The sequence below is a fragment of the Pristiophorus japonicus genome, chromosome 4, assembly GCF_044704955.1.
Source record: "Pristiophorus japonicus isolate sPriJap1 chromosome 4, sPriJap1.hap1, whole genome shotgun sequence".
NCBI classification, from domain to species: Eukaryota; Metazoa; Chordata; class Chondrichthyes; family Pristiophoridae; genus Pristiophorus; species Pristiophorus japonicus.
The window spans coordinates 117,258,557-117,330,645 of record NC_091980.1 but is presented as its reverse complement, the minus strand read 5'-3'; the positions used below and the strand labels follow the sequence as shown (position 1 = coordinate 117,330,645).

At 45.1% G+C, this 72,089-nt stretch overlaps 1 long non-coding RNA gene and 2 gene segments (V, D, J or C); 1 reads left to right on the top strand and 2 right to left on the bottom strand.

Annotated features, from left to right (window-relative positions):
* Positions 1–19,131: 19,131 nt before the first annotated feature.
* On the bottom strand, positions 19,132–24,579 carry LOC139262150 (uncharacterized). The gene is made up of 3 exons (XR_011592915.1): positions 24,405–24,579; positions 23,923–24,007; positions 19,132–19,470 (listed from the first exon to the last, which is right to left on the bottom strand). It is a non-coding gene; the product is annotated as an uncharacterized lncRNA (long non-coding RNA).
* A 493-nt stretch (positions 24,580–25,072) lies between these two features.
* On the bottom strand, positions 25,073–37,841 carry LOC139262483 (immunoglobulin kappa constant-like). The segment is given in 3 exon segments: positions 25,073–25,086; positions 26,803–27,123; positions 37,682–37,841. Coding segments are annotated over 3 exon segments (495 nt in total).
* A 3,941-nt stretch (positions 37,842–41,782) lies between these two features.
* Positions 41,783–51,317, top strand: LOC139262482 (Ig mu chain C region-like). The segment is given in 5 exon segments: positions 41,783–41,861; positions 42,748–43,065; positions 46,846–47,160; positions 50,733–51,053; positions 51,289–51,317. Coding segments are annotated over 5 exon segments (1,062 nt in total).
* The last annotated feature ends 20,772 nt before the right edge of the window (positions 51,318–72,089 follow it).

The following is a 72,089-nucleotide window of genomic DNA, read 5'->3' as shown; positions in this document are numbered from 1 at the left end:
TCGGTGCAGCTATACTGATGGAAGGTTGCTAGAGTCTGATTCACTGGCTGTTAAAGTGATAACCCATGATAGTTACTGGTCACGTGTGATTGACAGAAAAGCATTTGCTAAAAATGAAAAAGATAGAGCTGCTGATAGGAAGCTTCAGAGTTCCCTTGTGCTCATAATTTCTTGAAATCAAACAACAGATTCCTGATCACCTGAAACTTGCCTCCTAAATCTCTATGAGATTTGAGCCCCATAATACAGACTGAGGGATTGCTACACTGCCGTCTTTCAGATGAGAAGTTAAATCGAGGCCCCATCTGCTCTCTCAGATGGATGTAAAAGATCCCACAGCACTATTCAAAGAAGAGCAGGGGAGATCGCCTTGGTGCCCTGGCCAATAATTATCCCTCAACCAGCATCATTAAAGCAGATTATTGGGTCATTATCACAGTGCTGCTTGTGGGATCTTACTGTACGCAAATCGGCTGCAGCGTTTCCTACATTGCAAAGTGACAACAACTCAAAAAGTACTTCATTGGCTGTAAAGAGCTTTGTGATGTCCTGAGGTTGTGAGAGGTGCTTTACAAAGGCAAGGCTTTCTTTCTAAGACTTTGCACAAAGTTGGTATTGGGTGTGAATGTAACTGTTTTGTATCACTTTCACATAAAGGGAGAAATTCTTGAAGTATTTTGGGAGAGGAACAAGCTTTTTGTAATTGACATCGGCTCAGAAAATCACTACTTCTAAATGTGCTGCGGTTTCTTTACGGATATATATTTATTTCTGTCCAATTTCTGAGAAATAGCCACTCTGCAAGAATTACTTAACTTTTTTAATGGAAACTGTTTCCATGAGTACTTGCTGGTGTCAGCCAAGCTGTCCCTTGGGAAAGTGGTGAGGTGCACCTCCAAGATTGCATGAGAGGGTCCTTTCTCTTGGACCTAATATGATTCGCTATTAGGAGTATAACTCAGATCTGCCAGTTGCATCTCGCAATCCAGAAATACAGGAATTAGACTAGTAATTTTAACAGAACTACAGCCTTAGATTACCTAAACATATTTTCACAAGATAATTACTGATGAGGACAGCCATTGGGCTCATCTTAATTAATCCACCCAAGAAGATCCTAACATTCCCCACATTGTAGCATCCAACTGTTTCTTTAATAATTCCAGCATTTTTGTTTCCACTATTCTCACTGGAATTTTATCCTGCATGTTGATCACTCTGTGTGTGAAGAAAAATTTCCTGATATCTGTCCCAAAATGATCTTTAACCAGTGTCTCTTCGCTCTGCTCCCAAAGTTAAATTTAAAGTGTTATTCCGACTTAACTTTTTCTAGACCCTTAACAATTTTATATAAATCCAAAAGATCATCTCCCAGGCACTTCCTTTCTAGGCTGGAAAGCCCAAGTTTCTCATATTTTTCCTCATAACTAAAATCCTTGACTCTGGGGATCATTCTCATAGCTCTTCTTGGCATTGCCTTGAGTGCATGAATGAGTCTCTTGGTGACTGCAGCTAATTGCACTGCTCAATGTGCAGTCTGACCAGAGCAATATATAGTTTGATAATCCTTGACTATCTGACCACATCTACAGTGATCAGCATAGATTTGACTAATTTAAGGTAATCACTGCACGTATGTGAAAAACACATCACTGTTTTTTTACAAAAGTATGACATAATAGTGCAGTTCATTCAGTTCCTACCAATCCAGGCAGTAACTGCAGACCCAAAGCAGTTTACGAGAGGGAGTCCTAAGCCCTAACCATGTGTGTTCATCTATTCGGGTATGAATTTAAATAATTGACAGAAGAACTTACATTTATGCACAGCCTTTATGATAGTGAAATGTCCCAATGGACCCAATAGTAAAAAGGCAGGGAGGGAGTGAGGGGCAAGTTTTGCGGTCACGTGAGGTCCTGCCGAATTTTTGGACTAATTTTGGACTGCATTTCCCGGCCACAGCCAGCCAGATTGAGAGGCCCAGGAAACCCAGCCGGCCTGTGTTAAAGCTGAAGCAGAGGAAAATCTGAGGTGCACAGACTCATTAAAAGCCTGGGAGCGAGTTGGTCGCCTGCCCCCACGTCCAACGCTGCTAAAACCGGAAGTGGGCGGAGTCAAAGCAGGTTGAGTTCAGGTTTGACATTTTTTACATTTTTTTCTTCACACCCAAGCCAAACCCACCCAAAGTATTTTGCAAAGGGAAGAGGTAACAGACATCCAATAGGAATTGGAAGAAGGTGGCTGGGGGAGGTAACACAAAGATTGGTCAAACACATAGGTTTTAAGGAGAAGTTTCAAGAGTCCCATGGCACTTGACAGCTAATGAAGTACTTTTAAAGTGTAGCCACTGTTGTAATGGAAATGCGGCAGAAAATTTGCGCACAGCAAGATCCCACAAAAACAATGAGATCATGACCAGATAATCTGATGTTGCTTGTGGGATAAATATTGGTCAGGAAAATGGGTAGACCTCCCTTGCTCTTCTACAAATAATGTCATGGGATCGTTTAAGTCCTGAAGAGATCGCAAAGTCTCTGTTTAAAGAATGGACTCAGTCGAGAATGTTTTGTGGACTTTATGGGGTTTTTTTCTCTGAGGGTACTTTCCCTGTGATGGGATCACCCTGTGCAGATATGTGAAAAGGCTGGTTTGTTAAAACTCCAGAGACCGCATGGCAGATGGCCATGACAAAGAACTGTCAGTCATTCAGAATGTACGAGTTCGCCCTAGCAAAAGAAAAGGGGTTCAGATATCTGAGGCATGCATAAACTATTGGAAAACCAATCTAATATGCGAAGGCACTTCTCACCTCCATCTCAGAAGAGAAGCAGAACAATGGACCTACTAGCCTGGCCAGACCAAGAGGGGCCAGTTCTTCCTACACAAAAGCCGAGAGATGTCCCAGACCCAGGGCCATCGGTCCAATACACATTGGTTTGATGGCTCATCACCGACTAAGCACTGGATACTTAGAAGCAAAAGGATTTCAAAGATTGGCGGGAGAGATAAGGGCAGCAGGACTCCTTTACAGATAGACTCTTTTCCACCATTCTCTAGTGCTCTGGAGCATTCTGGAGTGTTCGAGCGTTCCCCCTCTCTCTCCCTCCACCGAGACCGACGTGACAAGACGAAGGACCAGCTGAGCGATCGAGACCAACTGGTGAGCACGTCGCGAGTGTTCCAAGCCGGTAATCAGAGCGCCAGGCGAGCTGTTTGGGGTGTAAAGGGCTCAGAGTTTTCTTGGAAGTGAAGCTTTTTTGGGCTATTCTGGTGAGGGAGCTTCATGCGACTGGGTAATTTGCTGGTAGGGGGGAGTTAGACTCCACCATAGCAACAAGGAAATGACTGCATGTCACCGGACCCCAGTGTTGTACTGTATGTTGTTTTAATCTGGATCTTATTCTCCACAGAGACAGTGATTTTCTTTAGTAGTGCATGTTTTAGCCAGTGTATGTTAGACCAAATAAATAAGTGCGATTTTTCACCGAAGCATTCCTGTCCGTGACTTATTCCATTTACACTCTGAATAATAATCCCCGGGTATAGAATTCTCATAAGGCGGGGGCGATTCGAAATGTCCATCTAGCCATTGAGCTAGGATCAAAACCGCTTACAGTCCACCTGTGAGAGCAGACGTCTTGGTTTACCGTCTCATCCGAAAGGTGGCACCACTGACAGTGCAACACTCCTTCAGTACTGCACTAAAGTGTCAACCTAGATTACATGCTCAAGTCTCTGGAGAGACAGACAAAAGCTGAAGGATTATGATATGGTAAATCGTGATAGATTGTTTGCGCTGGTCAGTAAGATGGGAATGAGGGGACACAAATTTAAGACAATCACAAAATGAATTAAAGAGGTTAGAAAAAGTTCTTTAGAAGGGGTGGTTAGAATATGGAACTCTCAGCGACAAACCTTTATTGAAACTAAGTCCATAAATTCTTTTTAACAGGGAGTTAGATAGCTACTTGAAAAAGAGGAATATTAAAGGAGAGTGAGCAGGAAAGTGGGATTAGACTAGGTATTCATGTAGAGAAAAACACCAGTGCAAACTTAATGGGCCCGATGGCCTCTTTCTAAGCTGTAGCATTCTGCGATTCTAACTCAGTTTCGTCTTTATAGTTCAGACCAGGTCTTCTGAGGACTGCTGTGCTCTCATTTTATGATATGATTCCAATCTGAGTTGCACACAATCAGGTGCAGTACTTCATGGATTTTTGTTCGTTCATAATGTATTGAAAGGTCACCTTTGAACCATTCCATTTTATTTAAACAAATGCAATGTACAAACACAATGGGCTAGAACCTCCACTATTTTTGCAAGCCCAACGTCCACTTAACGCCCATTTTACCGCTGAAATGACGTATAACGCCCATTTATCGCCCACTTTTGGCACAAAATAGAAACTGACGGGCATTTTTAGGAAACTTATTGCCGAGCGTTACTTTCCACATGTGCTTAACGGCGGGAAAAAATATTATCGCCCGCCCACTTTTTTTGGGCGGAATCATCAGAATGGGCGAAATCAACACCCATAATATTGCCCAGTGTTACTATCCGCACAGAATTAACGCTGAGATTCAATCATACCGACCGCCCACTTTTTTTTGTCATAAAGAGAACATTTGGCGACACTAACGCCCAGGAGATCGCCCACGGTCACTTTCACCACCTTGTACACATATCGCCCAAAAAACCACCCAGAAAAAAATGGAACTGTTCTGAACGAACGGCAGTGGTGTGGCTGGCATTTTTAAAATCGCAGGTCGCTTCATTCAAAAGGCTGCTTCAACTTCGGGGGCATTTGCATTGACTCTGGAGTTTTTCTCAGGTGAGTGAACATCTCAACAGACATATTTTCAGACTCTGGACTATTGGGGCTTTACTCCAGGTGTATTTTAGTGAGGAAACCATTATTTCTGATCAATCGCTATTATACTTTCAATGCAATGGGGCCACCAAACAATAATTGTGCTTAATCAGCGCTTCAGATGTCTTGAGAGAGAAAATAAAGAAATAGAGTGCATCCTCGTTCAAGGGACCGCCTATGATGTTGAGATGTCTTGACCACTCAGGAGGGGAGCTACAATACAACCCTGAGCAAGTAGGTAAATTCGTGGTCATGTGCTCCATGCTGCACAACCTGGCTATCATGAGGGGCCAAGAATTGCCAGAAGGCACTGATGCTCCACCTCAGGAGAGAGAAGAAGAGGACGACAAGGGGCTGGACGCTGACCTAACGGCAGACAATCAGGCTGGCTATGCAACCATGCCCACGACCCCCTCCAGACAGCAGGAAAGGGCCCGTGGTGGCTATATAGCTGCAAGACTCTTACGTGAGGAGCTGATATCTGAATGATTTGCCTGAAAGAGCGTTGATGTGAGTGACAACGCTGACACACTGCTATGTGAGTGCAGCTCAGACATCAATGGTGGCCATTACCTTGGTGCCAGTTAAAGTTTACGTTGATTGATGTTAAGTTGTATTTAACCCTTTCATGTTAAGGAATCCCCAATGTGTAACGGTCCAGCTATCTGAGAAAATGTTCCCAACATTGATCTGAAATCATAAGTATCACAGGCAATAACATCCAATCCCCACCCACACCCCACTTTTTCCACCATTGACATCAATCAAATGTTCAACATGTCCAGCAACACAGAATACAAAGGCAAAGCAGGAGGGTGGTCCCCAGCCTCATACATTACAACAAATTGCATACACCCAGATGGAGATATAATACAGCCATCACCTGTAGACATGCACCTCACTTTCCTTCCCCCCTCCCCTTCTTCTCCCCACCTCTACCCCTTCCCTCATTGGGGGGGATGAAGGCAGATGCGGTCGTTGCACGGGTCTGGGAGCGGGGGGTGCCGAGGGGGCAACATTCTCTGATGCAGAAGCAGGATCTTGATCCTTATGCTCATCTGTCGTTCGCAGTGGTGGTGCAAAACCTAGGGGTGGAGATGCGCTCGCGGACTACTGGGAGGCCTGTGCCAGCAATGTTCCTGACTATTGCATCTAGGGCCTCCGCCATCCGCGGAATGTACTCGGTCATGGTGGCCAGCTGTCGGGATATGCCCCCCAATGCTTCGATGAGCTGGTCACCAATGTCTAAAGTCCTCCTGGACAACTGTACCATCTCTCCGCTCTCATGTGGCGCTCATGGAACAGACCTGCCACGTCCACGAGACCTCCACGGTGTCGGCGCCGTCCAAGGGACAAATGGGGTGCCCTGTGGCGAGGTGCTTGCGGCCGGTACCTCCAGAGTGGAGGCGGGAATGACCGGAGGAGCACGAGATGGCCTTGGGGTGGAATGGCTTCTGGAGCATGGCGATGCAGGTTCCTCGGAGTCCACGCTCTAATCCATGGAGAACAGACCCAGCACATTGACGGGCAAGAATCAGAGCTCCTAAGCAGCAGATGTAGGACCGTCCGGAGAGTCGGGCCCCGCACACCCACCTTCTGGCCTTTGTGGTCTTGCCTTGGGAAGTGCTGCTGGCTGAGCTGCAAAACACAAATGAGGTTATTAGAGGAGAAGGGGGTGCACGGGTCACAAGGTGAGTCCAGCGCTACATACAGCATATGCACGACAAAAGCACCACCACTATCAAAATCATCGCAGACATCACATTTCATAACGATCAACACATTTGCATTGCAATGATTTTCATTAGACCATCATTATTTCTATGACAATTTTAGAAATCATCTATCATATATGATTGTTCGGATATGAGTGGGTGTGGCATCTATTGACTTTATATCATACAATGGTGTAAACTTTACTCACGTGGCGTCACTTCAGGGTCTGCAGATGTCCGTGACTGTCCCGGGGTGCTTCCCCATGAGTGCGAGCACCTGCTCCTCCATCTCAGTGATGCCGCTGGTGACTGGTGGCCCCCCACCCATTCACCTCTGCATGGACCTCATCGTCAATAGCTTCTTCTGTAAAAGGTGACAGAACGACATGGCATGAGATCATTGCGTGATATCATTTCTAGATACTGTCACAGAGACTGATACAACACATAACCTACAGATGTAATCATGATTATTATGAAAATTATCATTCTTTACCTAAAGACGTACACCGTGACGCAGGCTTTGAGTAAAACTTTCCCGGTAAAAGTGAAAGACCTCACATCTGTTGATAGTCACTCATGACTGTTACAAATCAAATTATATAAATACATAATCACATGTAAATCAAAGTAATACTTACTCTTGCGGATCCCACAAGGTCGTTGCATCGTTTGCGGCATTAGTTGGTCGCTGACGAGACCACCTCTGCTATCTCGGTCCATATCCTCTGGTATGCCTTTGGGGTGGGCTTCCCACGCCCACCCTGTGTCAAATCACTCCAGCATAACTCAACCTCCTGCAGGAGGGAGGCAGTTGCCTCGTCCGAGAACCTCCTGGCTCTTTTGCGTCCTCCAATGTGCTCTTCTCCCACCTCATTGCTCTCTCCAGCATCAGTCTCCACAGCGTACTGTGATGCCTCCTCCTCTCTCTCCATTATAGGCCAAATTTGGGCAAATATGTGGCTGGTAGCAGCTAATTTTTATTTGCCTACTTGCTGTGAAACCCTAACGTCTCCTTCCTTCTTCCCAAAGCAGCCACACCACACCCAACCACGCCTTCAGTCCCTCTGAGCTCCCTCACTCTCTTTCTCCTCTTCTGCACATGTCATGATGACCCTTGACCTCCTGAATCGCGGGAATCGAGCACTGCCATGCCGTTGCTAAGGATGGCCACACTTTACGGCAGAAGGTCAAAAAAATTTAACGCTACCGCCCATTTCATATCATTCGCGGTAACGCCCATTTTCAAAAATGGAGACTAGATGCTTTGAGAATGGGCGAGAAGCCGGCGATCTGAAAACCCTTTTTACCGCCCACACCGGAAATAACGCCCATTTTTGGGCGATAAGCACAAAAGTGGAGGTTCTAGCCCAGAGTGTTATAGGACAGCTGATATAATTAGTAGCAATGGGAAAAATCCTGTCCCCAAAAATCAATGCTACTGCAACATGATAACAGAAAATGCTGGAAATGCTTCTTTAGCACATTTATGATGCCCTTGGCCTTCTGTACCGAGGGATTGCTGTTTAAGCACACAGAAAAATTATATTTAAAAGCTTCTACGATATTTTTTACTCCCTACAGACACAGACAGTGCATTGTGAATGGACGCTAGTGGATTATGGGACAATATTAATTACACCGCATCAGAAAACACTGGGGTCTGATGGATTATTTCCAGCACTGAGGCTGTTCCTCCCACATTTCACTGATTACTTCTCAGGCCTGGCTCTTGCAGTCTACAGATTGCTCTAGATTTTTAAACTGCTTTATTTACATAATAAAACACATAACTCGAGCTTTGTAGCAGTTCACCAAGCATCTCTTTATTGTAAAATTATTATGAAAAAGCAGACAATGAAACACTGAAACAAACTGGCACTTCAGAACCAAGGGTTTCAGAAAAAATGAAGCAAGCAGTCTTTTTTTTACTTGTTCCTGGGATGTGGACATCGCTGGCAAGGCCGGCATTTATTGCCCATTTCTAATTGCCCTTGAGAAGGTGATGGTGAGCCGCCTTCTTGAACCACTGCAGTCCTTGTGGTGAAGGTACTCCCACAGTGCTGTTAGGGAGGGAGTTCCAGGATTTTGGCCCAGCGACGATGAAGGAACAGCAATATATTTCTGAAGGGGCAATTAAAGAGTTAAATGTGCTTTAAGCTAGCCATGCAAAAAAAAAAAATAAGATGATGTAGCAAAATTATCAGGTGCAACCCAGAACAATGGTGTAAGTTCCTGCCAGAACTAGGGTCTTGGGTCTGGGGAGTGGGTACCTGTTGTTGGCAGGATGCAGGATACATCTGTTCATTCTGGAACAATCAGCAAAGTTAAAATTAAACAATCTGTAACAAAGCGAAGATTGTCATGCAGTAGAAAGACTGACCAATGATAAGGTAAATGATGACTTTGCAAAGAATTCTGTATAAAGGAGCAACTCCTAAAGTGTTCGATGAGAACGGTTGGGAACGCACCCAGTTGAAGAATTGGAGTAGCCGTATCTTCCTTGATTAAGCAATTAAACAATTATTTTCTCCACAACAGACCTGTGTTGAGTGTCTTTGTCATAATCCACATCATTTCCAAGTCAGGATTGAATGTAACTTGGAGGGGAACTTGGAGGAGATGGTGTTCCCATGTGCCTGCTGCCTTTGTCCTTCTAGGTAGTACAGGCCGCAGGTTTGGGAGTTGAAGCCGAAGAAGCCTTTTAGAGTTGTTGCAGTGCATCTTGTAGATGGTACACACTGCAGCCACGGTATGCCGATGGTAGAGGGAGTGATTGTTTAAGGTGGTGGATGGAGTGCCAATCGAGCGGGCTGCTTTGTCCTGCATGGTGTCGAGCTCCTTGAGTGTTCTTGGAGCTGCACTCATCCAGGCAAGTTGAGAGTATTCGAAACTAATGCCTGACTTGTGCCTTGTAGATGGTGGAAAGGCTTTGGGGAGTCAGGAGGTGAGACACTCACTGCAGAATACCCAGCCTCTGACCCACTCATTGCTACAATATTTAAGTGGCTGATCCAGTTAAGTTTCTGGTCAATGGTGATGCCCAGGTTGTTGATGGCTGGGGATTCAGTGGTGGTAATGTCAATGGCAGCGGTTAGACTCTCGCTTGTTGAAGATAGTCGTTGCCTGGCACTTGTCTGGTGGGGATGTTACTTGCCACTTATCAGCCCAAACCTGAATGTCGTCCAGATCATGTTGCATGTGGACTGCTTCATTATCTGAGGAGTTGTGAATGGAACTGAACACTATGCAATCATCAACAAACATCCCTGTTATGTCTCAAATAAAGCAATCTGACTGAGTACTGTAGACTTGAGTAAGTGTGACCTTGGTCTCTTTATTCTGACTCCAGGGTGCTGGCACAGCATGGGAGGCCTGTTTATATGCAGTGCTCCCAACAGATGCGCCCTCTGGTGGTGCTAGAATGCTGGTTACAAGGTGTTGCATACATAACAATCCCCACTTCTGAATACCCACATGGTACTCCCACAGTGCAGTTAAGGAGAGAAGTCCAGCATTTTGACCCAGCGACGATGAACAAACAGTAGTATATTTTCAAGTCAGGATCTAACTTGGCGAGGAACTTGCAGGGGATGGTGTTCCATGCACCTGCTGCCTTTGTCCTTCTAGGTGGTACAGGCTGCGGGTTTGGAAGGTGCTGCCGAAAAAGCCTTGGTGAGTTGCTGCAGTGCATCTTGTAGATGGCACACACTACTGCCATCGTGCGCCAATGGTGGAGGGAGTGATTGTTTAAGATGGTGGATGGGAAGGTCATTGGTGAAACAGCTGAAGATGACGGGCCTAGGGTATTGCCCTTAGTAATTCCTGCAGCGATGTCCTGGGGCAGAAATGTTTGACCGCCAATAACCACAACCATCTTCCTTTGTGCTAGGAATGACTTGAGCCAGTGGAGAGTTTTCCCCCTGATTCCCATTGACTTCAATTTTACTAGGGCTCCTTGATGTCACAATCGTTCAAATGCTGCCTTGATATCAAGGGCAATCACTCTCACCTCACCTTTGGAATTCAGCACTTTTGTCCATGTTTGGATCAAGGCTATAATGAAGTCTGGAGCCGAGTGGTACTGGTGGAATCCAAACTGAGCATTGGTGATCAGATTATTGGTAAGAGCCACTTAATAGCACTGTCACCTACACCTTTCATCACTTTGCTGATGATTGAGAGTAATTGGCGGTAATTGGCCGGATTGGATTTGTCCTGCTTTCTGTGGACAGGATATATCTGGGCAGTTTTCCACATTGTCGAGTAGATGCCAGTAGCTGTACTGGAACAGCTTGGTTAGAGGCAGGCTAGTTCTAGAGCACAAATCTTCAGCACTGCAGCTCGGATGTCTTTGTGACCCAGAGCCTTTGGTGTATCCAGTGCACTCAGTCATTTCTCGATATCACGTGGAGTGAATCGAATTGGCTGAAAACTGATTTCTGTGGTGGTGGGCCCCTCAGGAGGTGGATATGGATCATCCACTTGGCATTTCTGGCTGGAGATGGTTGCAAACGCTTCAGCCTTGTCTTCTGCACTCACGTGCTGGGCTCCACCATCATTGAGGATGGGGATATTCATGGAGCCTCCTCTTCCCACTAGTTGTTTAATTGCACACCACCATTCACAACTGGATGTGGCAGGACTGCAGAGCATTGGTCTGATCCGTTGATTGAGGGATCGCTTAGCTCTGTCTATAACATGCTGCTTCCACTGTTTAGCCTGCATGTAGTCCTGTGTTGCAGCCTCCCCAGGTTGGCACCTCATTTTTAGGTATACTTGGTGTTGCTCCTGGCATGCTCTTCTGTACTCCTCATTGAGCTATGGTTGGTCCCCTGGCTTGATATATTTACAATGAGCTAATTAGAGCTGTTACACTCATAATAAATGGTGAGACTGAGTACTGTGTGTAACGAACAAGTGTGACCTTAGCTCCTTTATTAAGATTCCAGAGTGCAGGTACCTCGTGGGTGGCCTGCTTATATACTGTGCTCCCAAGGGATGCTGGGATCCCTTGGGACACCAACAGGTGGGCCGTCTGGTGGCCTGGTGTAATGCATGTTACAAAGGGTCAAATATATAACATCACTCCCCATGAAGTCAACAGTACACTTATTTACAAGGTGAGACGATCTGGGGCTTCGCGCTTCCTTGTCAATCATCTCGATACAAATGCTGGTGTGCGTAGGTTGGTCAGTTCTTCACTGGGTTGTTGGGCAGCCGGCCTTGCTGGTCTGCTGGGGATGATGAGTTCAGTTTCGTGGTCAACTATGATGTCAGTTGCCACTTGTGTGTGTGTTGCAAGGTCAAATTTGGTGGTGTCCTCTTCGGGTATTTCGTAGCTGTTGGTGAACTGCAATTTGATTTGGTCCAAATGTTTTGTGTGCATTTGTCCATTGGTCAGTTTGACCTGAAACACCCTACTCCCCTCTTTGGCTGTGATCATGCCAGGGAGCCATTTGGGACCTTGTCCATAATTCAGCACAAACACAGGATCGTTGATCTCAATATCGTGTGACAAATTTGCGCGGTCATGGTACACACTTTGTTGAAGCTGCTTGCCCTCCACGTGATCATGGAGATCAGGGTGGACAAGAGAGAGCCTTGTTTTAAGCACCCTTTTCATGAGCGGCTCAGCTGGGGGAATCCCGGTGAGTGAGTGGGGTCTGGTGCGGTAGCTGAGCAGCACTTGGGACAATCGGGTCTGCAGGGAGCCTTCCGACACGTGTTTCAAGCTTTGCTTGATAGTCTGAACTGCCCGTTCTGCCTGGCCGTTGGATGCGAGGTTGAACGGGGCAGATGTGACATGTTTGATCCCGTTGCGGGTCATGAATTCCTTGAATTCAGCACTGGTGAAACACGGCCCATTGTCACTGTCGAGGACATCAGGCAAGCCGTGTGTTGCAAACATGGCTCATAAGCTTTCAATGGTGGTCGTGGATGTGCTTACAGACATTATTGCACATTCAATCCATTTTGGGTAAGCGTCCACGACAACCAAAAACATTTTGCCTAGGAATGGGCCCGGATAGTCTACATGGATCCTCGACAATGGTTTGGATGGCCATGAGCACAAACTTAGCGGTGCCTCTCTGAGAGCAAGTGTTGCACTGGCGCACGTGAGACCTGGCTATGGCTTTCATCATTACTATGCCTGGGTGGGTGTTGTGCAGTTCGCAAATAAATGTGTCTCTGCCTTTCTTGGGCAAGGCCACACGATTGCCCCACAAAAGACAGTCCGCCTGCAGGGGCAACTTGTCTTTGTGTCTGTGGAACGGCTTAATCGCTTCCTGCATCTCCACTGGGACACTGGACCAGCTCCCCTGGAGGACACAGTTTTTTGCCAAGGATCCTGGCTGGTCCAGGTCCTGATCTGGCGGGCCATAACGGGGGACTTCTCGTCCTCAAGTGCCTCCATGACCATGAGCAAGTCCGCTGGCTGTGCCATTTCAACCCCGGTGGTGGGTGATGGTAGCCGACTGAGAGTATCTGCGCAGTTATCTGTGTCTGGTCTGTGGCGGATTACATAGTTGTATGTCAACAGTGTGAGCGCCCATCTTTGGATGCGGGCAGAGGCATTGGTATTAATTAATCCTTTTGCTCTCCGAGAATAGCGATATGAGCGGCTTGTGGTCAGTTTCAAGCTTGAACTTGAGGCCAAATAAGTACTGGTGCATTTTTTTTAACCCGTAAACGCACACCAGAGCCTCTTTTTCAACCATGCTGTAAGCCCTTTCGGCCTTGGACAAACTCCTGGATGCATACACAACCGGTTGCAAAATCCCCGATTCATTAGCCTGTTGTAACACACACCCGACCCCATATGACAATGCATCGCAAGCTCACACTAATCGTTTACATGGGTTATACAGGACAAGCAGTTTGTTAGAGCACAATAAATTTGTGGCTTTCTTAAAGGCAGCCTCTTGTATGGGAATTCCCCCATACTCAGTCATCTCCCTTGCGCAGTAAGGGTTCTAGCAGGGTGCTAGGAAATTACCAAAGTAGTTAAGGAGTCCCAGGAATGACCACAACTCCGTCACGTTCTGTGGTCATGCACGTTCTTAATGGCCTCCATCTTGGCGTCGGTGGGTCTGATGCTGTCTGCTGCGATTCTCCTTCCCGTGCCAGGAAAACACACTTCGAGTGTTTCAACCTGAGCCCCACACAATCCAACCGACTAAGAACCTCCTCCAGATTCTTCAAGTGCTCCATGGTGTCCCGACCTGTAACCAATATGTCATCCTGGAAGACCACTGTGCAAGAAACCAACTTTAGCAGGCTCTCCATGTTCTGCTGGAAGATCGCCGCAGCCGACCAAATCCCGAATGGGCACTGGTTGTAGATAAACAGACCTTTGTGCATGTTAATGCAGGTGAGGGCATTCGAAGACTCCTTCAGCTCCGGCGTCATGTAGGCCGAGGTCAGGTCCAGCTTGGTGAACGTCTTCCCTCCAGCCAGGGTCACAAATAGGTCGTCTGCCTTGGGTAGTGGGTACTAGTCCTGCAGCGAAAAATGATTAATCGTTACTTTATAGTCCCCGCAAATTGTAACCGTACTGTCCTCCTTGAGTACCGGGACAATCGGACTAGCCCAGTCGTTGAATTCCACCGGCGCAATGATGCCTTCACGTTGCAGCCTGTCTAGCTCAATTTCCACTTTTTCACGCATCATGGACGGTACTGCCTGAGCCTTGTGGTATATGGGACGCGTACCGGGAACCAAATGGATCTGCACTTTCGCCCCCGAGAAGCTTCCAATGCCTGGCTCGAATAATGATGGGAACTTGCTTAGAACCTGGGTACATGAGACGTTGTCGACGGACGAAAGTGCTCAGATGTCGTCCCAGTTCCAGAAGATTTTCCCCAGGCAGCTTCTGCCAAACAACATGGGGCCATCCACTGGCACAATCCACAACGGGAGTTCATGTACTGCTCCATCATAGGAGACTTTGACTTCTGCACTGCCAATTACAGGGATTAGTTCTTTGGTGTAAGTCTTTAGTTTGGTGTGAATGGGGCTGAGCTTGGGCCTGTGTGCCTTCCTTCCCCACAGCCTGTCGAAGGTCTTTTTACTCATTATGGACTGACTTGCCCTCGTGTCCAGTTCCATAGATACTGGAATGCTGTCCACTTCAACTTTCAACATTATTGGTGGGCATTTCGTTGTGAACGTGTGTACCCCGTACACTTCTGCTTCCTCAGTACGAGTTTCCAATTCAGTCTGATCCACTATGGATCGTTCCTCTGCAACGTGACGGTTTGCAGGGTTTGCAGCTCATCTGTACATTCGTTGGAGGTGTCCCATTGTTCTGCAACCATTGTACACATATTGATGGGGCCGATGATCACCTCCGCAATGCCAACAGGGTGTTAACTGCCTCGCATTAACAGATGATGGCGGACTCTGGGTCAATTGAGGTTGGGCTACAGCAGCCGGCGTGTACATTCTGCCATGTACATTTCTGCTCAAAACCGACGTTACTTTATGTACAATACTGGTCGAAATTTCTTTGTTCTGTGAAATCTGCTTGGTGTTGTCGCTGGTGGACATAAATGCCTGGGCTATCGTTATGGTTTTACTCAGATTCGGAGTTTCTACAGTCAACAGTTTGCGAAGGATTGTCTCATGTCCGATGCCCAGTACAAAAACATCTGAGCATTTGTTCTAGGAATCGCTCAAACTCACAATGACCTGCGAGGCGCCTTAGTTCGGCGACGTAGCTCGCCAATTCCTGGCCCTCCGATCGTTGACACGTGTACAACCGATATCTCGCCATCAAAACGCTTTCATTAGGATTTAGGTGCTCCCAGACCAGCGTACACAATTTTTTGTAGGATTTCTCTGTTGGTTTTGCCGGGGCCAGGAGATTCTTCATGAGGCCATAGGTTGTTGCTCCACAGACAGTTAGGAGGATTGCCCTTTGTTTGGTGGCGTTCTCGTCCCCTTCTAGCTGATTGGCTGCAAAGTATTGGTCGAGACTCTCCATGAAGGCCTCCCAATCATCCTCTTCTGAGAACTTTGCCAGGATGCCGACTGTTCTTTGCATTTTCGCGCAGTTGTTCGTTACCTCATCGCAAATTGTTACACTCATAATAAATGGTGAGACTGAGTACTGTGTGTAATGAGCAAGTGCGACCTTAGCTCCCTTATTAAGATTCCAGAGTGCAGGTACCTCGTGGGTGGCCTGCTTATATACTATGCTCCCAATGGATGTTGGGATCCCTTGGGACTCCAACAGGTGGCCCTCTAGTGGTCAGGTGTAATGCAGGTTACAAAGGTTTAAATACATAACAAGAGCATTGGATGGTAGGAGGGGACAAGCAATCTGATTTTCTTTAACATATGAAAAGAAACCACAGGACGTGGTTGAGGCAAATAGCTTAGGTGCTTTCAAAACAAAATTAGATGAGTGCATGAGAGAAAAATGAAAAGAAGGATATTTTGAAAAGCTGAGTGAGGTAGATGGAATGGGAGGAGACTCATGTGGAGCACAGACTAGTTGGGCCGAATGGCCTGTTTCTGTGCTTTATATTCTTTGTAATTCTATGTAAAAATCCAAAATTATCCAAGAACAGGGTGTTAGCCCATCAATGCCTGTGTATATCCTGAACAATAACATGAGTAACTGAGCAGTAACAACATGGCTCCGGTTGGGGTGGAGTGCAGAATGTTGTGGTGCAGGGGGTGTCGCAGTTGTGAGGGGCGGACTGGTTGGGCTGGATGCTCTTTACCTATCCGCCATTGTTCATTGTTCATAGGTTTATATGTAACCTTCAGGGCTGCTGACCGAGGGCCGTGTGGCTCTTTGTCGACCGGCGTGGACATGATGGGCCAAAATGGCCTCCTTCTGCGCTGTAAATTTCTATGTTTCTATGTTCTATTTTCTAGGCAAAAAGAAATCAGCAAACATTTCTTTCGTTCCCATAATAACAGGTAAACACAGTGGGCTAGAATTTACATGCAGATTGCCCCCGCCCAATCCTTGGCGGTATTCTGACGGTGTGCCTTTTCAACCGCCAGAATACCACTGGTGCGTGCTCCCGAGGTTTTCGGATGGTCCATGTCGGCGGCAGCGAAGCGGTGCGGGAGCAGAGTGCAGCAGGCGGCCAAAGCGGGACCAAAGTCGGTGATCAGCTTACCTGTATAAAGCAAAGTTGAACCATTGTCTGAAAGGGCTGGAAACGCTTCTCTGCGCATGAGCAGCCATTCTCCCACGATTTCGGCAACAAGGGTGACCCCGCACATGCGCAGAGAAGAGAAGGACAGCACTCAACATTTTGAGGCTGCAGAGGTTAGTGCATGTCAGTGGGAGAGGAGCTGTGAGGATTTGTCAGGTTTTTTGAGGGTTCTTTACTATTTTCACAATTATATATTATAAAAGAATATATTTAATAATATAACTAATAATAATAAATCTGAAAAATAATAATAACAACAATAATAAATAAATAAATATTTAAATTGAAAAATAAGTATATATATATCAAATCAATATGCAAAGAATGAAGAATCAAGCCATGTAAGTGGAGAGGGAGTTAGGTGGGAGAAAAAGGGCCACTCATTTCTCGAAGGAAGCCCAGGAGGCAATGCTGGGCGAAGTGGAGGCCCGTTGGCATGAGTTAACACGGGGTGGGCGAGGAAAACCATCACCATTTATGTATCAGCGGTTATGGCGAGAGATCGCTGAGGCGGTTTCCTCTGTCGTGCCCGTGATGCGGAGGCCGAACCAGTGCCACAAACGGTGGAATGACATTGTTGGATCTGCGAGAGTAAGTACTAACTTTTATCATGCATTGACGATTTACTCTGATTAATCACATGTTTTACGATGTTGTAAAGCTTGGTGTCATTTTTATTTCCCATCATCGATCTCATTGTCTTAGTCCTCTGCATTTTAATGTGTTCATCATGTGTACATTTGCAATCTAACAAAACTTAAATTGTGCAGTTGTTGACGAAAGGTCTGGGGGACGGTTAACTGGGGATGTATACCAATATATTGTGTATGTACGTATGTATGTGTGTGCTCGGTGTGTGCTGTCAAATTCGTTAGCGGGGGAAGGAGGAAGGGGTCAGGGCCAAGGGAGTGCGGGGGGGGATTGAGGAGGAAAGGCATTGGGAAAGGTGGCCGAGGTAGAATTGTGGGAGGGTGCAGGGTCTTTTCAGTGCTGTTTATACTGTTGTTGATGTTGTTGTTGTTGTTGCTGTTTGTTCTTTATAATGTTTGTTGTGAAAATTTGTATTCATAAAATTTTTTTATTTTATTACATTGTTAACATTTTTAAAAATTACTACTTTTATATAAAATTTTATTCAACTAAACCATTATTGTACTGTGTCTCTCTCACTTCTGGGAAGGGGAAAATATATCCCATTTCACAACTTTTAGGAAAGACAACTTTAAATGTGTGATTGACGGTGTCCCTTGTAAACGCATACCTTATCTTGGATGACCTAGACCCAACTGACTGGGGTTTTTTTGAGTCTTGTGAACATCACATAACTGGGTAAGCCACTCACAATGCAACAGCTCTACCAACCTGTGAGCATCCTCACAGGTGCATACATTACAGTTGTGATGCCTGCTACAGTTGAATAGCCCCACAACCACACTGTCAAGCCACGTGAAGAACGGTTACTTGGATGTACACCTAGTGACTCCCTTCTCACTCCTCGACCACCGCCCCCCACCCCCCCTTCAAGTCTCCTTGTACACCCAGTGACTGACTCCCTTTCTCCCCCCTCCCCCCCTCAGGTCTCCTTGTACACCCACTGACTGACTCTCTTCTCCCCCCCGCCCCCCCCACCTCCCCCTCTTCAGGTCGTTATGTACACACAGTGACATGGATGAGGCCCCATTGCATGGACACAACCCCTCTCCCTTCTGTGTGAGACAGTGAGCCCCTTTCTCTCTGTAATCCTGTACTGGGAGTTAATGCAGTGCCTGGTGTGTGTCTAAGACAATGAGCCTCTTTGAATACCCGTTAGAATAGGAGAACTTTTTTATTACACAATCCAATCATTTGCAAGGCTTTTACAGGTCACAATCCTTCATAGACTTCCTGATACAATGTTTGCACGTTGGTGAGGTGATGTTCCAGTCCACCACAGAGTCGAAGTGTCAATCTGTGAACCTGAGTCCATGATCGGATCAGCCATGATCGTATTAAATGGCGGAGCAGGCTCGAGGGGCCGTATGGCCTAATCTTGTTCCTATTTCTTATGTTCTTATTATCAGCTAACACAGAACCAATTTATAGCAGAAACTCAGCATATATGTCAGCCCAAAGCCTACTGAACAAAAGGTTCCCCCAATTCTCCCAATCACATTCAAATGATACAAAAGTTCATTTTCTGCATAGAATCACTTAAGTATGGTAGTGGTGGTCATGTTGTCGAAGCCTCACATGTCTGTTAATATGTACAGCACATATCATTACACTTGCATCAAAAATGACTTTTCATCATTAGCCACGATCTTTTGGACCATTGTGAAGCTGCAAGCAAAATGGAGGGAGTCATAGGGCTGGGCCCAAGTCAGGTAAGTACTCCAGAAACGGGCGATATCCAGTGCAGCGTTAACGGGCAGTAGTGGGCCTTAAAAAATGGATTTTAATGGAACCTAGGGCTGGGAGGCAATTTTCTGACTTTTTTTGAACTCCAAAGTGGGCGGGCAATTTGCAGCAGCGCCAGCGGTAATGGTAGGCCCAAATTACTGCTAATTGGGAGTGGTAATGGGCGGTAATTTCCATTTTCTATGAAAACAGGCAGTAACTGGGCAGTAACTGGGCGATTTGAGAGGAAATTCTAGCAGTGTATTTGCGAAATATGATTGCAGGCAAAGTCACTCCATCCTTCACTGTTCCCTCTAATCAGTTTCACTGAAATAAAAGAAAGATCTTTAGAAGTACACAATAGTTATTGCAGAGATTTTTTTAAATCTGAAATAAAAACAGAAAATGCTGGAAACACACAGCAGGTCAGTCACCATAAAGAGAAAAGTCAGATCGGGTCTGAGTTCCTAGGATACTGAAACACCCAAAACATGAACCTGACTTCTCTTTTATAAATGGTGGATGGCCTACTGCTTTTTTCCAGCATTTTCTGATTAATTTCACAGGTGCATGTAACAAATGTAATACAATAATCATGGGGGCATTAATCTACATATAGACTGGGCAAACTAAATATGCAGTAACAGTGTGGAGGACGAATTAATGGAATGTATACAAGATGATTTTCTAGATCAGTATTTTGAGAAACCAACTAGAGAGCGGGCTATTTTAGATTTAGAATTGTATAATGAGAAAGCGTTAATTAATAACCTTTTAATAAAGGGGCCTTTAAGAAAGAGTAACCATAATATGATTGAATTTTATATTAAGTTTGAAAGTGCTTTAGTTAAATCCGAAACTGGGGTCTTAAATCTAAACAAAGGAAACTACGTAGGTATGAGGGGAGAGTTGGCTAAGGTAGATTGGGAAACTGCTTTAAAAGGTATGACAGTAGACAAGCAATGGCTAGCATTTAAATACATAATTTACAACAAACATACATTCTTTTAAGGCACAAAAACCCCACAAGAAAAGTGATCCAATCATGGCTAACAAGAGAAGTTAAAGATAGTATTAGATGAAAGAACGAGGCTTATAATATTGCCATCAAGAGCAGTAAGCCTGAGGATTAGGAGGATTTTAGAATTCAGCAAAGGAGGACCAAGAAATTGATAAAGAAAGGGAAAATGGAATATGAGAGTAAACTAGCAAGAGACATCAAACCAGACTATAAAAGCTTCTATAGGTATGTAAAAAGGAAAAGATTAGCAAAAGTAAATGCGGGTCACCAACAGGCTGAGAGACAGGAGAAATTATAATGGAGCATAAGGAAATGGCAGAGAAATTAAACAAATACTTTGTATGAGTCTTCACAGAAGAAGACACAACAAACCTCCCAGAAATAGTGGAGTATCAGGGGTCTAGCGAGAATGGGGAATTGAAAGAAATTAGTATTAGTAAAAAAATAATACTGGACAAATTAATGGGACTGAAAGCCGATAAATCCCCTGGACCTGATGGCTAACATCCTAGGGTTTTGAAAGAGGTGGCTATAGAGATAGTGGAGGCATTGGTGGTCACCTTCCAAAATTCTATAGATTCTAGAACGGTTCCTGCAGATTGGAAGGTAGCTAATGTAACCCCACTATTTGAGAAAGGAGGGAGAGAGAAAATGGGGAACTACAGACCAGTTAGTCTGACATCAGTGGTAGGGAAAATGCTAGAATCTATTATTAAGGACGTGGTAACAGGGCACTTAGAAAATAATAATAGAATTGGGCAGTGTCAACATGGATTTATGAAAGGGAAATCATGTTTGACAAATCTGTTAGGGTTTTTTGAGGTTGTAACTAGCAAAATAGATAAGGGATGACCAGTGGATGTGGTGTATTTGGATTTTCAGAAGGCATTTGATAAGATGCCACACACGAGGTTATTGAACAAAATTAGGGCTCATGGGATTGGGGGGTTTGAGGATTGGTTAACGGACAGAAAACAGAGAGTAGGAATAAACGGGTCATTTTCAGGTTGACAGGCTGTAACTAGTGGGATACCACAAGGATCGGTGGGTCCCACTTGGGTCCCAGCTATTCACAATCTATATCAATGATTTGGATGAGGGGACCAAATGTAATATATCCAAGTTTGCTGATGATATAAAGCTAGGTGGGATAATAAGTGTTGAGGAGGATGCAAAGAGACTTCAAGGGGATGTAGACAGGCTAAGTGAGTGGAGAAGAACATGGTAAATGGAATATAGTGTAGAGAAATGTGATGTTATTCGCTTTGATAGGAAACATAGAAAAGCAGAGTATTTTTTAAATGGTGAGAGATTGGGAAATGTTGGTGTTCAGAGGAACCTGGGTGTCCTTGTACACTAATCACTGAAAGTTAACATGCAGGTACAGCAAGCAATTAAGAAAGCAAATGGTATGTAGACCTTTACTACAAGAGAATTTGAGTATAAGAGTAATTACTGCAATTATATAGGGACCTAAGGAAGGATATACTTGCCATTGAGGAAGTGCAATGAAGGTTTACCAGACTGATTCCTGGGATGGGGGGGATTGTCCTGTGAAGAGAGATTGAGTAGTCTAGGCCTATATTCTCTAGAGTTTGTTAGAAGGAGAGATGATCTCATCGAAACATACAAAATTACAACAGGGCTTGACAGGGTAGATGCAGGGAGGATGTTTCCTCTGGCTGAGGAGTCTAGAACCAGGAGTCACAATCTCAGAATAAGGGGTTGGCCATTTAGGACTGAGATGAGGAGAAACATCTTCACTCAGAGTGTGGTGAATCTCTGGAATTCTCTACCCCAGAGGGTTGTGGAGGCTCAGCCTTTGAGTATATTCAAGACAGAGATCGATAGATTTTTGGATATTAAGGGAATCAAAGGATATGGGGATAGTGCAGGAAAGTGGAGTTGAGGTAGAAGATCAGCCATGATCTTATTGAATGCCAAAGCAGGCTCAAGGGGCCTACACCTTCTCCTATGTTCTTATGTTCTTATAAAGGTTGAAAAATGTATCAATACCAATTATATTTGCATATTTTATTATTAAAACTAACTTTTAAAAAAAATTGGAAACTTTTGTCAGCAACATAAGCATATGACGGCTGTCACGTTTTTACGTAAATTATTTTCTGAGGTTCAGCATCACTGGAGATTCTGTAAGTAGTCCTCACATTCCCTATAATTTGGAGTGTATCTCTCCTTGCATTATATCTAAGTAAACAATAGAGAGTAACAGAGGACCTTATTTTGGCTAGAAGGTATCACATGCCACCTCCTGATGTTCTTCTATTCCAAAAGTGAACTGATTACAACAACAACAACTTATATTTATATAACGCTTTTAACATCGTAAAATGTCCCCAAGATGCTTCGCAGGAGTTTTATACAACAAAAAAAATAATTTGACACCGAGCCACATAAGAAGAAATTATGGCAGATGACCAAAAGGTTGGTCAAAGAGGTAGGTTTTAAAGAGTGTCTTAAAGGAAGAAAGAAAGGTTTAGGGAGGGAGTTCCAGAGCTTAGGACAGCTGAAAGCATGGCCACCGATGGTTGAACAGTTATAATCAGGGATGCTTAAGAGGGAAGAATTTGAGGAGCATAGATATCTCGGGTGGTTATGGGGCTGAAAGAGATTACAGAGATAGGGAGGGGTGTGGCCATGGAGGGATTTGTAAACAAGGGTGAGAATTTTGAAATCGAGGTGTTGCTTCACCAGGAGACAATGTAGGTCGGCGAGCACAGGGGTGATGGGTAAACGGGACTTGGGAAGAGTTAGGATAGTTTTGGATGACCTCAAGTTTGCATAGGGTAGAATGTGGGAGGCCAGCCAGGAGTGGGTTGGGGGTAGTCAAGTCTAGAGGTAACAAAGGCATAGATGAGGGTTTCAGCAGCAGAAGAGCTGAGGCAGGGGCGGAGATGGTCAATGTTACGGAGGTGGAAATAGGCGGTTTTAGTTATGCCGCGGATATGTGGCCGGAAATTCATTTCAGGGTCAAATATGATGCCTAGGTTGCGAACAGTCTGGTTCAGCCTCAGACAGATGCTAGGGAGAGGGATGGAGTCGGTGGCTAGGGAACGTAGTTTGCGGCGGGGACCAAAAGCAATGGCTTTGGTCTTCCCAATATTTAATTGGAGAAAATTTCTGCTCATCCAGAACTGGATGTCCGACAAGCAGTCTGACAATTTAGAGACCATGGAGGGGTCAAGAAACTGTCAACCGACTGTTCATCAGATTCTGAACCAACAACTGGTTTTATTTACAAACACACTGGAAGTGTAGCAGTGAGAGAATTCTCACCTAGTCTACAGTTAGAATCATACAATCATACAGCACAGAAGGAGGCCATTCAGCCCATTATGTCTGTGCTGTTATCCAATTGGCACTTTTCCCATAGCCATGCAAATTTCTCCTCTCCAATTCCTTTTTTCAAATTACTACTGAATCAGCTTCCACCACCCTTGCAGGCAGTGCATTTCAGATCATTAGAACCCACTGCATAAAATAAATTCTCCTCATGCCACCTCTGAATTTTTTTGCCAATTATCTTAAATATGTGGCCTCTGGTTACCAACCCTCCTGTAAGTGGAAACGGTCGCTCCCGATCTACTTTATAAAAACCCATCAATGATGATTCAGTGGTGTCTCCAAGAGCTTCACTACTGTTGGTGTCAACAGTGAAGGATTTGAGGATCTCTACTTTACATGGATGTAAACCAATAGATAGACTTCCCAGGGTGATACTTGCAATCTAAACATACCGCTCTTGTTCATGTGCCTTGTAATAGACGTTTTCATAAGCGGATTCCACTCTGATGTCCAGACTCAGATTTTCCCTCAAATTTGCTGCATCAAAGAACAGAAACATGAGCTCTGTATCATAGAGTGTTTCATTCTATCCCATTCATTTGGATATTGTTTCAATAATTTATGTTGGTGTAACTTTGTCCACAGAATTACATTTCAGAACAGTGGGCTGGATTTCCTTCTTTAAACAGCACATTGGGGGGGAGCGCAGAAGGCAAAACTAGACAGAACCCGTCCCATTTTCCTTCCGTTGATTTACAAGGAAAGAAAAGCATGAGGTTCTGTTGGGGATGTGTGTTTCTCCCCTCCCGATTTTCCTCTCTGTGTTCAGCATAGGTGACGATAAAGACAAAGATTTATCCATAGGTATTACTTAGTGGCAAGATTTCACATATATATGAGAGTGAGAGCAGGCGAGCAGTGAAGCCAATCTTACCGATCTTGGTGCGGGAGGAAGAAGTGGTTTTCTTGTAGATGAGAATAACGACAGCAATAATTAAAAGCAGGCCTCCCACAACAGCAACAATCCACAGCAGAACCGTCGTCCCTGGGGCTCCGCCGGTCTTCACTGCTTCAAATACAGCTAAAGGAGACAACAGATTTCTATTGAAGCAGGGCAGAGGTACCAGGGGTATAAAATAATAAATAGTGTAATAGGTATTCCTTATTGGAAATTGTTTTTTTTTGGGTGGTGTGTGGTGTCTGTAATCTAACCTGCCCAGAGAGGTAAATATTGGAACTCAACATTACAGAATAAGGAAGCACTTACTGCAGATTTCCTAAAGTCTGCACAGCTCTAATTCAATGTCTATCCATTGAGGGGTCGAAATTTGGTCCCGCCATTTTTGAGACGGTGACACCGGCTGAGTCCTGATTTTAACGGCAGGCGGTAGGTGTTGCCACAAATTCAGTTTTGCCGCCCAAAGGTGAGAGAGCAGCGCTAAAAGTGCCGTTGCACACTCGTCCTTGGGGGCCAATGCTGCGGCATCTCAGGAGGCCTACTGAATTTCCCGACGGTAAGCTGTCGGCATGCGAGAGGAAGAGAAAGGAAAAAAAAGTTTGACAATTTCCCTCACCCACACCGACACTTCCCCATTGGTCCCATTAATACATAAATCCTAAAAAAAACAAACATAATCACTTAGCTTGATCTCTGGACGCTACTGCCCCCAGGATCCACGATGCCCCACCAGCTTTCCCAGGCTGTACGGATGCCTGTCGGTAAGGCCACTGTATTCACCTAATTTTGCAGTGGCGGCAGCAAGGGGGTGTTGCACGCTCGACGTCATCATGTGGGTGGCGGCCGAGCGCGCAGCGGTACATCTTGGCGCCACCCCAACCGCCCAACTAAATTTTCCGAGATCTGAGGAACCCGGTCGCCGCTGACGGTAAGCACTTAGCCGCCCGTTAGCCGCCCCTCTCCGGCGGTAACAGGCGGCGTAAGAAACGAATTTCGACCCCTCTCTCTGTGTAAATCATATTCATGTTATAATGCTGCTCCGTGTAAATGAATGTAATTCAATCCAAATTGTGACACTGATTTCCTGCTCTTTCAGTTTATTTTCAGATTTAACCCTCCACAGGTGAGAACATGTCTTCCCTGAAATCACAAACCTCTGCAGATTGTAAGATTGTTCCCTGGGATATTTTCAAGGGACTTAGGTTACTGATAACTGGTATGTTATGCCCCACCCCCCACCCTGCCCACACATACGTACACGCTACCCAAACACTCACATCCCACACACTTCACACACAAACCCAATGCACACCCACTCACACACATTCACCCCACAAACACACATACACCCATCCACAGCCCAACAACACACGCCATCCATAAACCATACACAATCACCCACACATAAACCCAACCTATATCCCCAAGACCTGAGTGTCATGGTACATCAGTCATTGAAGTTTGGTATGCAGGTACAGCAGGTGGTGAAGAAGGCAAATGGCATGTTGACCTTCATAGCTACAGGATTTGAGTATAGGAGCAGGGAGGCCTCACTGCAGTTGTACATTGCCTTGGTGAGGCCACACCTGGAATATTGTGTTCAGTTTTGGTCCCCTAATCTGAGGAAGGACGTTCTTGTTATTGAGGGAGTAGAGCGAAGGTTCACCAGATTGATTCCTGGGATGGCAGGATTGACATATGAGGAGAGACTGGATCAACTGGGCTTGTATCCACTGAAGTTTGGAAGAATGAGAGGGGATCTCATAGAAACATATAAAATTCTGATGGGATTGGACAGGTTAGAGGCAGGAAGAATGTTCCCGTTGCTGGGGAGTTCCACAACAAGGTGTCACAGTTTAAGAATAAGGGGTAAGTCATTTAGGACCGAGATGAGGAGAAACTTCTTCACTCAGAGAGTGGTTAACTTGTGGAATTCTCTACCGCAGAAAGTTGTTGAGGCCAGTTTGTTACATATATTCAAAAGGGAGTTAGATATGGCCCTTACAGCCAAAGGGATCAAGAGGTATGGAGAGAAAGCAGGAAAGGGGTACTGAGGTTCAATGATCAGCCATGATCTTATTGAACAGCGGTGCAGGCTTGAAGGGCCGAATGGCCTGCTCCTGCACCAAATTTCTATGTTTCTATGTTTCACACCACACCTCCACGCACATATACCCACCCACAAACACATCCCACACACACACAACTCACCCACAAACACACCTCACACACACAACCCACCCACAAACACACCCCACACACACAATCCACCCACAAACACACCTCACACACACAACCCACCCACCCGCACACCTACACCACCCCCACACACGCATACAAGTTCCCCAAACACACACACTAATGTAGACCTTACCCAGATCCTTACTGACAGCTTTCCGTGTAGGCTGTCTCAGGGACACGTGCTTCACTTCACACCAGTAAGTGCGGTAGCTTTCCCACTCTGCTGTCGACACAGTGAGTTGGCTCACAGTCCGGTAGTTGCCGTTTCTGCCCAAAGCCACTCCAAAGTGTGTCACTCCCGTATCCACCGGACCATTCTCATCTCTCCAAGTCACGGAAATATCAACAGGGTAAAAATCTGATACCAAACAAGTCATTGCAACAGTTTGCCCCGCAGTGTCAATGTCAAGTGGAAGCGAGATCAGATGAATCACAGGCTCCTGAATATAACCGTCTACAGCACAGACATCATTAGATAAGAGATCAAACAAATATTTACAGCTTCAACACTTAAAATGGAGCAAATGTATTTACAGCATGTTAACTGAAGGCAGAGAGCAGTATCCTGGTAAATTAGCATCAATAATAATGTAATAAAGCAAAATGAAGGGAATCAAGGGATATGGGGATAGGATAGGAAGTGGAGTTGAGCCATGATCTTATTGAATGGCAGAACAGGCTCGAGGGACCATATGGCCGACTCCTGCTCCTACTTCTTATGTTCTTATGATCAATTAGACATGCAGACCTCTAGAAACAGAGCATGGTTACAGTCAACATTAGGGCATTAGTCACGCAGAACCCTTTCACCCAAAAGCATGCTAGAGCTGTGAAATATTGTAAGATATCGTTAAAGTGAACAAAATTCAGAAGGAAATTAAGTGTGTTTCTGGATGGAGAAGAATTTGAGTCAATTAGTGAGATTGGAGGGTTTAGTTACCAAAACGGGACAAGTTTATTATGCCCAATTATCTTTACTTATTACTAAAAATTCTTATGGGTCTTATGGGTATTATTTAAGTGAGAACCATCTTGTGCTTTTGAAGTTTTATATACTGCATTAATAAACATTCCAGCTTTTGCACCAACAACCCTGAACCAATGATGCTGATAAAGACACACAGGCTAAAAGTGCCTGTTCTGGTAAAGTGGTGAGACTTAATTAGAAGCCAATAATCAATAAATTAATCTGTAAGGGATCTGGAATAAGCCTGTTTAATGGACTTACCATCTTTACTGATCTTTCTGCTGATTGGAGAAGACAGGGCTTCATGTGAAACAATACAAGTGTAGCAAGAGCCACTGACCCATTGAGATGTTGAAATGGCTAATTTACTGATCATGGTGTAACAGTCATTCGAATCCACCAGTCTACCTGAGTGTGTAATCCCTGAAAATACCTGTACACCTCCTGCATACCAAGTCACAGATATATTCTTTGGGTAAAAATCTTTTGACACACAAAAAAGTGTGATGCCAGTCTGCTGGGAGGTTTTCTCAGGAGGTGCATAATGGAGATGGACTGAAGGTGGTGAGATGGCTGAAATTAGAAAGGTAAAAGGCAATTAGTTTTAATTTTCTTTTTCCACATTAAAAAGACATGCATTATTTTTGCATGTATAACGCCCACTTAACATCCATTTTAACGCTGAAATGACGTGTAACGCACAGATAGTGCCCATTTAGCCACAAAATGGAAATTGGTGCCCATTTCTCGGTCACTTATCGCCAAGCGTCACTTTCCTTATGTGCGTAATGCCGAGAAAAAATACCTCCCGCCCACTTTTTTGGGGCGGAATCATCAGAATGGGCGATCCTAACGCCCATAATATCGCTCAGCGTTACTTTCGACATGTAATTAACACCAAGATTTAATAATTCCGCCCAGCCACTGTTTTCTGTCATAAAGATCACATTTGCCGAAACTAACGCCCAGGAGACCGCCCATCCTTACTTTCAGCACCTCACACACATCTCGGCCACAATATCGCTCGCCGAAAAAAACGCTGGGAAAAAGTGGAACTAACTACTCACAGCGGTATGGACGCCATTGTCAAAATCACCTGTCACATCATTTAAAAGGCTGCTCTGCTTCAACCTCAGGGGAGTTCGGATGTACTCTGGAGGTCTTTGGAGGTGATGTGAACATCTGAACAAACATCTTTATCATACTGTGAACGATTGGAATTTAATAGGTGTCTTTACTAGGGGACATTCATTCTTTGTGAACAATCGATGGAAAACAGATAGCTATTGGAATGGGGCCTGTCCTTTCTCACCGGCTCTTGATGACCAATTACATGCTGCAGACTTGAGATGGCAGAAGGTACGCTCGACAGCATCGTGTGCCCAATGTAAGACATGCTAGACTGATGAGGAGGACCAGACATTATACCTCCCGCAAGTACAGGGAGAAGCAGTCTTACCTCAACTTGTCCAACACCACCTGCCTTCGGAGACTGCGCTTCCACAAAGAGGTTATGAGTGAAATATGCCAGCTCAACAGGGGAGATCTGCAGTCTGCCAGCACCATCAGGACCGGACTGTCTGTCGAGGTCAAAGTCACTGTGGCACTCTCGTTCTACGTGTCAGGTTCTTTTCAGGCCTCAGCTGGCAACATTTGCGGTATGTCTCAGCATGCAACACATTGCTGCATTAGACAGGTCACTGAAGCCCTGTACGCATGCAGGATGGACTTTATCAGCTTCCCTATGACCAGGGAGGCTCAGACTAAGAGTGCTTTAGGATTCTACGAATTGCCAACTTCCCCAAGGTGCAGGGAGCAATAGATTTTACGCACATCGTGATGCGGGCACCTTTTCAGGACGCAGAGGTTTCGGGAACCGCAAGGGATTCCACTCCCTGAATGTGTTAGTAGTTGTCGACCACCAGCAAATTATTATGGCTGTGAATGCTAAATTTCCGGGCAGCATCCATGATGCTCACATCCTGTGTGAGAGCACTGTATCTGACTTGTTGAACAATCAGCCACAAGGTCAATGCTGGATGCTTGGTGACAAAGGATATGGCCTTGCTACCTGGCTGATGACCCCCCCTGCGTGACACCCACACCGAAGCCGAGAAGCGATACAACGAGAGCCACAAAGCCACTTGCAATATTGTGGAGAAAACCATTGGAGTGCTGAAGCAGCGCTTTAGATGCCTGGACCACTCAGGAGGCAAGCTCCAATACCACCCTGAGCAGGTAGCTCAATTTGTAGTGGTGTGCTCCATGCTGCACAACTTGGCTATCAGGAGGGGACAAGAATTGCCAAAAGAGTGTGACGGTCCACCTCAGGAGTGAGAGGAAAAGGAGGACGAGGAGGTGGATGCTGACCTTGGGCCACACAATCAGGCTGACACTGAAGATGTCATGTATTCTACTGTCATTGTAATCCATGTATAAACTGACCTAAGTTGTACACCGTGAGAACACTGACCACTAGGTGGTGAACTCGTGGGAGACACTCCTAACCTGGACTTTCAGGTATAAAAGGGGAAGCTCCACCCACCTTCATCACTTCAGTGCTGGAATAAAGGTTACTGGTCACAGAGTGACCTTCTCTCAAGTATGAGTCTCGTGTGCATTTATACTGTACAGTAAGGACATATTAGAAGACATGCCCCCGCCCCCCCTGTAGACCGCAGGAAAGGACCCATGGTGGTATCGTAGTTGCAAGACTCTTATGTCAGGAGCTCATAAATGAGCACTTTGCCTGAAAGAACATTGGTGGTATTTACAAGGCTGACGCACTGCTGGGTGTGCAGGTGATACATCAATGCTTGTGCCAGTTAAAGTTTAAGTTGATTGAAGTTAAGTGTAATTATACGCTTTGATGTTAAGGAATGATCTGTGTGTAATGGTGCAGCTATCTGAGCCAATGCGCAACAAGGTTATGTTAACTAAAAAACATTTTAGCGGCAGTTAGCGAGAAGCGGGAGCAGCGTTGGAGCAGCCTATAAAGGCCCAGTGGGTGTTCCACAGGCAGCGGCAGTTGGTGAGAGGCGGGAGCAGCGTCAGAGCGGCCGATAAAGGCCCAGCGGGTGTTCCACAGGCAGCGGCAGTTGGTGAGAGGCGGGAGCAGCATCAGAGCGGCCAATAAAGGCCCAGCGGGTGTTCCACAGGCAGCGGCAGTTGGGGAGAGGCGGGAGCAGCGTCAGAGTGGCCGATAAAGGCCCAGCGGGTGTTCCACAGGCAGCGGCAGTTGGAGAGAGGCGGGAGCAGCGTCGGAGCGGCCTATAAAAGGCCCAGCGGATGTTCCACAGGCAGTGGCAGTTGGGGAGAGGCGGGAGCAGCGTCGGAGCGGCCTATAAAGGCCCAGCGGGTGTTCCACAGGCAGCGGCAGTTGGGGAGAGGCGGGAGCAGCGTTGGAGCGGCCTATAAAGGCCCAACGGGTATTCCACAGGCAGCGGCAGTTGGGGAGAGGCGGGAGCAGCGTCGGAGCGGCCTATAAAAGGCCCAGCGGGTGTTCCACAGGCAGCGGCAGTTGGGGAGAGGCGGGAGCAGCGTCGGAGCAGCCTATAAAAGGCCCAGCGGGTGTTCCACAGGCAGCGGCAGTTGGGGATAGGCGGGAGCAGCGTCGGAGTGGCTTATAAAAGGCCCAGCGGGTGTTCCACAGGCAGCGGCAGTTGGTGAGAGGCGGGAGCAGCGGCCTATAAAGGCCCAGTGGGTGTTCCACAGGCAGCGGCAGTTGGTGAGAGGCGGGAGTAGCGGCCTATAAAGGCCCAGCGGGTGTTCCACAGGCAGCGGCAGTTGGTGAGAGGCGGGAGTAGCGGCCTATAAAGGCCCAGCGGGTGTTCCACAGGCAGCGGCAGTTGGTGAGAGGCGGGAGTAGCGGCCTATAAAGGCGTACTTGTGCAGCTACAGTGGGGAGAGAAGGCAAAAAAGAAGTAGAAAGGAATCAAAAGATGACGTCACAGCCAAGGGGGTAAGTGATTGGCTGGTGATTGGTGAGTAGCTTTTCTTTTTATTTTTTATATCAGTAAGTAAACTGTAACATTGTTGTTACCAATTTAAGGGTATCTAAGGGTTAAGGCATGGCAGGAGAGCTTGGTCACGTGTTATGCTCCTCCTGTACCATGTGGGAACTCAGGGACACTTCCGGTGTCCCTGACAATTACGTGTGTGAGAAGTGTATCCACCTCCATCTCCTGACGGACCGCGTTGTGGAATTGGAGCTGAGGGTGGATTCACTCTGGAGCATCCACGATGCTGAGAATGACATAAGTGGCACGTGTAGTGAGTTGGTCTTACCACATGAGAAGGATCCACAGCCAGCTAGGGAATGGAAGACCAGCAGGAAGAGTAGTACAAAGAAGGTAGTGCAGGGGTCCCATCTGGTCATCCCCAGCAAAACAGATACACTGCTTTGAGTGCTGTTGAGGGAGATGACTCATCAGGGGAGAGCAGCAGCAGCCAAGTTCATGGCACCGTGGCTGGCTCTGTTGTACAGGAGGGCATGAAAAAGAGTGGGAGAGCGATAGTGATAGGGGATTCAATCATAAGGGGAATAGATAGGCGTTTCTGCGGCTGCAATCGAGGCTCCAGGATGGTATGTTGCCTCCCTGGTGCAAGGGTCAAGGATGTCTCCGAGCGAGTGCAGGACATTCTAAAAAGGGAGGGAGAACAGCCAGTTGTCGTGGTGCACATTGGTACCAACGACATAGGTAAAAAAAGGGATGAGGTCTTACGAGACGAATTTAAGGAGCTAGGAGCTAAATTAAAAAGTAGGACCTCAAAAGTAGTAATCTCGGGATTGCTATCAGTGCCACGTGCTAGTCAGAGTAGGAATCACAGGATAGCTCAGATGAATACGTGGCTTGAGCAGTGGTGCAGCAGGGAGGGATTCAAATTCATGGGGCATTGGAACAGGTTCTGGGGGAGGTGGGACCAGTACAAACTGGACGGTCTGCACTTGGGCAGGACCGGAACCAATGTCCTAGGGGGAGTGTTTGCTAGTGCTGTTGGGGAGGAGTTAAACTAATATGGCAGGGGAATGTGAACCAATACAGGGAGACAGAGGGAAACAAAAAGGAGACAAAAACAAAAGACAGAAAAGAGATGAGTAAAAGTGGAGGGCAGAGAAACCAAAGGCAAGAAACAAAAAGGGCCACTGAATATAAAAGGGCTGCAGGAGGGGTCAAAACTAAAAATCATAGTTTAAAAACTAGGATGAAAACACTCTACCTAAATGCAGCATTCGAAATAAAGTAAATGAGTTGACGGCACAAATCATTACAAATGAGTATGATTTGGTGGCCATTACAGAAACATGGTTGCAGGGTTGCAAGACTGGGAATTAAATATACAGGGGTATCTGACGATTCAGAAAGATAGGCAAGAAGGGAAAGGAGGTGGGGTGGCTCTGTTAATAAAAGATGATATCAGGGCAGTTGTGAGAGATGATATTGGCTCTAATGAACAAAATGTTGAATCATTGTGGGTGGAGATTAGAGATAGTAAGGGGAAAAAGTCACTGGTCTGCGTAGTTTATAGGCCCCCAAATAATAACTTCACGGTGGGGCGGGCAATAATCAAGGGAATAATGGAGGCATGTGAAAAAGGAACGGCAGTAGTCATGGGGAATTTTAACCTACATATCGATTGGTCAAATCAAATCGTACGGGGTAGCCTGGAGGAGGAATTCATAGAATGCATATGGGATTGTTTCTTAGAACAGTATGTAACAGAACCTACAAGGGAGCAAGCCATCTTAGATCTGGTCCTGTGTAATGAGACAGGAAAAATAAACGATCTCCAAGTAAAAGATCCTCTCGGAATGAGTGATCACAATATGGTTGAATTTGTAATACAGATTGAGGATGAGGAAGTTGTGTCAGAAACGAGCGTACTATGCTTAAACAAAGGGGACTACAGTGGGATGAGGGCAGAGTTGGCTAAAGTAGACTGGAAACAAGGACTAAACGGTGGCACAATTGAGGAATAGTGGAGAACTTTTCAGGAGCTCTTTCATAGTGCGCAACAAAAATATATTCCAGTGAAAAAGAAAGGCGGCAAGAGAAGGGATAACCAGCCGTGGATAACCAAGGAAATAAAGGAAAGTATCAAATCAAAGACCAATGCACATAAGGTGGCCAAGGTTAGTGGGAAACTAGAAGATTGGGAAAATTTTAAGCAACAGCAAAAAATGACTAAAAAAGCAATAAAGAAAGGGAAGATAGATTACGAGGGTAAACTTGCGCAAAACATAAAAACAGATAGTAAAAGCTTTTACAGATATATAAAACGGAAAAGAGTGACTAAAGTAAATGTTGGTCCCTTAGAAGATGAAAAGGGGGATTTAATAATGGGAAATGTGGAAATGGCTGAAACCTTAAACAATTATTTTGCTTCCATCTTCACAGTGAAAGACACAAAAACCATGCCAAAATTTGCAGGCCACAGGAATGTGGGAAGGGAGGACCTTGAGACAATCACTATCACTAGGGGAGTAGTGCTGGACAGGCTAATGGGACTGAAGGTAGACAAGTCCCCTGGTCCTGATGAAATGCATCCCAGGGTATTAAAAGAGATGGCGGAAGTTATAGCAGATGCATTCGTTATAATCTACCAAAATTCTCTGGACTCTGGGGAGGTACCAGCGGATTGGAAAGCAGCTAATGTAACACCTCTGTTTAAAAAAGGGGGCAGGCAAAAGGCAGGTAACTATAGGCCGGTTAGTTTAACATCTGTAGTGGGGAAAATGCTTGAAACTATCATTAAGGAAGAAATAGCGGGACATCTGGATAGGAATAGTGCAATCAAGCAGACGCAGCATGGATTCATGAAAGGGAAATCATGTTTAACTAACTTACTGGAATTCTTTGAGGATATAACGAGCATGGTGGATAGAGGTGTACCGATGGATGTGGTGTATTTAGATTTCCAAAAGGCATTCGATAAGGTGCCACACAAAAGGTTACTGCAGAAGATAAAGGTACGCGGAGTCAGAGGAAATGTATTAACATGGATAGAGAATTGGCTGGCGAACAGAAAGCAGAGAGTCGTGATAAATGGGTCCTTTTCCGGTTGGAAATCAGTGGTTAGTGGTGTGCCACAGGGATCAGTGCTGGGACCACAACTGTTTACAATATACATAGATGACCTAGAAAAGGGGACAGAGTGTAGTGCAACAAAATTTGCAGATGATACTAAGATTAGTGGAAAAGCGGGTTGTGTAGATGACTCAGAAAGACTGCATGGAGATTTGGATAGGTTAAGCGAATGGGCTAAGGTTTGGCAGATGGAATAAAATGTCAGAAAGTGTGAGGTCATCCACTTTGGGAAAAAAAACAGTAAAAGGGAATATTATTTGAATGGGGAGAAATTACAACATGCTGTGGTGCAGAGGGACCTGGGGGTCCTTGTGCATGAATCCCAAAAGGTTAGTTTGCAGGTGCAGCAGGTAATCAGGAAGGCGAATGGAATGTTGGCCTTCATTGCGAAAGGGATGGAGTACAAAAGCAGGGAGGTCTTGCTGCAACTGTATAAGGTATTGGTAAGGCCGCACCTGGAGTACTGCGAGCAGTTTTGGTCACCTTACTTAACGAAGGATATACTAGCTTTGGAAGGGGTACAGAGACGATTCACTAGGCTGATTCCAGAAATGAGGGGGTTACCTTATGATGATAGATTGAGTAGACTGGGTCTTTACTCGTTGGAGTTCAGAAGGATGAGGGGTGATCTTATAGAAACATTTAAAATCATGAAAGGGATAGACAAGATAGAGGCAGAGAGGTTGTTTCCACTGGTAGGGGAGACTAGAACTAGGGGGCACAGCCTCAAAATACGGAGGAGCCAATTTAAAACCGAGTTGAGAAAGAATTTCTTCTCCCAGAGGGTTGTGAATCTGTGGAATTCTCTGCCCAAGGAAGCAGTTGAGGCTAGCTCATTGAATGTTTTCAAGTCAAAGATAGATAGATTTTTAACCAATAAGGGAATTAAGGGTTACGGGGAGAGGGTGGGTAAGTGGAGCTGAGTCCACGACCAGATCAGCCATGATCTTATTGAATGGCGGAGCAGGCTCGAGGGGCTAGATGGCCTACTCCTGTTCCTAATTCTTATGTTCTTATGTTCTTAAACCGACCATTTGTCTGAAATCATAAGTATATCTGTAAAAACCAACCCTTCCCGCCCACCCCCCCCCCCCCCCCCCACCCCACGTCTCATCCCCATCTCTACCCCGTCCCCTCCTGACTCTAAGCCGCCTGTCCAGGGAGTTCCTCAGACGCTGTTTCATTGGGGGGGGTGGGGGGGGGTGGGGAATGATAGCAGAACCACTGCTTGGACGGATATGGGAGAGGGCGGTCCCGAAGCGGGAACATGCTCTGAGCCCAAAGCAAGATGTTGCTCCTGGCTGTCATGTGTCGTTGGCAATGGGGGTGCGGCACCTTGGGGTGCAGTGCCGCGCTCCGGGTCCACTGGGAGCCCTGCCACCAGTGTTCCTGGCTAACAGCTGCAGGGCCTCCTCCATATTATTTGTTGGACAAAAACTCGGTGCCAACTATATTCTTGGTGCTTAGTAGGCTTTTTGCTGCTAGTGAATCTCCCTCATGCCTCCCACAACAGCCAAACAAGCACACATCACACCCACACACCCTTTCAGTCCCTCTCTACTCCCTCTCTCTCTGTCTCCTCTTCTGCGCATGTAATGATGACCCCTGACCTCTTGAATCGCGGGAAACTAGCGTTGCCATGCTGTTGCTAAGGACAGCAACATTTTACAGCAGAAGGTCAGAGAGATTTAACACTAACGCCCATTTCAGATCGCTCATGGTAACCGACAACTTTTAAAATGGAAACTAGGGGCTTTGAAAATGGGCAACAAGCCGGCGATCTGAAAACCCATTTTTACCACCCACGCTGGAAATACCGCCCATTTTGGTTCTGTGGTTCTCATATTGGACTGTTCAGCCACCTAAGAACTCATTTTAAGAGTGGAAGCAAGTCTTCCTCAATTCCGAGGGACTGCCTATGATGATGATGATGACAAGTTTAACCTGCAACACAGGCCGAGGGGACACAGGTATAAACTGATTTTTTAAAAAATCAATGTCAGGACATCAGGAAGTTCTTCATGCAAAGTTTAATGTCTGGAATGATCTTTGAGTTTGGACCATGGAGCAAAACGTTCTGAATTCATCTGGCAGACAGTTGGATGCTGTGATGGGGGGGTGAATAGGTTTGTATGGTTGACACAGATTGGCTGAATGAGCTCCTTCATTAGTTCTTATCTTTATGAAATTTCAGACATTCTGAATAAATCAGTTCAACTACATTTATAGTAAAGCAATGTAAACCAAACACAACATCTTTGATAAACGTTTAATTAAGTGACACAGGACAGTAATTTGCTCTGAATGGGCTGCGATGGAATTCTCAAAGGCTAATCCATCTGTACCAGGTTCCTGTCACTGACTGTCCTGCTCCCTCTGTACCAGGTTCCTGTCACTGACTGCCCTGCTTCCTCTGTACCAGTTTCCTGTCACTGACTGCCCTGCTCCCTCTGTACCAGGTTCCTGTCACTGACTGTCCTGCTCCCTCTGTACCAGGTTCCTGTCACTGACTCTGTCCTGCTCCCTCTGTACCAGGTTCATCCCACTGACTCTATTTTATATAAACTCATCCAAAATGACAACAATACACCCCAACTACCACAGTAACAGAAAAATACCCGACATGAATACAATATCCAATATGATACTCAGTAGAATCTAAAACTTGTAAACAAAATGTTTGTGGAACACTGAATTGCTTCATTAACCTCCTGAGAACATCTAAACCTGAGCAGCAACCAATTAATGTTCTGTGACTGGGTTAAAGGAGCTTTAGCTGGTGAATAATGTTGGCGTTAAATTGAATCCATTTGCCGAGGAGTGAGCACATTATAAGGTGCTGATGAAGAAGAGGAACTAGATTTGCCTCCGGTGATCTAACTGTATGTCATTTTTCTTCAACAATTACATTCGCTCTAAGGTATTTCCCACCTGTTTTAATATTTGCTATCGCTTACCTGGTTTCACCTTCAGTGTAGTTCCACATCCACACCAGTCATCGCCACCATCTCCACTCTGACAGTAATATCTGTTTGAATCCTTCTTTTTCAAGTTGTCGATTTTTAAAGTGAATGTGCTGTCATTGGTTCCAGAAAAACGGGTTTCGACCCCTGGCATACGAGTAAAATTAGTAGACCCCGGGCTCTGGGACACCAGCCATTTGATTTGGGAGGTTCCTGCCGACCAATATCCCCACTTACTAATCTGCTTCTTGTCTGTAGTTCGACATTCAAGTCTCGCTGATCCTCCCTCATGGCTAAGCACAGTAGCCGAAGGTATGTGCAGAATAGTATGAGATAAAACTGAACCTGAAATGAAAAGGAGACAGAAAATGTTCGGGTGAACTCCAATGGGGGCAGCATGAAGATAGATAAATACAGGGCGATTGTCTTCTTACTTATTTGGATGGAAATCAGAATAAAGCCACAGAACACCCCCTGCATTTTCAGCTCTCGAGTTGCCCGGTTAACTGTTTCTTGATGGTCTGACACCGCCTACTGAGAAGTTCAAGTGAAGTTTTGCTGTTCAGAGGAGAGTGAGTCATCTGTTTCCTTTTTGGCTGATCAGCTTTTTGAGCAGAGAAGGAACAGGGCTACTGTTCTGCAGTCCTGGCCAACAAAACTCCAGTCCACACTGGGCAAAGTATGTTTAATCATTATCACCTTCACTGCCACAAGCTGATCACTAGAGATGAGTTATGAAAGAAAGGCATGCCTTTATATAGTGCCTTTCATGACCACCGGACGTCTCAAAGCGCTTTACAGCCAATGAAGTACTTTTGGAGTGTAGTCACTGTTGTAATGTGGGAAGCACCACAGCCAAATTGCGCACAGCAAGCTCCCACAAACAGCAACGTGATAATGACAAGATAATCTGTTTTTGTTATATTGATTGAGGGACAAACATTGGCCAGGACACCTGGGATAACTCCCCTGCTCCTCTTTGAAATAGTACCATGAGATCTTTTACGTCCACCTGAGAGCAGACGGGGCCTCGGTTTAACATCTCATCCGAAAGACGGCACATCCGACAGTGCAGCACTCCCTCAGCACTGCACTGGAGTGTTAGCCTAGATTTTTGTGTTCAAGTCCCTGGAATAGGACTTGAACCCACAATCTTCTGACTCAGAGGCAAGAGCATGACCCACTGATCCACGGCTGACACTGACTATCAGCATAAACTTGAAAAATGTGCACTTCCCAGCCTCGAAAAGAGGCATCAGAGATGTTATATTGAAGTAAAGACAGTAAATAGTAAATCTGGAAAATTACTTGAACTCAGCTCCATGCTCAAAATTAGGACTGAGGTTGGGAAGTTCTTCACACAAAGAGTGATCAATTCAGAATTGGATTCCCAAGAGAGTAATGGAACTATCTAAAAAGCAATTGAATATCACAGTAGGAAATGTGTACAGTCTGGGTCAGTGACACTGGGCATATCTGGATTTTGAAAAGCTGCCTTATAGACCAAGAGGCATCGGAACTGAGGCATCTACCCACATTATTTGTGCTATGTGTAAAATTAACTGCTGAAATCAGAAACATAGGTAATTAAGTTACAGTTTGGAAAATGCTCCAGGCGTGTAGTTGGACAGAGAAAGAAAGAAATAAAGGGAGAACTTGCATTTATAAATTACCTTTAATTCCCGTAGGTAATCCAAAATTGCATTACTTTTCAAATATATTACCACTATCATTTTGTAGGCAAATGCATTGGCCAATTTGTACACAGCAAAGTCTCACACACCGCAATACAATAAATGATCAGTTAATCTGTTCTGGTGGTATTAGTTGAGGGATGAATGTTAGCAAACGTTGGGAGAACTCCTTGCTCTTCTTCAAATAGTGCCATGGAATCTTTTGTGTCCATCTTGTTCAACATCTCATCCAAAACTCATTGCTCCACTTTTAGTTTTGATGGAAAGGGATACTGAGGGAATGATCAGCCATAATCTTATTGAATGGCGGTGCAGGCTCGAAGGGCCGAATGGCCTACTCCTGCACCTATTTTCTATGTTTCTATGTTTCTATTAAACTCCAACTTTGAAGAACTGCATGTTAATGGAGGAGCAGAATAAGTATGATATGATGAAGGATAAAGAAATATGATAATAAACGGAACCCTCAGACAAGACATGTTTCTAACTGTAAACCTGAATACATACATGTCAAGCTAGAAAGCTTGCAAAAGTTGGCAAAAAGGCTAACAACTCACAAACAACAAACACAGCCAACTCAAACACAGCCTTACATCATATTGCTTTAGGGAGACTAAAAGTTAAATTCCGTTTTTAATATTAGGAATTCAGGATTTTGATTAGTGTTTTGGAATCACAATTTGCAACTCTGCCCGTTACATGTGAAAACCAAAACTCAAAGACCTTACTTATGTGAAAACAAGTAATTCAGAAGAATGAGAGGGGACCTCATAGAAACGTTTAAAATTCTGACGGGGTTAGACAGGTTAGATGCAGGAAGAATGTTCCCAATGTTGGGGAAGTCCAGAACCAGGGAACACAGTCTAAGGATAAGGGGTAAGCCATTTAGGACCGAGATGAGGAGGAATTTCTTCACCCAGAGAGTGGTGAACCTGTGGAATTCTCTACCACAGAAAGTTGTTGAGGCCAATTCACTAAATATATTCAAAAAGGAGTTAGATGAAGTCCTTACTACTAGGGGGATCAAGGGGTATGGTGAGAAAGCAGGAATGGGGTACTGAAGTTGCATGTTCAGCCATGAACTCATTGAATGGCGGTGCAGGCTAGAAGGGCCGAATGGCCTACTCCTGCACCTATTTTCTATGTCTATGTTTTCTATGTACACTGAGAATGCAGTAGTTGATCAGTTTGCCATAACTAAAGTACTGCAGGTCTTTAAGAAGCAATTGAATACTGCAGTAGAACATTTGTACAGTTTGGCTCACTGACACTGGGCATACTTGGATTTTGAAAAGCTGTCTAACAGACATCTTAAAGGAGGAGAGGAAGAGAGGCAGAAATTTAGGGAGGGAATTCCAGAGCTTAGGACCCAGACAGCTGAAGGCATGGCCAGCAATGGTGGGAGAAGAGAAATTGAGGATGCACAAAAGGCCAAAATTGGAGGAGCGCAGAGTTCTCAGAGAATTGTAGGGCTAGAGGAGGTTACAGAGATAGAGAGGTAACTGGTAACTGGAACCTTGGTTTAATGTCTATCTGACAGACAGCATCTCCAGCAATGAGGCACTCCTTTAGTACTGCGCTGAAGTGTCAGTGTAGACTTTTCCTTGGAGTGAACCCATAACCTACTAACTCAGAGTTAAGAGTGCTACCGGTTGACAGTTGTGTTTGATGTGGACTGGAGTTTTGTAGGCCAGGACTGCAGAACAGCAGCTCATTCATGACCAGTTCCTTCTTTGCTCAAAATATCACAAAAGAAACACGTGATGTGACCCACTCTCCTTTGAACACTTTAGTTGAACTTCTCAGTACGGCGGTGTCAGGCCATCAAGAAATTCTGAACCGGGCAACTCAAGAGCTGAAAATGCACGGGGTATTTTCCGCCTTCATTCTGATTGCCATCCAGATGGGTAAGGATCCAATCTCCCTGTGTGTGTGTCTCCAAAATAAAACATTTAAAAATAAAGGGGCAGTTAAAAGTGTCTGGAGTGTCCCTCAGATCGGGTGGCACTTGATCTAATGTTTATTTTGTTCCCCCCCCCCCGCCCCCCGCAAAAGAGTTGTATGTGTCCCGATCTGCGTTCACCTGAAGATTATTGTTTCCCTTCCTTTTCAGATCCAATGTTATGTAACTCTAATGTGATAATTACTCAGTCAGCTGTGATCAGTCGAGAGGGACAATCGGTGAGACTGGAATGCCTAACCAGCAGAAAGACCGATGATCGCTCAATAAAATGGGGTTATGTACCGTCTGGAACCACGAACATCAAATGGCTCCTGTCCTGGAGCCCGGGGTCGGCATCCTTTACTCGTATGCCAGGGATTGAAACCCGGTTTTCTGGAACAAAGGACTGGTCTGGTGCGAGTAAATTCGCTTTAAAAATCGACAACTTGAGGCGGGAGGATGAAGTCAACTATTACTGTCAGAGTGCGAATACTTCTGTTGAACAAGCGATGTGGAACTAATCTGAAAGTAAAACCAGGTAAGTGGGGATTTATTAGAAGGGAATAGTGACAGATTTCAAATACTTAACACACGCCGAGGGAATGATCGTCCTTATGCGCTAGTACAAATAGCCAAAAGGGAATGTAATTGCTGAGGAGAATTGACATAGCGGTACAAGAGGCGGAACTATTCCCTCTTCACCATTGGCACCTTACAATGTGCTCACTCCTCGGCAAGTGGATTACATTGAACTCTCAAAAATATTCAACAGTTAAAGGCCTTTTAACCCAGTGGTAGAATATTAACTGAGATAGTGCTCAGAGTAAGATGAGGCTCTAGATGCAATTAGATGTTGCACAAGAATTTAGTTTACAAGAAAATGATTCTAATATTGTTTTATTGGATACTCTATCCGTCTGGGATGCTTTTCTGTGGATGTGGTTAATATGGGATCGAGTCAGTGACATAAACCTGGTACAGATGTAGCGGGACAGAATCAGTGACAGGAACCTAGTACAGAAGGAACAGGACAGAGTCAGTGGGATGAACCTGGTACATATAGAATTAAGTGTATAGCTCTTTCAGAGAGCTGATACAGGCACCATGGATTGAGTGTTCTCTTTCTGTACAGCGATTCCATGGTCAAATATAGACATTAATACCCAGTCAGGCAATATCATTAAAAGTACCAATATCTGAAGCATACAAACAAAAGTTAAAAGATTTAAAGAAAAACTTGGATCATAGAACAAGCACAAAATTAAACTTAATTTTAAAGAGGTGCTAAAGTTGGGTTAGAAAATATAGTGGAGCTATACTCAACGAAACAGTAAAAGCTTTGTTTTATATAGTAAAAGCCTGTATGTTTTTAGTGTTCTAATAGAAGGAAACTAAGCTAACTGTCCTTTGCCTTCTAATTTCAGCCATCCCATCTAGACCACCTTCAGTTGATCTCCTTTATCTATCGCCTGAGAAAGTGTCCCAGCAGACTGGCAGCAAACTTGCTTGTGTGGTGAGCGGTTTCTACCCAGAGACTATTTCAGTGTCTTGGTACATTGGCAGCACCCAGATATCTTCAGGGATTTCAAACTCAGAAGCGCTGATGGAAGCTGATGAAAGTTACACCATTATCAGTGAGCTGGCAGTGTCGACATTTCAGTGGGTTAGTGGGTTTCGTTACACCTGTGCTGTTTCACATGCCAACCTGTCTTCTCCCATCAGGAAAGAGGTCAGTACAGATGGTGAGTTAAACAGCAGATTATTTGAGATTCCTTACACACATTATTCATAACTGCCTAATTAATTCTAACTGCTTTACCAGACTGTGAACTCAGCACTAATGATGCTTTTAATTTGTCACTATATGGTTCAAAGTTGTCAAATGTTTCTCAATGTAATTTTTTTGTGTCCAAAGCACAGGACTGTTCTTACTGAGAAAGAGCTTTAGCAGCTTAACAAAACCACATCATCTTTTTAGGAACGCGAACAGACCAATAGCCTGACCAGAATGTCCCTTTTTTAAAAGCTAAATCACACCTATAAAATACAGTCCCTTTCTGTTCCAGAAATGCATTTAAATTTCCTATTAAACCCATTTATTTTGTTTGTTTTAATGGCCTTCCCTAGTAACTTTCTGAATTTACAATCCATTACTCTTTTGGGTGAAAAGGTTTTGCCTGACTTCCCTTTTTACTCCTAATGTTCTGATTTTCACCCCAATGAAAAGTTTGCTTAGATCTGCTTTGTCAAGTCCCTTCGGAATCTCAAGCTTCAACTAGGTCACCTGAAGCCTTTCTTCCAAGAAAACAAACAAATTTTCCTTAACCTTTTATCATAAATTCCTGATATCTGAAATTATCTTTATTGTTCATAACACTGCACCTTCTCAAGACCCAAACTGTGCACCATGCTCCAGACTGGATCTAACTAATGTCATACAGCAATAATACAAACTCTTTTCATCTGTCACCCAGTACTCTACTTTCCTATCTTTGTTGCAGCTAAGCATTGTGCTACAATTCCTCGATCCATTCCTGATTAATACACTGTACATTTATTTCATTTAATGCATAGTCCCTATTTTGGTCTCTTCCTCCCATTCTAAGGCCCCGTTATTGGTGGGCTTACTGCCCACTGCCGCCTGCTGCCACCAACCGCCGCCGAGTTTTCCTGTCGTTTTCTTCACCTCGACATTTTCCTCTCGGGCTGCAGCGGGCGGGAGGGGATCACCGCCGGGAACCGCCCGCTGATGTCCTCTGGTGGCCAAGTCACGTAAGTGGCCTCCCGCCCGCCCGCCCACCGAGCTGCCAGATTGGTGTGGGCAGGAGTTGGTGCCAGCAGGGGGAAGGACCCCTGTGAGGAGGCTGTTCTTACCCTGACAGTGGGTATGAAGACCTGCAAAAGAAGGTTAGTGAACATCTTTTTAAAAAAAAAACATTTTTTACAGCAACTTAGCTGGATGGGGTCCCCTGAAGTTGTTCCGGTGAGATGTGTATATATATTTTTTTTAATATATATTTTTGTGATGTTTTACTTTTCAGGTCTTCGCCCTCCGTGGACCCGACTCCATCCTCGGCGGCACTTGAGCGGCAAGCTCCTTTGCTGCCGAGATTGAGAGCTTCCGTCCGCTGCCGCCCAGATTGATGGCGAAAGCCATTATTTTGCTGCAGGGCGGTACTGCCACCTCTTTTAGAGGAATCTTTCAGGCAAAGTACCGCCCGGTCTCTCGACGGCAATTGACAGTCCTTTGGATGGCAAATGGGTGGGCCTTGTAGCTCATGAAAACCGGGGTCTAATTATTTTAGTATTTTCCATCTTAAACTACATCTCCCACCTATTGCTTCGGTAACCTAAAAGATCCAAATCTGGTACGTTACATATATTCTCCTTATTTTCAACATCTTGTACTTTGGTTTCAACTTAAAATTTGAAAATGTTGCTTATATTACTCTTGTTCAAGTCATTAATATATTTCTTAACAAGCACTGGTTTCATGTTCAACACAATTTCACTTCTGCCAAGCATTAGAAAAATTATTCTTGCAGACCTACAATTTATCAGAAGTCACATCGGAAATATATATATATATATATACATATATATTCATATATAAGATGGTTTTGAAATCTTGAAGAACTCTTTCCCTTTATAGGAGCAACTCAGAGTGGCCCCAAATAGTCAAACTCCAACCCAGTGTGTGATGCTTAATAAATGGAGCAATGTAGGGGACAAATCTCCAGGGATCTGCTTATTATACAATATGAAGATGTAACGAGCTTTCTTCATGTTCATATGTTAACGTCCAGAGAATCAGGCTCTTGACCTCGTAAAAGATGTTGAGGTAGACGTTCTGCTTTGGGAAATTGCGCTCAAAAGACACTTGCAATTGCGCTGGTTAGGTTGCAGTTCAAGTTTCCACGAAAATTCATTTGCATAATCACAAATGTAAAATCTTCTATGAATCACGCAATCGGGCAGAGTAATATAATGTAGTTATTTTAATTTTCTTTCCATTAAAAAGTATTCCTCGATGTATTTAAGAGTGGCAACCTAGTGCAGTTTTATTAATGCAGCTGAAAGTGGGTTTATCAGCAAAAATAAGTATTTTTAATAAGAATGTCCAGTCCTCCATCTGTGAGTAACCCGATTTAAAATCACTGAAACTATATTGAACCATTGAATAGTTTCATTGGTGTATGCTTGTCAGTTTCTTAATAAATTAAATACTTTTTGATATGAAAAAAGTTTTAAGACGTGCCTACCAGTGCCTGTGTGCCTAGAAAATTAGCAGAATTTGAAGAACCATCCTGGACTAGCGCAATTGGTAGAATCTCGCAATTTCATCTGGGGTCTTGGCCAGTTTTGTGGGAGAGGCCTGATTCAGGCAATTTGAATCTTGAACCAGCTTTAAAAAATCGTGGAAAACACGAGCATAAGTGGTTTGGGCATACTCACTTGTGTTTTAAATCCTCCGATCTTTTGCAGTGGTTCGGCCAAATCAGGTTGTCCTGATTTTACTAGTGCAAACAAGCGGAAATGCTACCCCGCACTTTTCACCCATACAGCTGTGCTGATCAGAAACTGCGTGTCAATTGGCTGTGTGTCACACTTGTAACCTCCATCTAAATCTGCGCAGCATTGCTATTTCCAAGTGTTGTTTAACTGTTTCTGGCACCTGTAAGACTTGTTCCCATCAATGCAGTTTTGGTGCTTTGTATGAACCATTTTCAAAAGTGGACGATACATCTAAAGAGACTTTAGATGGCAGCTCAAAAAATGATTTATTAACTCACATAATCCACTTGCAGCATAAGTATATTTTGATGTATTTACAATGAACTGTGGTTACTAACTTATAGCAATGTTTAAAATTATGAAAGTTTTGAACAAATTGGATCCAAGTAAGCTTTTCTGATGTGTACAGAATTTAAGCAGAAGGATCATATTTACAAATTAAGGACAACAAAAAATAGGAAATGCAGGAGAAACTTACTTAAAGAGTGGAAGTGTGTGGAATAGATTACTGGCATGCGTGGTGGAACAAAAATCTTCATGGGTTTTAAGAAGGAATTAGACAGGTTCTTGTTAACATAAAGGATTCAAGGTTATTAGACATGCATCAAGAGAACACTGTGGATTGGGTGGGCTCGATGGACCCAAGGCCTTTCCCTGCCTTAAACTGTTATTATGTTACTATGACATAGAAGCTGTCTAGAAAATATTGTTTTAATGTATGAATAGTCATCAAAACAAATAAGATTTATTTTCTGTAAAAAATTTCATGAGACATTCTTCTCATTGCTGTTCGTTGGACTTCACTGTGTGCAAATTCGATGCCACATTTGCTAACAAAATAACAGTAACTATATTTCAAGAGTAATTCATTGGTTGTGAAGTGATTGGGATGTCCTGAAGATGTGACATCTAAATTCAAGTTCTTTCTTTACCATTAGCTGAATTCAAACACCTCATCATCATCTATACAATACCATTCTGAATAATAACCATCTCTATTCATTTAGACCCTATTCCACCTTCGATCTATGTTTTGCCACCAACCTTTGAAGAGATTAATGTGAAGAAGACAGCAACAATTGTGTGTCTGGCTGTTGGATTTTATCCTGAAAGCATTTCCTTCAGGTGGCTGGTTAATAACAATCAGTCAGCCTTTAGTTCGCAAACCCTTCGACCGGTTCAAAATACAAATGGGAGCTACAGTTCCAGAAGTGAGTTAAGAATTGCTGTAGAGGAGTGGGACTCTGGCTCTGTGTACACTTGTGAGATTCAACATGTTTCATTGTCATCTCCTGTGAGGCACAGTTTGAGGAAAAGAAATGGTAAGAACACTGCTGTGTGCTTGTCTTTATTTACTGCATATATACTAATTAAAATTAAATGTTCTAAAATTATGCACAAATCTTGCTTCCATATTGTGACAAAGCTTTGTCCAAAGAGTGCAGTTTCGTCTTTACTGTCATCACTTATTTTCCCCTCAACCTGTTTTCAGTCTCTAAAAGGCCCAAGTCTAATCAAGGATGCAATATCATTCCCATATCTGAGGAGACTCTGAGCACCACTCTTGAATTCGTAGACTCCAAGAAAGGGGGAAAAGCTAATGAGCAATCCACTGTGTCCAGTTGCAACTCTTCTTGTCCTGATAGGGGATATATTCCTCTCTTTACTAACATTGGTGAAGAAGTAGAGGTAAATAAAGAGTGGAGCAATATGGATACAAATTTTGAATGGACTATCTTTCTGTTTTAAACCCTTTTCTGAGGAGTCATCTTTATCAACAACAAAGTTAGTATAAAAGACGTAGGCCTTTTATTTAGCTACTCGGTTGCCTTAAACTAGTGGACAGTTATAAAAGGTTGATATCTCCTATTTTGAAAAATGGAGTAACATTCCTATGAAATGGATTTCTATCAAATGTAATTGTTAACAAAGTTAGGAAGCTTTTGGAGGATTGTTTGTTGTGATAGCGATTGATCAGTTAAGTGTTGACAAAAGAGGAAGGTATTCTGTACCAAACACTAGATGGTAGGCTACCAGGATTATACCAATGTCAAACATGAATTCAGGTAAGGCAGATTTTAATAGAAACATAGAAAATAGATGCAAGGGTAGGCCATTCGGCCCTTCGAGCCTGCACTACCATTCAATATGATCATTGCTGATCATGCAACTTCAGTACCCCATTCCTGCTTTCTCTCCATTATCCTTGACCCTTTAGCCGTAAGGGTCACATCTCATTTGAATATATCCAACGAATTGGCCTCAACAACTTTCTGTGGTAGGGAATTCCACAGGTTCACAATTCTCTGAGTGAAGAAGTTTCTCCTCATCTCGGTCCTGAATGGCTTACCCCTTATCCTTAGACTGTGACCCCTGGTTCTGGACTTCCCCAACATTGGGAACATTCTTCCTGCATCTAACCTGTCCAATCCTGTCTGAATTTTATATGTTTCTATGAGATCCCCTCTCATTCTTCTAAATTCCAGTGAATATAAGCCTAGTCGATCCAGTCTTTCTTTATATGACAGTCCTGCCATCCCGGGAATCAGTGCGGTGATCCTTCGCTGCACTCCCTCAATAGCAAGAATGTCCTTCCTCAGATTAGGAGACCAAAACTGTACACAATATTCAAGGTGTGGCCTCACCAAGGCCCTGTACAACTGCAGTAAGACCTCCCTGCTCCTATATTCAAATCCCCTCACTATTAAGGCCAACATGTGATTTGCCTTCTTCACCGCCTGTTGTACCTGCATGCCAACTTTCAATGACTGATGTACCATGACACCCAGGTCTCATTCTACCTCCCCTTTTCCTAATCTGTCACCATTCAGATAATATTCTGCCTTGCTGTTTTTGCCACCAAAGTGGATAACCTCACATGTATTTACATTATACTGCATCTGCCATGCATTTGCCCACTCACCTAACCTGTCAAAATCCCCTGCAGCCTCTTAGAAGCCTCCTCACAGCTTACACTGCCACCCAGCTTAGTGTCATCTGCAAACTTTGGAGATAATACATTCAATTCCTTTGTCTAAATCATTAATGTATATTGTAAAGAGCTAGGATCCCAGCACTGAACCTTGCGGTACTCCACTAGTCACTGCCTGCCATTCTGAAAAGGACCCGTTTGTTCCTACTCTTTGCTTCCTGTCTGCCAACCGGTTCTCTATCCGCATCAATACATTACCCCCAATACCATGTGCTTTAATTTTGCACACTAATCTCTTGTGTGGGACCTTGTCAAAAGCCTTTTGAAAGTCCAAATACACCACATCCACTGCTTCTCCCTTGTCCACTCTACTAGTTACATCCTCAAAAAATTTGCATAAATTTGTCAAGAATGATTTCCCTTTCATAAATCCATGCTGACTTGGACCGATCCTGTCACTGCTTTCCAAATGCACTGCTATTACATCTTTAACAATTGATTCCAACATTTTCCCCACTACTGATGTCAGGCTAACTGGTCTATAATTCCTTGTTTTCTCTCCCTCCTTTTTTAAAAAGTGGGGTTACATTGGCTACCCTCTAATTCATTGGAACTGATTCAGAGTCTATAGAATGTTGGAAAATGACCACCAATGCATCCACTATTTCTCGTGTCATTTCCTTAAGTACTCTGGGATGTAGTCTATCAGGCCCTGGGGATTTATTGGCCTTCAATCCCATCAATATCCCTAGCACAATTTCCTGACTAATAAGGATTTCCTTCAGTTCCTCCTTCTTGTTAGACTCTCATTCCCCTAGTATTTCCGGAAGGTTATTTGTGTCTTCCTTAGTGAAGACAGAACCAAAGTATTTGTTCAATTGGTCTGCCATTTCTTTGTTTCCCAATTATAAATTCATCTGATTCTGACTGCAAGGGACCTACATTTATCTTCACTAATCTCTTTCTCTTCACATATCTATACAAACTTTTGCAGTCAGTTTTTATGTTCCCTGAAAGCTTACTCTCATACTCTATTTCCCCCCTCCTAATTAAACCCTTGGTCCTCCTCTGCTGAATTCTAAATTTCTCCCAGTCCTCGGGTTTGCTGCTTTTTCTGGCCAATTTATATGCCTCTTCCTTGGATTTAACACTATCCCTAATTTCCCTTGTTCGCCAAGGTTGAGCCACCTTCCCCGTTTTCTTTTTATGCCAGACAGGGATGTACAATAGTTGAAGTTCATCCATGTAATCTTTAAATGTCTGCCATTGCCTTATATTAGCTTAATGTTTTGGAGTTTTTACTCAGTTATCTTCAGGGAGGCAGGAGCAGGTGGAAAGTTGACCTTTTCTCCTCCTGGAAGCCCTGCCTGTGATTGTTCACCTTCCTCACCAGTTCATATAGATTAGGAAGAGTAACTGACAGTGCCAGTTGTACCCGCTAGGAACAGAATGAGCTGAAAGGCCTTACCATCCCCCCTTTTACCTTGCATTCCTAGCTTATCATTTATCAAATGAGTTAAATAGCAGCAAAGTCTATTTATTAGGTGCATCATAAGCTGTGGTACTGTGTCTGCTACCTGTGCTATAATAGTTTATGAACCATGAAGTGCTTTACATGCTGTTAAGAGTAACCAGGTTGTACGAGAATGAGCCCTAATGTTGACTGTAACCATGCTCTATTTATAGAGGTCTGCATGTCTAATTGATCATAACATAAGAAATAGGAGCAGGAGTAGGCCATATGGTCCCCCGCCATTCAGTAAGATCATGGCTCAACTCATCTTCCCATCCTATCGTAAAATTCCTTGATTCCCTTAATTTTTGATTACAGAATTATTGATGCTGTTTTACCAGGCGACGCTTTGCTCTCTGCCTTCAATTAACATGCTGCAATTCAAGTGATGAAGCTGTAAATATTTGTTTGATCTCTTATCTAATGATATGTTCCTGTCTGTGCTGTAGACGGTTATATTCAGGAGCCTGTGGTTCATCTGATCTCTCCTTCATTTGACGCTGACTCTGCGGAGAAAACTGTTGCAATGATTTGTTTGGTGTTAGACTTTTACCCTGTTGATATTTCCGTGACTTGGAGAGATGAGAATGGTCCGGTGGATACGGGTGTGATACACTTTGGAATGGCTTTGGGCAGTAACGGCAACTACCGGACTGTGAGCCAACTCACTGTGTCGACAGCAGAGTGGGAGAGCAACGGTACTTACTGGTGTGAAGTGAAGCACGTGTCCCTGGGACAGCCGACACAGAGAGCTGTCAGTAAGGATCTGGGTAAGGTCTACATTAGTGTGTGTGTTTGGGGAGCATGTATGTGTGTGTGGGTGGAGTGTGTGAGTTTGTGTGCGCGGTTGGGTGATTGGGTGCGTGAGGTAGGTGGGGGGTGGTTGTGTATGGGTGGGGTGTGTGTATTTAAGGGATGGGAGTGTCGGCAGTTAATCAGTGACCTGGGCCCCATGGAAATATCCCTGGAAACAACTTTACTATCTGCAGATGTCTGTGGTTTAAGGGAAAGCATTTGCTGTTGATCAGATGTGAACATGACTGTTAGGGGCCAAAATTGCCAACCACCCAAAACGAGGCACAGTACTGTTTATGTGGTGTTTGGGGCGGTCAAATCATTGAACAGTTCGGGGTTTTTTATGGAGCGGGGCAGAAGTGGCCTCATCATGGGGGCAGAAGTGGGGGCGGGGCGAGCAGGGCAGAAGTGGGGGTGGGGCAGGGCAGAAGTGGGGGCGGGGCGGGGTGATCGATGCTGCAAGACAACAGTGCTGCGCTAATGACGTCATCGCACTGGCCGTCAAACTCTCTCCCCTTCAGTTAAAGGGGAGGGTCGCTGCGAACTCTGCAGCCACTTTAGTGACGAACACTGGGCCACCAAGGAAGGTTTCGGCCAGGCCGGTGGCCTGACACCGAAGAGGGGGTGCCAGGCTGCCTGTTGGTGCTCCAGCCGAACCCGCAGCCATAATTGTCGGCCCGATCTGGCAGTCGACCGATTTTTAAAAAAAATAACATGGCGTTACCGGTGGCGCCACCTGCTCTTTAAGGGTGGCCGCTCCGCCATGCCACAGAGCGTCTCCCAACAGCAAAAGCTGTCAGTGGCCCCGACCAGAAAGGGGCAATTTCCTGAGGGGCAATTTCGGGAAGGGGTTTCTGCCAGTCGGTAAGGGGTTGGCGCGTGTAGCCGTGGCTGGAAAACGAGTGGAACGGACCCAGACATCGCTCAGACTGAGGAAGGGCAATTTTCAAAATGGTGACCCCTCTGCGGAGACTTGGCAGCCATTCCGCACTGACCCGTGGCCACCACTTTCAGGCAGCCAGAGGCCTTGTGGTAAGGGGCAACTTCGGCCCCATAGTGTCATACGCACACTGACTGATTTACACTAGGTGAGATTATTAATTAGTGAAGATGAAATCAAACCAGTTGATTGACAGGTGCAACTCTACCTAAAAACTTTGCTACTTATTTCTAAATCGGGAAATGATTAAATTCCTGAGTTCCAGTATTTATCCCTCTGGGCGGATTAGGTTACAGATGCTACAGACCACCATTTCTCAATAAGGAATACATATAGCACTATTTATTATTTTATACCCCTGGTGCCTCTGCCCTTTCAATAGAGATCTGTTGCCTCCTTTAGCTGTATTTGAAGCAGTGAAGACCGGCGGAGCCACGGGGGTTACAGTTCAGCTGTGGATTGTTGCTGTTGAGGGAGGCTTGCTTTTAATTATTGCTGTCGTTATTCTCGTTTCCAAGAAAACCAGTTCTTTCTCCCGCACCGGTAAGATTGGCTTCACTGCCCTACATGTACAGTTGAAATGTTGCCACTATTTTAACACGGGTGTTGCACCATCATGTTCTCCTTAGAGCAGAGAAGGATAAGAGGAGATGCGATGGAGGTGTTTAAAATGAGTAAATAAAGAGAAACTATTTCCAATTGCTGAAGGGTCAATAATCAGAGGGAACAGATTTTAGGTGATTGTCAAAAGAACTAGAGGAGACTTGTGGAAAAGCTTTTTTACAAGAGTGGTTAGGGTTTGGAATGCACTACCTGATCGTATGGTGGAAACAGATTTAATAGTAGCTTTCAAAAGGGAATTGGATAAATACTTGGTGGAAAAAATTGAGAAAATAGCCAGGGAGTGGGCCTAACTGGATTGCTCTTCAATAGAGCCAGCGCAGACACGATGGGCCGAATGGCGGCCTCCTGTGCTATACTATTTTATGATTCTATGAAACCATTGTTTTGAAACTTAACTGCGAAGAGAAAGTTACATCAACATACGTTTGTAAATTATTGTAACAATATCCACTGAATGAGATAGAAAGAATAAATGATACAAAGCCTATGTTTCTGTTTCTTGATGCAATAAATTTCAGGGAAACGCTAAGCCTGGACACCAGACAGGAATCCATCTGCGAAAACGCCTATTGCAAGGTACATGAACAAGAGTGGTATATTTGGATCGCAAGCATCACCCGGGGAGCTGTGTCTGTACCACGCATTTCAGGGAAGTCACTTCGAAATTTAGGACATGATCATTGAAGTTACGACGATTTACATTTCACACATCGGTCTAGCACAGATCTAGTGAACTCTTGTCAGTGGGGTTCGCTCTGCACCGTGGTAGCATCATAGACATTGAGGTTTAATTCACAGTCACTTGATTTCTACAACAACAACAACTTGTATTTATATAGCATTTCTGATCATTCAATCTTCAACAATAAATTCCCACTTTGCTGTATTAACTCAAACTACTAGATAATTCAAACTTTCGACCAATAAAGAGCTACAACATTTTTAATAGATGGTTGAAGTTATTTCAATGTTTTCTGTTCTGTGAAATAGACAGCCTATTACTCTTAACACGTTAACCTTTTGAATGCTGCTGTTCTGTTTATTCCAGTGTGGCCTGGTTCAGAATGCAGTTTCTTGCTCTGTGATCTTCCTCCTGCCTGAGTGCATTTTGTGGATCATTGGCTTACCCCCCAACGACCCTCCACCCCACCACCCATTCTCTCTTAAATTAGAAATCACTGTTGGCCACACTAGCCCATCAATGCTTAACATGCTCCTATAATATTGTTCTGTTCTTTATTGTGCCATTTATTTTAAATTACTTAACATCGCCACTAAAATGGAAGGCAGAGGACTGTCATATCAATTTTCTGGTGTGCTAATTTTAGTATACTTCTTTCTAGGCTGTAATCTTTGAAATAATTTTGTTATAGTAATGGCTGCAATAAATATAATTTGGCATCACTGTATAAGGCTATGTTATGCTGGATAAAAATAGAAAGCTGGAAAAACACAGTAGGTCAGTCAGCATTGGTAAAAGAGAAGACAGGTTCATGTTTTGGGTGTATCAGTTTCCTGGGAACTCAGAACCTACATACCTTTCCTCTTTAGAGTGACCTGTCTGTTTCTAGCATTTTCTGAATTTATTTCAGATTTCCAGCGTTTGCAGATATTTTAAAATCTCTGTACTGATTATTGTTTCCCAGGTTCACTTCTAAAGATATTTTATTTCAGTGAAACTCATTTGAGAGAGCAGCAAAAGATGGACTTTGCCTGCAATCATATTTCGCAAATACACTGCGTTTACCTGTTAAGAGTTCTGTGGGAACTTTAAAAATGCTTGCTGATTTCTTATCACCTGCTGTTATTGGTCATTTAGGAACATGGGCGCAAAGGAACAGGAGTAGGCCATTTAGTCCCTTGAGCCTATTCCGCCATTCAATGAGATCATGGCTAATCTGTGACCTATCTCCATATACCCATTTGCCCCTCACATTACTGTGAAGTATATACATCGGCATTGAGGGGATAATACATTGTGCTTGGATCAGTTTGGATTACTTTCAATCTTTCATTATGTTAAATATAATCAGCGAATGGCCTGTTTCTGTGCTGTAAATTCTATGTAGATTCCTTGTCCCCTCCCTCCATCCAGGTCTCTAATCAGCCAGCTTTTTGTAAATATGAACCAGAGGCTGTTTGCCTTGATCCATGAATCCCTTCTTTGTTTCAGTTTTCATTGTCTGCTTCTGCACAATTATTGTACAACAATGGGATGGTTGGTGAATTGCTGAAAACTATAGGGAATAGCGAATCCAAACAGGGCTCCTGTTACGGAAGTTTGAATTTTCAGATAAGACTAGTGAAAATCTGGAGAATTCATTAGGGGCTGTAGGATATTATTTCCAACAGAGAGCTAAGCCTAGGATAGGATCGGGAGTAGCTGGTGAAGTACAGCCTCTGAACAATTAGACCCTAGTGCCTGTTAGTATACAATGCAGAGTCGGTGTTTGAGGGATAAGGAATATTGCCCACTGCTTGCTGGTGCCTGTTCTATTCATAATGCACTATCTTTTTTTATGAGGAGTAATAAATACTGACCTAGGATTTGTTTTCTCATTTCAATCTGTGCTTACACGGGAGCCGTTAGTGCCCAGCTATTAGCCTCGGTCCCCTGTACCTATCAGCAGTCAGTCAAATTGCTGAATCTTTCGATTTGGCACTTTACAGCCTTCCAGACTCAACATTGATTTCAACAATTTCATATCATATCCTCTGCCCCCATTTTTTCAGAATGCAGATGTTGATTCTGCTACGTACACCTCCTCTAGACCCATCTTTTATATCTTTACTTGTCCCATACCACCCCCTTTTGCCTTGCACCATCATCCCTTTTGTCATTCATAAGAACATATCAACTTAAGAAATAGGAGCAGGAGTAGGCCATTTGGTCCCTCGAGCCTGCTCCACCATTCAATAAGATCATGGCTGATCTGATCTTGAGCTCAGCTCCACTTCGCTGTCCGCTCCCTATAACTCTTCATTCAATTATTGCTCAAAAATCTGTCTATCTCCTCCTTAAATATATTCAATGACCCAGCCTCCACAGCTCTCTGGGGCAGAGAATTCCACAGATTTACAACCCACTGAGAAAAGAAATTCCTCCTCATCTCAGTTTTAAATGGGCAGCCCCTTATTCTGAAACTATGCCCCATAGTTCTAGATTTCCCCATGAGTGGCAATATCCTCTCTACATCTACCTTTTCGAGCCCCCTCAGTATCTTATATGTTTCAATAAGATCACCTCTCATTTTTCTGAACTCCAATGAGTATAGGCTCAGCCTGCTCAACCTTTCCTCATAAGTCAGCCCCTTCATCTCAGGAATCAACCTCACGACCCTTCTCTGAACTGCCTCCAGTGCAATCTCTCCTGCCTTTCATCCTATCACAGACCTTCCTTTTTCCTTCCTCAAAGCCCCCCTTTCCCTGCCTCTGTACTTGCTTAAAACCCGTTACATCTCTAACATTTTCCAGTTTTGGTGAAAGGTCATCAACCTGAAATGTTAACTCTATTTCTCTCTCCAAAGATGCTGCCTGACCTGCTGAGTATTTCCAGCATTTTCTGCCTTTTATTAATTATTGTTCTCAGCCTGAAAATTAACTTAATTTATGAATCGCTATTCCAGGCTTTATTTTTGCGTTTAGCAATTATCCAAATTTAATATGTGACTCTTTTTGGTAATGTGCCCTTTATATCCTCCAACTAAATGTTGGGCAGACTGAAGCCATTGTCTTTGGTCCCCACCACAAAACTCTGTTCCTGGCAACTGTCTGAAGCTGAGCTAGACCATTTGCAACCTTGGTGTTGTGTTTGATCCTGAGATGAGCTTCCGACCACATATCGGCTTCATCACCAAGACCGCCTACTTCCACCTCTAACATCGCTCAACTACGACCCAGACTCAGCTCATCTAGGAACATAGGAACAGGAGCAGGCCATTTAGCCCCTTGAGCCTGTTCTGCCGTTCAATGAGATCATGGCTAATCTGCCATCGACCTCCATATACCTGCCTTTGGCCCATATCCCTTAGTACCTTTGGTTAACAAAAAGCTATTAATCTCAGATTTAAAATGAACAATTGATCTAGCATCAATTGCTGTTTGTGGAAGAGAGTTCCAAACATCTACCACCTTTTGTGTGTAGAATTGTTTCCTGGTTTCACTCCTGAATGGACTGGCTTTAATTTTTAGGCTATGCCCCCCCCAGTCCTAGAATCCCCAACCAATGGAAATAGTTTCTCTATCAACCATATCTGTTCCCCTTAATATCCTGAACATTTCGATTTGCTGCTGAAACCCTCATCCATGCCTTTGTTACCTCCAGAATTAATTATTCCAATGCTCTCCTGGCCGCCCTCCCAACTTCCATCCTACATAAACTTGTGCTCATCCAAAACTCTGCTGCCCGTATCTTAACTCGCTCCAAGTCTCGTTCACCCATCGGCCCTGTGCTTGCTGATCCACATTGGTTCCTGGTCCGACAATGCCTCAATTTTAAAATCCTCATCCTTATTTTCAAATCCCTCTATGACCTCATCCCTCCCTACTCCGCAATCTTCTCCAGCCCTACAAGCCTTTGAGATCTCTCTCTTCCTCCAATTCTGGCCTTTTGTGCATCCCGTATTTTAATCGCTCCACCATTGGTGGCTGCACTTTTAGCTGCCTAGGCCCTAAGTCCTGGAACTCCCTCCCTAAACCTCACCGCCTCTCTACCTCTCTGTCCTCCTTTAAGATGCTACTTAAAATCTACCTCTTTGACCAAGCTTTTGGCCATCTGGCCTGCTATCTCCTTCTGTGGCTTGATGTCAAAAAATATGTTTATTGATTTCACTCTTGTGAAACGCCTTGAGATGTTTTGCTATGTTAAATGCGCTGTATTATAATTTTTTTATTTATATAGTGCCCTTAACGTAATAATAAATAAGTGCAAGTTGTTGTTGATGTAGCTTTGTCTGTACATTTGCGGTCCTGTAACATAATGTTATATCTGAATTGTTAAATAAAATGGAATAGCTCAAATGTGTGGACTTAATTTCGAAAGTGTCACCACTAAATGAAAAACTTTTCAGCAGTTCACAGGACTGTGAGTAACTTGGAGTGGAACTGTTTAAGAGCTAGAACACAGCAGACCTTACAACACCTGGCTCTAACTAAAGTAGCATTTTTCAACAAGATGGCCTGGATTAGAATGTCTAAAACATAAACACACTTCACAGGTGCCACTAAAGTACAAGTGGCGTGTAGAGTTGATAGAGCGGGTCGAAGATGAAAGGCTCATGGATACCAACACACTATTACAGAGAGTGAAGATTTCAGTCAGAAATAATAAATTGACTTTTGAACATTCAGCATTGAATTAGGGAAAAATCCAGACAATATGGATGAGTGATTTTGCTGAGCACAGAAACAAGGCATGGGGGCTTGGAATGAAACAATGCAGCCTGATGCAGGTGCAAATGGGGAGTTAGCAAAGTTCAGTGATGAATAATGACTGTTTTAGGAGTGAGGCAAAATTTCAAATGCTAAGTTTCACTTCACCTATCTGGTGTACTATGGGGTATCCAGCTCAGAGGGTAAGTCTGTCAGGGCTGAGGTTTTTTACAAAAACTAGCACCCACCCCCCTTTTATTTTTATTTTGTTTCTCTCTGTTTCCCATTGCAGCTGATAATTATTCTGCCATACACACCCTATCTGGGCACATCATTTGTTTCCTAACTTGTTCCATTACCATCTCAATTCGGCCCATCATCCCTTTTTTCTCTCACATCTCTTCCACCCTATTACAGACCTTCCCGTTTGTTCTTTCCCCCTCCCCATTTCAGGGCCCCAGCACTTCCTTAAGAATCTGTTACATTTCAAACTATTGCCAGTTCTGACGAAGGGTCATTAACCTGAAACGTTAACTCTTTTTCTCTCCACAGATGCTGCCTGACCCGCTGAGATTTCCAGCATTTTCTGTTTTTATTTCTTTCATCTCCATTTATACAGACATTGATCAATATTAACTTACCTTGGCAGGTAGAGTATAATGTGGGAAAGTCAGAAATTATCCATGTTGGTAGGAAGAATGGAAAACAGAATACTTTTTTAAAGAATATTAATGACTTAGATGATGGGATAGAAAGCCATGTATCCAATTTTGCCACTGACACAAAGGCTGGATTTTCCGGGGTGGTAGCAGACGCGATTGGCGGTGGGTCAGTTGGATAAGTTATTCATTTTGACAGTGGGTCCGGAACCCGCTATTATCTCACCCCCAGACGCATCTGTCATCATGGAGCCGATCCGACCAGCAGACCCAATTGACATGATTAACAACTAGTTGTCAGACCCCTAACAGGCTTTTTTAACTTTTTAAATATAACTGCTGACCACAGAGAACATGCTGCTCAGGAAGCACGTCCGCCAACTGAGGCGGGAGGTCAGAGACCATTGCTCCAGCTGATTACTTGATAGCATCAAATTTACAGTAAAAGTTCCCTCAGACAGAAGCTGTTGCTCAGTCCATTTCCAGCACAAGTTTTGCTGGCTGTAAAATCTCCATCCAGCCTCACCTCATTGGAAGACTTCTCCCACCATTGACAGACTGCTTCTGTCATCCATACTTCATCTGCCATCTATTCCATTAACATGGGTGCCATTTATACTGTCTCACCTTGGTCCTCAGAAAAGGACCACGATGAGGCCCAACACCAGCAGCACCAGGCACACCAGCAGCACCAACAACAATACCAACCTTCTCCGCAATCACCTGATGCTGCACAGGACAAAGGGTATCAGCACCTGCCCGGGAGGCCAGGGATGGCCTCATCATGGCCAGACTTACTTAATGCTATACACTAATATGGCTGCCACTGATGTGCCAGGTATTCATCACCCAACATCAACACCATAAAGATCCCTACAATGACCAAACCATTCCTTTAACATTCATCACCATTGCGGGTTGTACCGTTATGTCTCACCATTCACTGCAACTCACTAAGCCACTTCTAAAGGTGCACACAAATCTGTCCAAGAATGTAAAGTGTTGAAAATAAAGGTTTCAATGTTTGACAACACATTAGCAGAGACTTTATATCAGCATTAGTTATTACACCCAAGTGCCTACCCTTGTGCGTTGTTAATTGGTATAATTGGACAAGGGCGAGTGTGAGAGGTGGCCCTATTTAGGGAAAGTCATTTTCAGCAGCAGGATGAAGCCACGCCGACCGCCCGCACCGGACCCGCCGAGTTAGGCAAAATTCAGACCAACGATATGCAGCATTGTATGCAGAGTAGATGGAAGCATAAAATTATAAAGAGATACTAATAGATTAAGTCAGAGCCACTTGGCTCCAGACTTCATTAAACTTGGTCCAAACGTGGATTCTCCGTCAGTGCTGAGTTAGCTGATCTCAGCAACAGAAAAGGGGCTGTTACATCTGGCCTCCGTGCCCTGGGAGGGTGGGGATAGGGAAGGGAAAATCAGTCAGGGGTCACCATTCAATTGGTTACCACTGACCCTGCTAGAATGTATGCTCATATTGACAAATAGGGGGCGAAATTGCCCTGTGTCCCGATTGGGGTGGTAACCTTCCAGGGCAAGGACTTTTAGCACCCGGCGTGGAAGTCTCGCCCCCGGCGCGGAATTGCCCTTACCGCCCCTGAAAGGAAGCAGAGCACAATCTCCCGCGCTCCATTTCCTTTGTGGGCGGTAACCAGAGCACTACTGGGGCAAGGACCCCAGTAGTGCTCTGGGGTCCTTGCGCTATGTGGATGCTCCACATAGTGCTAATGCGCTTCAATGCCTCTCCCATCTCACTTAAAGGGGAGGGCTGCTGCGCACTCTGCACAATGTTTGATGGCCTCCACTTCGCCACCAGGACAGGGTGTGACCGGCCCAGCAGCCCGGCATCCAAGTGCTGGGCTGCACAATGGTGGCCCAGACCACGCTAGGGCCACCATCATCGAGCCAACCCGAGAGTCGGCCGACAAAAGAAGATGACGGCCTGGGGCGCTGGCACCCTCCCCTTTAAGTACCGCCCTGAGAGTGGATGTCGAGCATCATGACCCGGGATAGGCGAGTTTGCAGTGAGCCTTCAGTTACCCTCTTCAAGCTCTGCTTGATTGTTTGCACTGCTCTCTCTGCCTGACCATTGGACGCTGGTTTAAACGGGGCAGATGTAACATGTTTGATTCCATTACAAGTCATGAACTCTTTGAACTCGGCACTGGTGAAGCATGGCTCATTGTCACTCACAAGGACGTCAGGTAGGCCGTGCATGACAAACATGGCCCACAGGCTTTCAATGGTGGCAGCGGATGTGCTTGCCGACATTATCTCACATTCAATCCAGTTGGAGTACACATCTACAACCACTTGGAACATTTTTCTCAAGAACGGGCCTGCATAGTCGACATGGACCCAAGACCAGGGGTTGGAGGGCCAAGACCATAAACTTAGTGGTGCGTCCCAGGGTGCATTGCTTAACATAGAAACATAGAAAATAGGTGCAGGAGTAGGCCATCTGGCCCTTAGAGCCTGCACCGCCATTCAATAAGATCATGGCTGATCATTCCCTCAGTACCCCTTTCCTGCTTTCTCTCCATACCCCTTGATCCCCTTAGACGTAAGGGCCATATCTAACTCCCTCTTGAATATATCCAATGAACTGGCATCAACAACTCTCTGCGGTAGGGAATTCCACAGGTGAACAATTCTCTGAGTGAAGAAGTTTCTCCTCATCTCAGTCCTAAATGACCTACCCCTTATCCTAAGATTATGTCCCCTGGTTCTGGACTTCCTCAACATCGGGATCATTCTACCCGCATCTAACCTGTCCAGCCCCATCAGAATCTTATAAGTTTCTATGAGATCCCCTCTCATCTTTCTAAACTCCAGTGAATAAAGGCCCAGTTGATCCAGTCTTTCCTCATGACAGTCCAGCCATCCCTGGAATCAGTCTGGTGAACCTTCGCTGCACTCCCTCAATAGCAAGAACGTCCTTCCTCCGATTAGGAGACCAAAATTGAACACAATATTACAGGTGAGGCCTCACCAAGGCCCTGTACAACTGCAGTAAGACCTCCCTGCCCCTATACTCAAAACCCCTAGTTATGAAGGCCAACATACCATTTGCCTTCTTCACCGCCTGCTGTACCTGCATGCCAACTTTCAATGACTGATGAACCATGACACCCAGGTCTCGTTGCACCTCCCCTTTTCCTAATCTGCCGCCATTCAGATAATATTCTGCCTTCGTATTTTTGCCCACAAAATGGATAATCTCACATTTATCCACATTATACTGCATCTGCCATGCATTTGCCCACTCACCTAACCTGTCCAAGTCACACTGCAGCCTCTTGGCTTCCTCCTCAAAGCTCACACCGCCACCCAGTTTAGTGTCGTCTGCAAACTTGGAGATATTACACTCAATTCCTTCATCTAAATCATTAATGTATATTGTAAAGAGCTGGGGTCCCAGCACTGAGCCCTGCAGCACTCCACTAGTCACTGCCTGCTATTCTGAAAAGGACCCGTTTAACCCGACTCTCTGCTTCCTGTCTGCCAACCAGTTCTCTATCCACGTCAGTACATTACCCTCAATATCATGTGCTTTGATTTTGCACACCAATTATTGTGCGGGACATTGTCAAAAGCCTTTTGTAAGTCCAAATACACCACATCCACTGGTTCTCCCCTGTCCACTCTGCTAGTTACATCCTCAAAGAATTCCAGAAGATTCGTCAAGCATGATTTCCCCTTCATAAATCCATGCTGACTTGGACCGATCCTGTCACTGTTTTCCAAATGCGCTGCTATTTCATCCTTAATGATTGATTCCAACATTTTCCCCACGACTGAAGTCAGGCTAACCGGTCTATAACTACCCATTTTCTCTCCCTCCTTTTTTAAAAAGTGGTGTTACATTAGCTACCCTCCAGTCCATAGGAACTGATCCAGAGTCGATAGACTGTTGGAAAATGATCACCAATGCATCCACTATTTCTAGGGCCATTTCCTTAAATACTCTGGGATGCAGACTATCAGGCCCCGGGGATTTATCGGCCTTCAATCCCATCAATTTCCCTAACACAATTTCATGCCTAATAAGGATATCCTTCAGTTCCTCCTTCTCACTAGTCCTACTGTCCCCTAGTACATTCGGAAGGTTATTTGTCTCTTCCTTTGTGAAGACAGAACCGACGTATTTGTTCAATTGATCTGCCATTTCTTTGTTCTCCATTATAAATTCACCTGAATCCGACTGCAAGGAACCTACGTTTGTCTTCACTAATCTTTTTCTCTTCACAACTGACTTCACATGCAGTCAGCTTTTATGTTCCCTGCAAGCTGCCTATCGTACTCTATTTTCCCCCTCTTAATTAAACCCTTGGTCCTCCTCTGTTGAATTCTAAATTTCTCCCAGTCCTCAGGTTTGTTGCTTTTTCTAGCCAATTTATATGCCTCTTCCTTGGTTTTAACACTATCCTTAATTTCCCTTGTTAGCCACAGTTGAGCCACCTTCCCCGTTTTATTTTTACTCCAGACAGGGATGTACAATTGTTGAAGTTCATCCATGTGATCTTTAAATGCTTGCCATTGCTTATCCACCATCAACCCTTTAAATATCCTTTGCCAGTCTATTCTAGCCAATTCACCCCTCATACCATCGAAGTTACCTTTCCTTAAGTTCAGGACCCTAGTTTCCGAATTAACCATGTCATTCTCCATCTTAATAAAGAATTCTACCGTATTATTGTCACTCTTCCCCAAGGGGCCTCGCACAACAAGATTGCTAATTAGTCCCTTCTCATTACACTTCACCCAGTCTAGGATGGCCAGTTCTCTAGTTAGTTCCTCGACATATTGGTCTAGAAAACCATCCCTAATACACTCCAGGAAATCCTCCTCCACCGCATTACTACCAGTTAGGTTAGCCCAATCAATATGTAGATTAAAGTCGCCCATGATAACTGCTGAACCTTTATTGCACACATCCCTTATTTCTTGTTTGATGCTGTCCCCAACCTCATTACTATTGTTTGGTGGTCTGTACACAGCTCCCACTGGCGTTTTCTGCCCTTTGGTATTCCGCAGCTCTACCCATACCGATTCCACATCATCCAGGCTAATGTCCCTCCTTACTATTGAATTAATTTCCTCTTTAACCAGCAACGCCACCCCACCTCCTTTTCCTCGGTGCCTATCCTTCCTAAATGTTGAATACTCCTGGATGTTGAGTTCCCAGCCTTGGTCACCCTGGAGCCATGTCTCCATGATGACAATTACATCATATCCGTTAACTGCTATCTGCGCAGTTAATTCGTTCACCTTATTCAGAATACTCCTCGCATTGAGGCACAGAGCTTTCAGGCTTGTCTTTTTAACACACTTTGCCCCTTTTGAATCTTGATGTAATGTGGCCCTTTTTGTTTTTTGCCTTGGGTTTCTCTGCCCTCCACTTTTACTATTCTCTTTTCTATCTTTTGCTTCTGCCTCCACTTATTTCCCTCTGTCTCCCTGCATAGGTTCTCATCCCCCTATCATGTTCGTTTAACTCCTCCCCAACAGCACTAGCAAACACTCCCCCTAGGACATTGGTTCCGGTCCTGCCCAGGTACAGACCGTCCGGTTTGTACTGGTCCCACCTTCCCCAGAACCGGTTCCAATGTCCCAGGAATTTGAATCCCTCCCTTTTGCACCACTCCTCAAGCCACATATTCATCTGAGCTATCCTGCGATTCCTACTCTGACTAGCACGTGGCACTGGTAGCAATCCTGAGATTACTACTTTTGAGGTCCTACTTTTTAATTTAGCTCCTAGCTCCCTAAATTCATCTTGTAGGACCTCATCCCGTTTTTTACCTATATCGTTGGTACCTATATGCACCAAGACAAGTGGCTGTTCACCCTCCCTTTTCAGAATGTCCTGCACCTGCTCCGAGACATCCTTGACCCTTGCACCAAGGTGGCAACATACCATCCTGGGGTCTCGGTTGCGGCCACAGAAACGCCTATCTATTCCCCTTACAATTGAATCCCCTATCACTATAGCTCTCCCACTCTTTTTTCTGCCCTCCTGTGCAGCAGAGCCACCCACAGTGCCATGAACTTGGCTGCTGCTGCTCCCCCCTGATGAGTCATCCCCCTCAACAGTACTCAAAGCGGTGTATCTGTTTTGCAGGGGGATGACCGCAGGGGACCCCTGCACTACCTTCCTTGCACTGCTCTTTGTGTTGGTCACCCATTTACTATCTGGCTGTGTACCCTTTACCTGCGATAAGACCAACTCGCTAAACGTGCTATTCACATCATTCTCAGCATTGTGGATGTTCCAGAGTTCATCCACCCACAGCTCCAGTGCCGCAATGCAGTCCATCAGGAGCTGGAGGCGGATGCACTTCCCGCACACGTAGTCGTCAGGGACACCGGAGGAGTCCCTGACTTCCCACATAGTACAGGAGGAACATAACACGCGTCCGAGCTCTCCTGCCATGACTTAACCCCTAGATAAACTGAATTTGGCAACAACAATGCTAAAGGTTACTTACTGATAAAGAAAAGAAAAAAGAAAAGCTATTTACCAATCACCAGCCAATCACTTACCCTCTTGGCTGTGACATCACCTTTCGATTTCTTTCTACTTCTTTTTTGCCTTCTCTCTCCGCTGGACCTTTATAGGCCTCACCAACGCCCCAAAGTCCCACCTCTCCGACTGCCACCACCTTTGCTCTGCTGCTGGGCCTTTATAGGCCTCACTAATGCCCCGAACTCCCACCTCTCTGACTGCCGCCACCTCTGCTCTGCCGCTGGACTTTTATCGGCCTCACTAATGCCCCGAACTCCCGCCTCTCCGACTGCCACCGCTGCTCTGCCGCTGGGCCTTTATAGGCCTCACCAATACCTCGAACTCCCACCTCTCCGACTGCCGCCACCGTTGCTCTGCCGCTGGGCCTTTATAGGCCTCACCAACGCCCCGAACTCCCGCCTCTCCGACTGCCGCCGCCTCTGTTAACATATGTTACATTTGTGAATGCAGGACTCTAAATCTGCATCGATACCGGGCCACCACACGTGGGATCTGGCTATCGCTTTCATCATTACAATGCCTGGGTGGGTGCTGTGGAGATCACTAATGAAAGTGTCCCTGCCCTTTTTTGGTACCACTACCCGTTTACCCCACAGAAGGCAGTCTGCCTGTATAGACATTTCATCTTTGCGCCGCTGGTACGGCTTTATTTCTTCCTGAATTTCTAACGGGACACTAGACCAACTCCCGTGGAGCACACAGGTTTTTACTAAGGACAGTAAGGGGTCCTGGCTCATCCAGGTTCTAATCTGTCGGGCGGTAACAGGTGATTCCTCACTTTCGAATGCTTCCATTACCATAACTATATCTGCGGGCTGTGCCATCTCCACCCCTGTGTAGGATTCACAAAATTCTGGGACCCTTACTCAATGGCCATGTGTCTGGAATTTAAAAGGGAACTGTGTTAGACTTTTGGAGGAGAAGTGTGGACAGAAATATCTCACTATTAGGTGCCTTTGGACTAAACTAGAGCCTTTTTGATTGAGTTTGGACATTAGCAGTCTAATAAAAGCCCACTTACTGGGGACCCAGATCCATACATATTTTAGTAGTTCTTAAAACGGCTATACAGAAAAACCTTGGCATCAACAAAACACACAATGGATAGTATCAAGACCTGATTACATTCTAACAGCACCATTCGAAAACCCCATCAGCACCTTTGGGAATCTTGTATCATGTTAATGCTCAATCAGCCCACCAAAATTCTCACAAAAGGATTACATTAGAGTTGATCAGCCTGCCAAAATCACATAAAAGCAGTCATCAAAAATCAATTGTGAACTCAGGTATAACTGGGGGCCTTGGTGGTAACTTTTGGGCTGTGGTAACTTTTGGGCTGAGGAAACATTTTTGAAGAAAACGTACCCGTGAGCACTCTGAAAAAGCACTTGGACTCTGGGCTCTTTGACTCTGGCTTTGAAACATCTAACTTGCCACACGAGGTTACAGCACGCAACAAGAAGAACCTAACAAGAAGCCTCGGAGTCACTGGAAAACCAACAATCATCCAGCGCTGACTCAAGGAAAAAACTTATTTACCATCAAAACGTCGACCAGTGCTAATACCAAAAACACCGCAACCAGCCAAAGAATCCGCAAGATTAAGGAGAGAGAAAGCTGTGTGCAACTGGTCTAAACTGTGGAGAAATCCTTTGTTGTCTGTCCACATCTATCACATCCCCTAAATAATTCCAAGCCCTAGAACCAGGGAGTGGGACGATTCGAACCGTCAAGGTCAGAAAAGGCTGACAAACCCACCACCCCCTACATAATGGCGAGCCAGCCAGGAGCTTGGTACAAAGGATGTGAGGATGTAGACTCGGTTCTGGTGGAAAGAACAAAAATGGAGGAAAGAATCTCTGAATATATATTTAAGAAAGTAAATATTACCAAAAAGTGGGTCATAAGCCTGTTACGGGCTGAGCGTCCAGTGGACGCAGCTGCTAAGTGGACCGAGAGCAAGGACCATAAAAAGTCAATAGAGAAGGCTATTTGGTTGGTCTGCTACCAAAGGCAGATCCAGTTGCTGGATAGGAAGGTCAAGAAATTGGTAGCAGAGCTCCGGGAATCCGAAGAGCACTCAGCCGTAAGGGCTATGGCTGGGGGGGAAATGTTTGAGGAATTAACTAAACAAAAGCATAGCAGATTACAGCTAGAAGAAACCCACAGGAATAAGCAGGACGATTTCTAATGCCAAGTAACAGAGGCAAAGGGGAATGAGCTAGCGCTGTGGGAGGAAAATGCCCGCCTAACAAAAGTAATAAGAGAACAGGAGGAGAGGCTACGGGATGTGCAGGCAGCCTATAAAGTAGCCAGTAGCAAGGGCTTTGGGGTGGAGGATCACGGGCCCTGTGAGGCCAAGATAAAAAGTTTAACCCAGGCCCTATTTAATGCCTGATAAGCCCAAGCGCTCCTAAGGGAGACGTGCAGGAGCAAGGGGGAGTAGAGGGGAAGAGGGATAGAGTGGCAGAAAGGGACGTCCAACCACCGCCTGTAGCCTTACCGAGGTTAAGCCTGGCAGTACAGAGAGAGCGCGGCACCAAGGAAATAAAAGGGGTGTCAGAACCGGAGCCGATTGCCCGATCCGACAACAAAAGTATGATGCCGGCAACAGTGGTCAGGGACAAGGGGCCCTGGAGAGCCAATTTGTAATCCCCATGGAACCCAGCAGCTTCGGGCAATGGTAGCTCCTTTAGAAAAGTTAACCCCTCAAGGGGACCCCTTGGTCCATTTTATGGACATAGAGCAGGCAGCCGGTATAAACAGCTGCGATGAGGCTGAACAGGCTAAAATGCTGCTTTTTCCTTGGATCGCAAGGTATACCAGGCCCTCTCTGCAGATAGCAAAAAGGGACAGAGCACATACGCTGCGATCCAAGAAGAGGTGTTCGAGGTTCTGGGCCTAAATGATGGAAATCCGCTTTCCTGGGTCGAGAAAACCCTGCAACAGGCAGGCGAAACTCCACAGGCTTTCACAGACCGGCTGTGGCCCGTATAGGAGAGAGCATGTGGAGGAGATCTCGACCGGGAACACCTGGACTGGGAACCAACAACTCACTGGCTTCGCAGCCTAGTGGCTAACTGCCTGCCACGAGTAAAGGCTAAAGCCGAGCTGTTACTCCACCGTTACCGAGGAGTCAGTGGTTAGACAGTTAACCCTGGCTTACCGCAATGGCAGAGGGACAGTTGAGGCCCCACAAAAAGGAAAGGTCCATGAGATCCGGCCCAGTAATTCCAGGAGAGAATGGCACCAGGAAGGGGGGCGCCCTTCCGACTCAAAGAGTACGTGCTATGGGTGCGGAAAAAGTGGACACTGGCCTAAGGATTGCCGAAATCCTTGGAAAGATAGGGCAGGAAAGGAATCCCCACCCTTAAAGGATTCCCCTGCCACAAAAGGTTTAACAGCCCGGCCCAAAAATCCAGACCTGTGGCAGACAATCCCTCTGGCAGTTTCGATGAGATTGTGGCCGCGCTCTGAACTATGATAATGGGCTCAGGGAAGGTAGCTGTAGCCACCGGCGCAACCCCATCTGCCCCACCTAATCCTGATCCATGACGAGAGCCAACGCAGCCTGCATACCTGGAAACGGCCTTGCGTGAAGATGGAGGTGGAGAGGGTTAAAGGGACCTATCTGCTAGACACTGGTGCTTCCAGCACCATCGTCTATGCGGATAACCCAACCATCTCACCTTTGTCAAACGGAGTCCCGTATTCCTTGGTAGGGTTCACAGGTAACGAGCAGGCTGGTTCGTTCTCCATTCCACTATCAATTGACCTCAGAGCACTTCACACCAAGTGGACGTGTGTCCTAATGAAGTGGGAAAGAGGGAACAGGGATCCTAGGTGCAGATTTCACTATTGGCCACAAGGTCCTAGTGGATCTTAGAAATCATTGTCTATGGGGAGCAGTGTGCACGGGGGAAGAGAAAGAAGTTGTAATGATCCCGGGGATACAAGGCAAAGGGACCCTATGCACGGTAAAGCCAAAAGCAGGCTCTGACCTCAAGTTACTGGTAAGCAGTACCCCTAGAGATTATCAGGCATTTGTGCGGGCAAATCTCAGCGTATTCGCCACCCACAAGCATGATTTAGGAAGAGAAATAGGGATCGAGGTTAGCGTAGATGGGGATCCTATAGCCAGGCCCCAAAAACAGTATAATTTCCCTAGGGAGGCGGAGGCAGACCTGGAGATTGCCCTGGGTTCCCAAGGCACACAGGGAGTGTTGAGGCCAATAGCCACCCATGTGAACTCACCACTCTGGCCGGTTAGGAAACCGGACAATTCGTGGAGAGCCACTGTGGACTACCTGGTCCTCAACCGCAATATCCCAGCCTGCGCGCCCACGGTCGCTGCAGTCACCGACCTAATTGGAAGCATACCGGCATCCGCGTGCACCTTCACGGTGCTGGATATCTCAAACGGTTTTTGGTCCATCCCGTTAAAGAGAGGGGACCAGTACAAATTTGCTTTTACCTTAAAGGGCCAGCAATACACGTGGAACTGCAGTTGGTACAGTATGTGGATGACCTGCTCCTATTCACCGACAAGGGTGAGGAGCACGACCCACTGTTTGCTGAACTGCTGGGACTGCTAAAGGAAGAGGGTTTTAAAGTCAACCCAAAGAAGGCGCAGATCGGCCAGCCAGAAGTAAAATTCCTGGGGCTGACTGTGCGCGCAGGCGAGAGGGCTATAGATAAGGCCAGGAGAGAAGCAGTGCAGGAATTGCCAGCCCCTCGTTCTGTTACTAGAGTAAGATCTTTCCTAGGGCTTGATAAAGCAAGTCCCATGGTGTACGCTGTCAAATTGCCCCGCCGCACGGAATGGTTCCACATCAACCAGTGCAAGCTGTACAACCCAGGGTCAGCTAAGCACAAAGGGCAGCCGGGAGGGGTGAGCCATCCTCAGGACAAGGGCCCCCAGCCAGCAGCCTCTGACTGTGGGGGAACCGCAGGGATAGCAGGGGCAGACTCACAGGCAGTACAAGTAGAGGCCGTGAGCTGCATTACTGGAGAGGCTGTCCCACCTATAGTTTGGGACTTGTACAAGCCCCAAGTACTCAAAGGCCTTAGAAGGACCTTCTGCACCCTGCAGCCAAGGTTCCCATGCTTCCCTCAGCTACGATACAGACTGCTTCGTCCCGAGAGGGACTCCAGGAAGCAAAGGCTGCGGAAGGCGGGAGACCGCTTACAGGCAAAATGTCCCAGGCCTGCAGTGTCCGACCGTAGGGAACTAGCAGGGAGGTAGCAGCCCCACCGGTCATAGCCTCTGAAGGGAACAAGCCCATAACAGAAGTAACAGCCCCACCAGGCACTGAACCCGATTATGGGAAGCCTGTGGGGGAAGTAGCAGCCCCATTGGACATAGGTTCCGACTATGGGGAACCAACAGAGGAGATAGTAGGGTTAGGCGCTGTTCACTGCATAGAGGGAAGAGCCATCCCACCTATTGCATGGGACTCGGAAAAACCCCAAAGTACCGACCCCCGTGAGAAGGAGTAACCGAGTCTCATGGCCTAGGACGCCATGGTCCCCGGTACAAATGCTGCCCAGATACCGCAGATGGCACAGGACAGTGGAACGATATAGCTAAGTTAAAGGGGTTTTGAGTTTTGAGTGGTTTGGTTTTGGATTTTAGAGCTTTCAAGTTTAAATTTGAATAAGATTACCTTGTAGCCAAGCCAGAGAATGTTTTCTCAAAGGCAAGGCTGTCTGTTTTATGACCTCTCCAGGAAAGCCAGAAATGATGGAAGGAATCCTGTTCCTACTCGCCCTACTGGGGGCAAGCACCGGCAGTTGTATCAAGCTCTACTTTGGGATATGTTTCGACATTTCTATGAGCTAGACTTTTGGGAGGTGGATAAAGAACATTTGTACAGTTTCCCCACAGAGCAAAATAGTGGTACAGGGAGGCAGAGAAGGGGGTCGTGGAACGATATTTTTACGGCTTATAACACTGGGTCCTCAGTCGTCAACAGCATGGACGATGTGGAACTCCAGATTCAAATTAATGGACTTAAGGATCAGTTACACAAAATACTGGGGGATGAGAATACAGTGGTGGGCTCGGAGCTACATGAGGACAGTCCATTTAAAGGATATTATTGAAGCGCTGGAAAGACACACAAAGACTGTGAATGCACTGATACAGGAGGATCGGAATGCTTCAGGTGTGTGTGCTGTAAGGGGCATAATTGCTGGGCGAGGGCCGCAGCAATCTGGAGGACTTGAGCCAAGGTCAAGTCCCCTCCTGGATCAGTAACAAGCACCTTGCAGCACTCCACTCGTATAGTCATGCACTAAGTCCGTGTCAGCTCCGTCTAGCCTCTGAAGCCTACCCTGTACCAGTAGGCTGCGGACGGTCCAACCATACACTTATGGGGGTAGTGGACAGGATGCCAGTCATGAGTGAGACATCCTGACCAGCACCCGTTTACAGAGTGGAGAATATAGGGGTCATTCAGGGAGGAGCACACATTCGTTTCACAGCGGTCCCACCTTATGTTGTAAAGTGGGAGCACGCTATGACAGGTACTGACCTCTCCGGGTGCTGGAGCCGGGGTGCACATATAGGGCCCAAGTTTCGGCCTCAATTGCTCCTGATTTTTTGGAGCAACTGGTGTAGAACGGAGTATCTTAGAAATTCAAATTCTCGGCATTTAGTTTGCTCCAGTTCTAGTCAGTTAGAACAGTTTCACTTTGGAACAGAATTTCTTTTTTAAAAGGAGGCATGTCCGGCCACTTACGCCTGTTTTCAAAGTTTTGGCAGTGAAAACTTACTCCAAACTAACTTAGAATGGAGTAAGTGAAGATTTTTGTACGCTCGAAAAAACCTTGTCTCCACTTTAGAAAATCAGGCGTAGGTTAC